The 72,089-nt window shown below is 37.9% G+C and overlaps 1 protein-coding gene across 1 annotated transcript; it reads right to left on the bottom strand.

Annotated features, from left to right (window-relative positions):
- Positions 1-39,438: 39,438 nt before the first annotated feature.
- Positions 39,439-41,410, bottom strand: PER1 (1-cysteine peroxiredoxin 1). The gene is made up of 4 exons (XM_087696670.1): positions 41,056-41,410; positions 40,737-40,885; positions 39,967-40,110; positions 39,439-39,862 (listed from the first exon to the last, which is right to left on the bottom strand). The coding sequence occupies exons 1-4, from the start codon at positions 41,171-41,173 to the stop codon at positions 39,617-39,619; spliced, it is 657 nt and encodes a 218-aa protein (XP_087552796.1). The 5' UTR covers positions 41,174-41,410; the 3' UTR covers positions 39,439-39,616.
- Positions 41,411-72,089: the final 30,679 nt, after the last annotated feature.

Raw genomic sequence — 72,089 nt, 5'->3', positions numbered from 1 at the left:
ACCAATCTCAAGAGCAATAAGAACCTCCTTGGTGGTATAAGGTGGTGATAATAAATAGGAATGTGTGGATATACTTTCTTGCCTATCTCATGTGCCATGTTAGCTACTTATAATCTCAATGAAAAGTTTGTTTCTTAAGGATTAAATTTCAGCCCATCAAGAAACTCTCTTGATGGGCTGCAATTAAATCCTTTGATCCTTAGTGTACAAAAAAAAAGATAGCTAGTTGTGTAGATGAGAATATGAGAAACTCTTCCATTTACAGTCCCTTCCATCATTAGTGTACTTTCTTCATTGCAACCAATCTCCAAGTGATATGAGAGATGGATCATATCATAGAATGACATACATCCTTCAAGAAATCATCCACATACAATCCACTTGGGTCAAAAGGAAATCAAAGGAAAACCCATTCATAGGATCATCATGGGTGTCCTCCTCATAATCATGTGGCTCATAACAAGTAGGAGTGGCCTCTTCTTGAAGCAAGTTTTCCTCATGGGTCTATAATAAACACTCACTTTCACATTCTATGCCTTACACTTTTCCTTGTGGAGGCCATTTTTCACCACATTTAGACCATAATCCTTTTGAATGCATATCCTCAACTTGTCCCTAGATAAATGCTCATGATGTTCATTGTTGGATGAAGACTTGGCTCCAAAATTAAGTAGCTCATACTCACTTTTTGTCTCAACATTAGGCATGATAATAATGATATGTTTTGAAGCATATGCTTTAGGAAAAGTTGGTATTTTACTATAAGTATTTGGAGCTCTTCTGTCTACTTAAAACTCTCTTTTGGTTAACTAAAATAATACCTTGCTCTCATGGATTGATCTATTTGGGAAACCTTTGTTTATGATGGTGGGCTAAATAGCACCAACCTCCAAAGAAAGAGCCAAAGATATATGTACTCAATTTAGTTGATTCAAATGTGCCTTTTATATATGTTGAGATATTTAAAAAGAGGTTAGAATAATCCTACACATACAATCTTCTTTCTTAAAGACCATACCATCTTCACTCCAATTTCCCTTTTCATAGGTGACACAAAGACTTCCACCATTTCTTTCTTGAATGCCCTCATTTCAAAAATATTTGGCCAATCTTCTTCATGTATCACCATTATATATGCACACAATCTCAAGATGTAGGGATACATAGCATATTTGGCCTCATCCATCCGCGTGTAAAGAGTAATGTATATTTCCAATTTATTTACCTATTTCCTCCAATTATGGGTGTGCTTCATTAGTCTAAAAGTGGCAAACATCAAATGTGCCATGTTATGATAGCAAGCTATGTAACTCATCGTTTTACTCTTTTCTCTTCAATTCTCAATCCCAAACCTCCTTGAATGAGAATTCATTTAATGTACCTACAGAATTCAAGTTCTAGATCACCATGGAATGTTCCACTCCAACCAAATTGTGCACTCCTTCGAGAACTTTAGTAGTGTGGGTGGGTCACTTGTGTTTTGTCATCTACCTCCTCTAACATCCATTTTTTTTCTTGATAGGAATATGAAGATGGCAAGTATATGTGAGGCTAATCTACCAAGTGTTGAGATATCGAGCTCCACTCGTGATATGCCAGGGTGACCGTTGTGCATTTATGTCACCGACTTGTCAGTTGCAGATGCAGTTGGTACACCGCCCATGAATAATAGCTAGATGACAGCTATCCTTATCTACTCTAGTTCGTGGCTTAGTTAGTATACCACCTTAGTTAGTTGAGTTTGGTTTGAGACCCATATATAGGGTTCCTCTATTTCTATGTACTAGAGTTCTTTTGGCTTACACAATTAAGAAGAGGAAAATTGTTTTCAGCCTCCACGTTTGTGTGTATTCCCCCATTGTGCAAGCAAGAAAGCTACAAGTGAGACTCCTTCCTTCTCTCCCACAATCTTGACATGGTATCAGAGCCTTGTTCGTGGTAAGGAGCTCAAGAAAGCAAGCCAAGCTCACGGTGTTCTAGTAAGAGGACCAATGTTGCTTTCATTTTTCTGTTTTGGGAGCAAGTCTCTGCAGGTAGCACAGTCGGAAAGTGCAGGAGTGCATTGTCTCAGATTGGGACACCCTTCGCGGTGTGGCAAGAGGGTAGTATATGCTACGGGCAAGGGCTTTAGCCCTTGGTATCCCTGTTTTTTTGATTTGAGGCCATTTCGGGGCCTGTTTTGGAGGTCTAAGTTTTCTGCACGCACTCAGAAAAAGGCCCAGTTTTATGCTGTACGACCACTGTTCTACAGGTCGGTGAAAAGTTACTGTAGAAATTGCATCGTATTGCTGTGCACAGAGACATTGGGAGTTATAGAATCATCCTTGTTGCTTGTTGATGCAAAATCGTCACTAGGAAAGGACTGTGTGGTCAAATACCACTTTCGTCAGTTTTGCAGATTTGCCCTTGTGAGGCTGAAGCTATGTTCTTTGTAATGACATAATTTTTTGCAGTGTTCTGTAATGGCGTCTGATTCTCTTTCACAGATTGTCACTGAAAAGCTTGACAAGAACAACTTCCAAGCATGGAAGTTTAGAATGACGAATTTCCTTATGGAAAAAGGATATTGGGAATTTGTTGCAGGAAATGAAGAAGAACCAGTTCTTCCTGATGTTCCCAATCAACAGCAAATGCAGGCATTTAAAGAATGGCATGAGAGAGCCAGTTATGTACTAGCTGTCTATCAGCATTTCAGACTCTATGATTGTGCATATTCAAGATGCAAGTATACCAAAGGAGGCATGGGATACTTTATCAAAAATGTATAGCACAAATACGCAAGCCAGGAAAATGCAGCTCAAGCAAGAGTTGCATAATGTGCAAAGAGAAAATATGAGCATCAATGACTACCACATGAAGGTTAAAAAGATTGCAGATACACTTGCTTCCATTGGGTTGCCAGTGGAAGATGATGATTTAGTTTTTGTGACCTTGAATGGTCTAGGAAAGGATTATGCACAGTTCCGAATATCGATTTCCGTCCGTGAAAGATTTACTGACTTTGAGGAGTTGATTGCTCTTCTAATTTCTGAGGAGTAGAGAAATGGTGGTGCATCTTCTTCAGGAGGAACTTCAAAAGAAGCTGTCTTCTACTCAAATGCTGGAAGAGGTAGAGGCAGAGGTAGAGGAGGCCGATCTGGAGGCCGTGGTAGAAATCAGAATATGCAGCAAACTCAAGAAAACCAGTCCTATGGAGGAGGATGTGGTAACTCTAGAGGCAGGGAGAGCCAAAGAGGTCGTGGTGGATGGCAAAGAGGCCAAAATGTAAACAGTAATGTTGAATGCTACTACTGTGGTAAAATGGGTCATATGGCTAAAGACTGCTATAAAAAGCAGAATGACATCATGAATGGAAAATTGCAACAAGGGAATTATGCATCTTCTAGTAGACAGGGTGATGACAGAAATGAGCATTTGTTTATGGTGCAATACATGACCAATTATGTGACAAGTGCAGAAGAAAGCAATGATGTGTGATATGTTGACTGAGGTGCATCAAACCACATGACAGGTCATGCAGAATGGATACAGGATGCAAGGAAAATGGAAAAACTAAGATTTGTGGAGACTGGTGATGATATTGCACATCCTATTGTGCAGATTGGAAAAATTCCTTTGTCTATGCAGGATGGGAAAAAGAAATACCTGTCGGATGTATTTCATGTCTCGAATATCACCAAGAACCTGATTTCTGTTGGTCAAATGGTTGAGCAGGGCTTGCAGGTCAGATTTAATTCTCATGGATGCTTTGTTGAGGATATGAAAAATAAAGGTCGCTTGATAGCAAAAGGAAAGAAGAAGGGCAGAATGTTTACGTTAGATGTAGACATGCCTGAATTGAGTGCAGCAATGTTTGCACATGGGACCGGTGTAGTTGCAGATATTGATATTTGGCATAAACGCATTGGTCATGTTAATGTACAGTGACTTAAATCAATGCAGGCCCAAAATATTGTTGCAGGATTGCCTAAATTCAAGGTTGCAGAAATGCATAAGATATGTGAAGCCTGCCAATTTGGAAAACAAGCAAGGAAACCATTTCCTAGACATGTTCAAGAGAGTAAAAAGCCATTGGAATTAATCCACTCTGATGTGTGGACTACTAAAGTTGCATCTCTTGGAGGCTCTCATTATTTTATAACTTTTATTGATGACTATAGGAGAAAAGTTTGGGTGTATTTTATGAAAAAGAAAAGTGAAGTTTTTGGGCATTTCAAAACTCTTAAAGCTATGGTTGAAAAAGAAACATGCCTGCAAATAAAATGCCTAAGGTCAGATGGAGGGGGAGAGTACCTCTCAAATGAGTTTGCAAGGTTCCTACAGGAGCATGGCATAAAGCAGCAATATTCATGCAGTCATACCCCACAACAAAATGGAATTGCAAAAATGAAAAATAGACATATTGGAGAGGTATCTCGTGCCATTCTCAATGCAAAAGACTTGTCAGATTTTTACTGGCCTGAAGCAGTTGCTACAGCAGTCTACATAATGAAAAAGACTCCCACTGCAGCAATACATGGGATGACTCCAGAGGAGAGGTATACTGGTAGGAAACCAGATATTTCTCATTTAAAAACATTTGGTTGTATTGCCTATGTTCATGTGCCAGATGAGTTGAGATCCAAGTTGGATCCAAAAGTTAAGAAGTGCATTTTTATTGGTTACTCTCTACAGCAAAAAGGGTATAGATGCTATAACCCTTCTACTCGTAAGTTTACAGTGAGCAGAGATGTTGTTTTTGATGAGATGAATAGCTGGTATAAACCAGTAAATGTGATTGATAATGTAGATGCACAAAATGGTAATGCTGCACAGAATTCACAGCAGCAGTCACAAGATATTAGTGGACCTGGAGCGTCCTCTAGCAGTGGTTCATATTCTTCGCCATGGACAGGCAGATTGAGATCAGGAGAATCTTCTCAAAGCAATGCAGATAGTGGTATGCAGGTATCACGAAAAGGAAAAGAGAAGGTAGATCAGCCCATGTCTGATGTGAATGCAGGCCACTCTTATGTGGATGGTGAATCCAGTGGCTCAGAACAGAGCATTGATGATGAGTTGGGTATTCCTTCTATTGTTACACCTGGAGTAAGGAAGACCAGGGATGTTTTGAGAGCACCTGGGAGTGAACCTACTTTGCACAGGTCTACCAGAGTTAGGTATCCTGTGGATAGGCTGAAATATGATGGATTTACAGCCATTCACTATGCATATATAGTCAAAGTGATACAGGAACTAGAACCCACTTCTTTTGAGCAAGCCATGGGAAAAGAAAAATGGGAGAAAGCCATGGATGAAGAAATGGATGCCTTGGAAGCAAATGCTACATGGGAATTGGTACCTTTGCCTAAAGATAAGAATACAATTGGTTGTAAGTGGATTTATAAGGTGAAACACAATGCAGATGGTTCTGTGAATAGATACAAGGCAAGATTAGTAGTCAAGGGGTATGCACAAACATATGGCATTGATTATGAATAAACATTCAGTCCGGTTGCAAGGATGGAAACCGTAAGAGCAGTCATTGCTATGGCTGCATCAAAGGGATGGTCTTTACATCAGATGGATGTAAAGAATGCCTTCTTGCATGGTGATTTGCAAGAAGAGGTCTATATGGAGCAGCCACCAGGTTATGTGTATGCTGTTCATCCTGAGTTTGTTTGCAGGTTGAAGAAAGCTTTGTATGGCTTGAAGCAAGCACCTAGAGCATGGTCTGACAAGATAGGACAGTATCTTGTCACTATTGGCTTTCAGATTTCCAAGGCAGATTTCTCACTTTATGTGAGAAAAACAGAGAAATGTATTATGCTACTTGTCATTTATGTTGATGATTTGATTATCACAGGTGACAGTGATGAAGATATCCTTCATGTGAAAATGCTATTGAAGCAGAAGTTTGAGATGAAGGATTTGGGAGAGCTACGTTATTTCTTGGGCATTGAGGTGATTAGATCACCAAGTGGGATACGGCTCTTGCAGAGGCAGTATGGATTGGACATGCTGTCCAAATATGGGATGACAGGCTGTAAGCCTATTTCAGTTCCTTTGGAGCAAAATGTGAAGTTGAACGCAGATATAGATGAGCTTCTGGAAGACCCTACTATGTACAGACGCATAGTAGGAAGTTTGATTTATATGACTATTACCAGGCCAGATTTGAGCTATGCTGTTGGATTGGTAAGTCAGTTTATACAGGCTCCAAGGAAACCGCATTTGGATGCGGCTAGATGCATACTCAGATATGTGAAGTCCACATTGCAGTATGGACTATTTTATGAGACTGGGGTTCAGATACAATTGCATGGATACACTGATGCTGATTGGGCTGGTAGTATTTTTGATAGACGATCTATTAGTGGATATGTGTTCTCTTTTGGGAGTGTTGCAGTCACTTGGAGCAGCAAGAAATAGCCTACAGTTGCCTTGTTGAGCACAGAGGCTGAGTACAGGGGTGCATCAATGGCTGCATGTGAAGTAGCTTGGTTGCATAAGCTACTTTATGATATGCATCAACCTACAGATGGGCCAGTTGTCATTTATTGTGACAACATGAGCAGTATACACTTGGCAAATAACCCAGTCTATCATGCTAGAACAAAGCACATTGAGGTGCATTATCACTATGTGCGGGAGAGGGTTTTACTAGGTCTTATTGATCTAGTTTATGTCAACACAGAGGATCAGGTAGCTGACATATTCACGAAGGCATTGGGCGCAAAGAAGCTGTGCAAGTTCAGAGACTTGCTTGGTGTGCAGGAATTGGGATTGAGCTCGAGGGGGAGTGTTGAGATATCGAGCTCCACTCGTGATATGCTAGGGTGACTGTTGTGCATTTATGTCACCGACTTGTCAGTTGCAGATGTGGTTGGTACACCGTCCATGAATAATAGCTAGATGACAGCTATCCTTATCTACTCTAGTTCGTGGCTCACTTAGTATGCCACCTTAGTTAGTTAAGTTTGGTTTGAGACCCATATATAGGGTTCTTCTATTTCTATGTACTAGAGTTCTTTTGGCTTACACAATTAAGAAGAGGAAAACTGTTTTCAGCCTCCACCTTTGTGTGTATTCCCCCATTGTGCAAGCAAGAAAGCTACAAGTGAGACTCCTTCCTTCTCTCCCACAATCTTGACACCAAGTATACAAGAGGAACATAAAAAGGCTAGGAAAGTACATGCTAGGCTTATCAAATAAGTATGCACGGAATGGAAAAATCCTTTTTGAATCTAGAAGAATTGAATGAAGAAAGAAAAATTTTCAAAAGGAAATGGCCGAGATAGAATAAAGGGATTGGGTTTACCTTTATGCATGTCAGTGACTCATTAATTAATAGTAGCTCACCTTACCCTCTATGGGTTAATTTACTTAATCAAGAAAGCGTCAAATGTCAAGGAATGGGAATTAAGATCCAAGGATTCTTACTACAATCAATCATGAGTGACCTTGAATTAAGATTTTAAATCTATCTTTTAGTAAGAGGACTAACTTCATCAAGAGGATTAGAGAGAGATTTAAAAGAAATTGGTAGAGAATACCTCATTCAAAGAGAAAGAGCTCAAACACAATTCCAGTAGCCTACCATTCTATGATGGAATGTAAAAAAATGATTATGATGAAGAATGGGGCTTCAATGGATAAAGTGCTTTGGTATCTTGCTCCATTAGGTCAATTGTGTCACTTTTGTAGGGATTTGGAGAGGAAGAATGATTGAAAGAATATATAGATGCATGCCATTTGTCCATTCCAATATGTAGCCATGGAGAATAGAGTCATTGATTGCTACAGATCAAATTATATTTAGCATGAAATGGCACTAGGATTTGCAGTACTCATGCACAAGATAATGTGGTTGTTTATGACTTGATTTAGAGTAGCCATCTAAGCTAAATGTCCCTTGGATGAAAGATTGAAGAGATAAGAATGAATTTTTCCCCATGGAAGCTTGAAAAAAAGCTTAAGAGAGATAAAGGGAAGCTATTTACCATAAAGTAGAAGTAAAACTAGTTGTATCTAAGCCCTATAGCCTCCATTTTGTCAAAATAGTCTTCAAATTTGTTTGAAATTTAGTGATGACCTACCAAATACATCAATAATTGCCATTTCTACCTTGGTCTCCCCTAAATGGTTCCAAATTTAGTCATTGTTAACTATAAAATTTGTTAGGCATAGAAATGTCCCATCCATAAGTATAGATTTCTTTTACCTTCTCTGTGTACAAATTTTTCATCCAAGGCTATGCCCTTATAGAAACCTCTTGATTGATCTTCTAAAAATGAATATAAAAATAATATGGACACTACTGCAACAAACTAGCTCTTATCAACAAATTCTCATGAATGCATCGCTTCTCACTTGATTTCATTAGGGAGTTTAAAGTCATTTATGATGCAAGTAAGCTTGCACTTGGTGGTGTCCTAGTGTAAGAAGGAGACTTGTGCATATACTTCTTGCAGACTAAAGCCTTAGAATATAATTATGCTACTCATGACTAGAGTTAGTGATGATGCATTGTCTTAAAATATGGTGATAGTATCTTCTTGGCCACAAGTTTCAATTGGTTACTAATTTTGATAAGCCTAAAGTGGATCTTTACCCAACCAAACCCTCAACATGAGACAAAGAGGATGGATAGAGATTTTTCAAGAGTATAACTTCAATATTAAGTATTTCCCAAGCAATAATAATGTGATGATTGGCACTGCTAGTTCGAAAGGCTTTTGTTAATGTAATCCCCATTCCCAATGATCCAATAATAGACTTAGTAAAGTAGGCCAATCCTCATGAAGAACCACATTAAGATATAATTTTTCCTCTACCCTGTTCAAATGTATCCCTAAAGGAAAAGTCCAAATTCAAGAGCTATTTTCTTCATGATGGATGCCTATATTTCAATAATAGATTGTCAAATTCCCAAGAATTAAGAACTAAGGAAGCTTATTCTATAAGAAGCCTATGATAGCCCAACACTAGGTCATTGATGCTAGGAAAAAATCATAAATGTGGTAAGAAGAGTTACCATTGGCCAAGATTAAAGATATACTCCATTGTTTCAATCATAGATTAGCCAATTCTCAAGAATCTAAATCCAGGGAAGCTAATTCTACAAGAAGTCCATATAATAGTCCAATACTAGGTCATCGAGGCTAGGCAAAGCCCTAAATGTGGTAAGAAGAGTTATCATAGGCCAGGATTAAAGTAGGATGTAATGCATTGTGTCAAATAGTGCCTATTTTGTCTATGGGTCACATGGATGAAAAATAGAGTGGATAAACCACATGACATTGGATATACTTAGGGTGTGTTGCACAAGGGAATTGGATAGGTGGATTCAACATTTATCCTTGGTGGAATTTTCCTATAACAAATCCTTTTACCACAATGTAAAAATGCATATCTCAAGGCATTATATAGTCAAGAATGCTTGTCCCCTCTAAATTCTTTAACCCTAGCATTAGGGTGGAAGCTTCTAAAGCTATGCTAAAGGAGCTAAAGAAATGGACATATGCCATTGCCCAAGAGATCAAAGTTGTCCAAGCTTGTCAAAAGCATTATGGTATAGCGACATAATGCTTTTGACATCTTATTGAGATAGTGACATCTTGAGTTCTTCAAGGGGGAGTGGATATAATGTCCCCCTTTTTTGTGGTTTCATTCAAGCATCAAATACTCTGTCTCTACTTAATATGCACATAAATTGGGCCTAGTTCAAAATTTTTTTATGAACCTATGCTAATAGTAAACCTAGTTAATAATGTTAAAGAAGAAAATAATAAAGAGCTTCATTAAATGCCCTCAACAACCATTATGAACGCTAGTCAAATGCAATCGTCACCTAATTAAAAAGCCACCTCACCAACACTATCCATTACATGAGCCAAATTGATCATTTTGTATTTTGTATTTTGCTTTCATGAAAAGCATAACCTCATGCCCCCAAAAGAAGTATAGCATGCCCTTCCTAGAAACTATATAAAGGGGTTAACTCAAGGCACTTGGCCCATCAATTCTAAACCATCGTCTAAACCTTCAACTCTCATCTTAACCACCATCAACTCAACCATCACTCCTCTTACTCTAAATTCTCCACTGCACGACTGTGCAAGTGAGAAGCACTTTGAGAAGTCATCATTAGAGAAGCATGAGATGTGAAGTGCACAACCTTTAGTGGCCTAACAAGTAGTACACATAATGACTAGAAATAATTTCTTGTACGGAACCACATAGTTTGAGGAAGTTTATATGGAACAAAAATGCTATAAAAATGACTGAATTTTTACTTTTGCAATGTCAAGAAATATATGAAATTTTGGTATATTGGAGTAAGCAACTCATACCAATAAGCACAACTATGACTAGTCATCGAGGTGGTGACCAACTTGTGGGACTAAAAATTTGTATTGTTTGAGACCTAAATGGAAGTTGCTTGAATATTTTTGAGATTTATGGAAAATTTTATTGAAACTTTTATGAAAATTGTTGCAATATTGTAAGCTCAAAAATTTGGATAATCTTGTTTGAGGGTGTATTTGAGCATAAAAAATCATAGCCGTAGCAAGCCAAAAACCCAGAATAATTTAATTTTTTGAATGATTTGAGACATCAACCTAATTTTCTTTACAAGAACAAAAAACCAACTTCCATTGGGTATCCACTAGCTTCTTTTTGTGAGCATAGATGGGGGATAGTTTGGTGAGTTGAATTTGTATGCATTAAGGGCTTTGCACACATATAAGATTTAGCTTATACTCTAGAATTTTGAAGGAGAGGACTAGAGAGAGAGAGAGAAAGAGGAGAGAGAAGAATGCAAAAGAGAGAGAAGATGAGGTGTAGAAGAGAGAGAAAAGAGAAAGACTAGAAAAGGAGAGAGAAAGATAGAAAGAGAGGAGAAGCCATAGAAGCTATGAGCAAGGCGATGAGGAAAGAGACAGTAATGTATTAATGTTCCAAAAAAAAGTGAAAAATTACATGTCTCTCCCCTTTATACCTATGTCAATGTGACATGGTAATATTATTATTTCTACACTAAACATCTATTCTTCCCCACTTCTTACAATCTAGCCCATCGTCCCAAATGTTTTTGCCCTCAAAAACAAACTTACAAATGTTGAAAAGGATGGATGAAACATAGTATTAGTTTGTTTTCAGCTATACAAATAGGGAAATGAATGAAATATTGAAGACATATGGATTGAAATGAAGGAATGAAAGTAAGCCATAGCTATATACATGATCAAGAGCCCTTCAAAAGTGTTTGGAGCCTTAGAGTCTTCAAGAAATAGACTCAAAATGAAGAAGGCAATTTGCTATAAGAACAGACCTTGTTGAACCAAATCTACCATAACTTCTGGTAGAAGTGTCCAAACGAAGCATGCCACATGTCAAAACGTAGCTCTCTTGAAGAGCGTACTTTGACCTTATGTAGGTGGCATAATTCTAGAAATTGGACAGAAACAAACTGTTCTAAAATAATCTCCTTGAAGACCCTGTCTGCACCATAACTAGCTCCACAATAATTATGCTTTAGCCCACCAATGTGTCATGTAGGTAAGGAAACTTATCTAGTATAGAATTGGGCCTCCAAGAAGATTTTGATATTCAATGATAGAGAAAGAACGAAGCTTCTTCTCATGTTGACCTATGACAGCCTTAGGGATGTACTAAATAATACATTCTTCATCAATAGGTGGCAGCTCATCAACTGTATCAATTGGAGCACCATAAAAAGGCTTGAGCTGACTAACATGTAATACATTATGAATCTTAGTGGAAGAGGGTAGTTCCAATCTATATGCCAAGTCTCCAATGCACTTCAAGATCACGTAGGGTCCATAAAACCTGTTAGAAAACTTACTGGATCCATCCTTCAAGGTAGAATAACGAAACTTGGGCACTTTCAGCAAAACTAATTCTCCTTCTTGGAACTCTAAGGGTCACCTCTTCTCATTTGCATACATCTTCATCTAATCGTGGGCTTTTCTAAGATTCAACTTACACTATTGAAGAAGGGTCTGCATTCTTTGTAATTCTTTTTTCCCATGAGGATTGATTTTCTCATTGAAAATGACTCTAGGTAAGGGCACCTTATATCCATACATAGCCTCAAAAGGTGAAACTCCAATGCTAGCATGAGTGGAGTTATTGTAAGAAAATTCAGCCAACTGCAACCAAGAACCCATAAATTCTACACATCATGATAGAAATGGCAAAGATAAGTCTCCAACCACTTGTTTACACTTTCTATCTGTCCATCAGTTTGTGGATGATAGGGTGATAGAAGGAGTCAATTTAGTGCCCATGGATGTGAATACCACATGCCAAAAGTTACTCATAAATTTTGAATCTCTATCATGAACAATCACCTGCGGTAATCCATGTAATCTAAAAATTTGCTCCATAAACTGACCAGCCACTTATGAAGCAGTAAATTGGGTCTTGGTTGGAATGAAATGGGCTACCTTGGTAAGTCTATCCACCACCACATATATACTATTCCATCCCTTTTTGGTAGTACGCAAACCAGTAATGAAGTCCATGGTAATGTGCGTCCATTTGCCAGTAGGAATAGGTAATGGCTGCAAAACAAACCACGTGGCTTATGGGTGCTATTCTTATTCTGTTGACAAGGCATGCACTTCATGATAAAATCTTTAACATCTTTCCACATTCCTTTCCAAAAAAAGCTTATGATGATCTTATCATAGGCTTTAAAAACTCTAAGGTGTCTAGCTAAAGGCGAAGAATGCAACTCCTCCATAATTTTTTGTGTGAAAGGAGAAGTAGAGGGAATATTAATCTTGCCATTTAACCAAATTAGGCCAACAATGGAATACAAAATTCTGGAAGACCTCCTCAATAAATAAGGGATTATCAACAATGTGTTGCAACACCTTAGCACATAACTGCTAGATATCAGTAATAAGTACTCTATCAATGACGTGGACCCATGACAACATCATCCAAAGGAGGATGCTAATCAACTCCTCCACACCATGATGTGCGCTAATGAAAATTTTGTAGGCCATCCACAATATCAAACTCCACAAAACGTATATATAATATAGCTTGCAAAACCACATCTCCCACATAAATATTCAAATCCTCCTCATCTAGGATTTGCAAATCTCCTTTAATATACATGAAAGAGAGCAATCTGACATGAGGATCAAACAAATCATCCAAGGCTCTATCAAACACTGATTTAAGCAAATCACTCGACCAAAGATCTTGCCAACCGCCCTCGAGAGGCTACAAATCCACATTGCTCAAAAAGATATATAAGACCATCCTCTATTTTTTATATTTAAGCTAAAAAGAGGGCAAAGGGGAGACAAGTTCACTGCAATGAGAAAAAGCTTCCTACACACAATACATATGGTGTTGTAATCTTTCCACCTTACTAGCAAAGACATCACACATCCTAGCTTGCTCCTCCTTAGAAGGCATAAAAAAAGGCATAATAGGAGTAGGAGGGGGAACAAAGAGGGTTCTTATTTTAGACTGTAGCTCATCAATATACTTTTGTTAAGATTCCACAATCATTTGGGCATTTTTCAATTTCACCCTCACAAACCCAAAGCTAAAGTAAGCATCTTTGTCAAAGCATCATCCTTCTCTTTAGTGATGGACACCTTATCTGCCTCTAAGCTTGCAACTTTAACTTTCAGCTCTCTAATGGTAGCTTTCTAAGAGTCCATCAATAGTAGCTCCTTGCATTTGCGTATGGATATCACTTAGGGTAGACCTTTTTGAAGCCAAATCTTCTAGTACCTTACTCAATTGACAAATCAAGGAATTCACCTTGTCTTGGAAAGAGGTAGAAACTCCTGTGTAGATAGAGGAAGTCCAAGTTGTTTCCATTGTTGTTTGGACATTCGACATAAGCTGGGAAAATAAGGTGCTAGCAATCAACATTTGGGGGGATGAAGGGATCTGTGAATCCAATGTGCCTTCTCGATGTACACTGCCACAAATGAAGAAGCATTATGAACACCGACTAGACACTCAATAGCAAAATACACATGCCACTTACAATCAAAGGGCAGTACAAATCTGACAAATCTTATGCCAATCATGGGATTTTAGCCCTGATACTTGGTCGTCTTTAGAAAAAGTGGATATGAGAAAATGCATCATACCTGATAATTTGATTCACAATGCACTCTTCTTTAGTGGACAGAACCCAAGGAGTATGAGGTAGTTTTGCAAGTGACCATCAATTCTCTTGATTGTGGTCAAAGTGCCTCCATCTTGCCTACCTCCTTCAAATCTATTCATGCCCCTGCAGTGTCTCTCTCCCAACCTCTTGTAGAAATTACACCACACAATTGAAAAATTTGAGCAAGGAGTAGAGAACACACATTAAATATGAGAAGAATAGAAACTGCTTTAATCTCAAACGAATTGATACAAAGATGGTTTTTTTCACTTGTGCACTTCCACTGTGAAGCTTGGATGGTGATCCAAATAGATGATATGCAAAGAGCTTAAGGATAGGTGGAAGAACTTTGACTAGGTAAAAGATAGATTGATGATGGCTTTGGAGGGGTCTTTCTTTTACAGCCCAAGAAGGTAGTCTAGTCGGCCTATCAGACCATATTATGAACCTTCCTTGGTTAGCCAATGAATATTCCCTTTACCGTTGGGTGGGGGATGTTGCCTCCAAACCCCATTAGGGAGACCATTGCCCCCCCAACCCCAAGGGCCACTAAATGTGTTGTACCTCAAGTTGCTCCTAGCATAACTACTCTATCTAACCCAAAGGCTAGATCCACAAGTGTCACATTTTTGCTATCCAATCACATAGATGTCATCTAACATACAAGTTAAGACCCAACATGCTCACATATGGCTTCTCCTCATAATGGGGGCCTTGTAACTTAGAGTGCCATGGATAATCCATGGCACCTTACTAGGGTAAGGAATTAATCATATCTAGCACCTTATATATATGTGCAAATAATCAAGGGGGCACGAGCATCCCCCCAAGATTTTTAACAAGGGGGAGAGGGGGAGAGGGGAGGGAGCAAAGGCTTTGACCCCTACCCACTTATTTAAAATCAATTTTTTAAAACATGACCCGGTGCAAGGGGGGACAAGACTTTGCCCTCATGCCCACCAAATACACAAACTTACAATTAAAAAATGGCCTTGGAAAGGGGGTGAGAAGGGAGGGTACATAGGCAGCCCCCGCCCAAGGGCCAAGTTGTCCACCAGGGGAGACAAAGACTTTCCCCTTATCCCCCCTACCCACTTATCTTTTTCAAAATTTCTTTTAGACATAGATGTGGCTTGAGAGAGGGGGAGGGGGGGCTAGACCTCCCCACCAACTTACTTAAAAAGACTTTGCCCAATCGCCCACCAAAGTTTTCTTTCTAATCATGTCAAAGGGGCTAGACCTCCCCACCAACTTACTTAAAAAGACTTCGCCCACTCGCCCACCAAAGTTTTCTTTCTAATCATGTCAAGGGGCCAAGTCCTTGGTCCCTCTCTTACTTACCCAAAAAACAAATTTAATGATAAACAAAGAAATAACACCTTCAATAAAAGTGGACATAGCAAGAGGTGGACTTCCTTCTGCATGTATATCCTACATAATCTGAGTCTATGTAACCCGTGACTCCAATATCCTAGCCACCATAACAAATGCACATATTTGTAGTGCTCTTAAGGTATCTCATGATACCCTTCATGGTTTCCAATGTTACCAGTCAAGTGTCACCATATAAGGAGCTACAACACCCACTGCAAATGCTATGTCAAGCCTAGTGGCTATCATGCCATACATCAAACTGCCCATTGCAAATGCAACTGGGATGATCTTCTTATCCTTCTCATCATCTAACTGAGGATAATATGCATGACTAACCTTCACATGAGAATGTAACAAGTAGCCAATAGGCTTACCACCCTGCATATGGAACCAATGACTTTATGAATGTACACTTTTTGTGATAAGTAGATGAGTCCCTTGAAGGGATCATGCATAATGCACATACCATGTGAGAGGCATGGCCCATGTCTTTCATCTCAAAGCTCTTCTTGTGTTTATTCTTCAAAATCCTTTATAACCAAATGAACCTTATATGTTGGCTTAGGGTGACTAGGAGTGCTCTTCAACTTATACACCTACCTGAATGGCAATGCATGTTTACCATTTGGCAAGGAAATCAAGTCCCATGTATAATTTTTGTGCAATGAATCAAACTCAATCTACATGGCTCTCTCCCAAGAGTGACTATCATCTCTGCACATAGCTTCCTCATAAGTAAAGGGCTCCTCAAAATCTATCACCAAGCCATAATCCATAGAGGACTCAAAATGATCAAGAGGATGTGAGGCTCTAGTAGAGCATCTCAAAACTACTTGTGTGGACTATATTTCCTATCCTCTTCGTCCAATATCATGATCCTATACAACATGCAAATTCTAGGTCTCTACATCAGTAACAGATATAGGTTGTCTAACTGGGGCTAGCTATACTATAACATGAAGGTCCTCCTAAAAGATCAACTCTAGTACACCTCAACCACCTTCTCTAGTCTCTTATGCATCTTATCCTTATGAAACACGATATCATCTCGGGGAAGTTACTATATATATATCCTCTACATCACGTGCATTCAAGGCCTATTTATAAATATCATTGTTTGTGAATTTTCCATGAAAAAAACATAACCCTTTTCTATTCAATCTGTAAATAACCCCTCTATATTACACCCTTTTGTATGTAAAAAATGGTATTTTAAAAATACATTACTTTGAATCCACATGATGCACACATACATTCATGAGTAACTTACCCAAGGATATCATGGCTGCTAGATAACCTTTCAAACATGTGGATCCTAAAGGCAATATCCCATCTCATCTACATCACCATGTATAAGAAAGATGCATTTGATGAGCTTTGGATCCAACTTCTTTCATTTATCTTTGGGAATATGGCAAAAAGTCTCACATTCAAAGACTTGCAAGTGCGCATACAAGGGAGGTTTACCAACCATACCTTCTCTACAACTCTATCCCACTAAGAGCAATACATGGGGATCTATTAATGAATGAATTACAATAGTAACTACCTCAACCCAAAAATATTGTGGTAAGCCTACCTAACTAAGCATACTATAGACCCTTTTGTGAATAGTCATATTCATGCACTCTATAATACCATTCCAGTGTCAAGTGTAAGAGGTAGTCAATCATCACTTAAGATCCCTCTTATTATAAAATTGCTCAAATTCCTTATTTTCCCTTTACATTGTCAATTCATAGCTATTTCAACCGATGCCCAAACCAATTCTCAACCATAACAAGAAAGCATTGAAACATAGGGCTAAAACGTCTGACTTTAGCTTCATGGGATAGGCCTAGACCTTATGTGAATACTCATCAATGAATGTAACAAAATACTTTGCACCACCCAACGATTAATAGGGCATGGGGCCACAAACATCTGGATGCACAAGAGCCAACTACTCACCCACATGCATAGAGCCAGACTCTTTATGTGAGTTACGAGTTTGCACCCCATATAAACAATGTTCACATGAATCAAAACATGAGTAGTCAAGAGGTAGTAAATACTACAAAAACGAGTCAAGATTTTCATTCCTTTATACATATGCCCAAGATGGCAATGCCAAAGAGATACATGTGGAAGTTCAATCATGACTAAAACATGATCAATAGATCCAAATACAAGGGATACATGTTATAAATATTGGCACCTCTAGTAAATATAGGGTTTTCAAGGGAGTGCTCCTATCGAGTGTATAAGATGAGGAGTAGAAAGTCACATCACATGTGCTCCACCACCTCTTCATATACAACAAACCCACAACTAGCTAGCAGCTTAGGATTCCCAAGTTGGTCATGGAAGACATTGAGACAAACTCACCACACCGGCAAAAAACACATTAGCTATGCTACAAGACAAAACATTTTCAACATTTCCCATTGGTAAAGCTTCATATAATTGTTGATGGAAGACATTATGATAGACTCACCCCATGACCCACAAGGTCTATGAGTGAAATACAACCTTTGAACTTAATCACATGAAGGCAAATAATACCATCATAAATTATGGTAGTACCTTCTTCGTCTCATAGCAATCCATGTTGGAATCACTACAAGAGCCAACATATTCCCTCACCCACCATCTAGCCTAGAAGAATAAGAAAAGGAAGCAAAATACCAACCAAAAAGACTAAAACACCAAAGAGGAGGGGATAAGGATGAAGAAGACACGAGACTAGTGGAGAAATCTCAAAGTCATCTAAGATAGAATTTAAAAATTGCAAAGCTAAAGAAGAACAACTTTCAAGATAAGAGAAAGAAGACTATGTGAGGACTGTCAAAGAGTCTATTGAACCCTCAATGTGATAGTAGATAGGTGCTATCTTGAGGGGAAAGAAACTCCAACAAAGATAAGGAAAAAGAAGAAGAAGAAGAGCCTATTACTCTAGCTCTCCTCCTTAAGATGCATCAAATGCATGCCTAGATGAAGCAAATGGAGCAACTATAAGCTCAAGTTTTTGAGCTTATAAAGCACCAATCTTCACAAGATTTTGGCAATGACACACAAAAAGAAAAGAAGTAGCAAGTTGAGTCCACCAAGAGCACTCAATATCATCAAGAGCAACACAAAAAAGTGAGTGGACTAGAGACCTTGGAGAATATGTGTGAGGAGCTTGAAAGGAGGAAAGTGAGTGGACTAGAGACCTTGGAGAAGATGTGCGAGGAGGAAAGTCAAGGCATTCAGAGAGAGGTAAGAGCTGTAGGAGAAGCTAGAAGAGACTCAATAAGAGTTGAAGAACTTCATCATTCAAGCATAGAAGTAGGATTTAAAGATCTAAAAAAAGTTGGTAGAAAAGGAGATTGTACTTCATGGAAAGTTTGAGGAACTCGACAAGAAGGAAGAAATGTTACAAGAAGAGTTTCAGAAGACACTACAAGACAAGGACTCTTTATAGATATAATTCCAAAGAGAATTACAAGAAAAAGAGAGTGACTTGAGGGAAGAACTTCAAAAAGAGCTACATGAAAAGGAGAAATCTTTACAAGAAGAAATCTTAGAAACCAAAGGAAAAGACACAGCACAGATAAAAGAGCTATTGGAGAAACTAGAAATGAAGAAGACTACCCTATGAGACACTATCATTGAGCTTCAAGAAGCAAGGATAGACTTGAAGGAATACAAAGTAAACAATGATATATTGAGCAAAAAAAAGTTGAATTGAACAACTTTTAATAAAAAGAGCCCTCAACTTTCTCAAGAGAAGGCTAAAGTGTGGTATAAGAAGAGAGAATGTGAGTAACACATGCAAGAGAGAGAACAATGGAAGATCACATTTGAAACCCTGTAACAAACATTAACTAACTAACTGGCCCAAGCTACAAACTCTGTGGAAGGGGAAGTACAATGACTATGTGGGGAGATGCTCTTGAAGTTATCCAACTTAGCAAAAAATCTACAAAGAAGTGGCCCTCAATGCATGCACCCCTCAAACAAATGATCCTAATGAGCTCAAGGCACAACTTGGAATCGTATGTAACATCCTGGATAGTATGGAACAAGTCAAGACAATATGTTTAGTGAAAGTTTTTAGTGAAAGTTGAGACAATCAAGCAAGATCTCATATGACACCTACAATAGAAAGGGTATAAGAATCATGAGCCAGAAGTGATGGGGCTTTTAAAAGATGAGCCTTCTCCTCTTAGGACCCCTTCACTTTTGAGCCACCAATTCTCATGATACCACCAACAGATCTCCCTGATCTACCACATCTACTTGACTTCATAGCAAGACCCACTATAGAGATGAGTGTAAAAAAAAAAGAGGCCTATGATGATATGGAAGAAGAGCTTAAGATGCAACACCAGAAAGTTTCAAATCACCCCATTCCACATGAGCTCATGAAGAATGAAGAGGAGAGTTGCACAAAAGAATGCTAGAGGAGAAACTTCAAAGGTACAAGGCACAAGGGGAATCCAACAAGGTAGTAATTTTTATTTCAAGATTGATGAGATTGATAACTTTAAGGAGCCCTTATCCCTACAAATAGTCACAATCCTTATGGTAGTGGCCAAAAGCATGGCAAAGAAGTGGACCTACCAAATGAACCATGATACCTTCAAAGCATTTAGTCATATCAAGGGACTGCAAGTAGATACCTAACTTATGAATCCTTGGGAAGCCTAGATAGAATAGCCAAAATGGAAGTACCCACTCTTGGAGCAAGGCAAAGTAACATGGAATACGTTTATCTCCGATGAGATTGAACGAGCAACTAGGCTTCGATATTACTATCCCTTCCACTGACATGGTAGGGAGTATGACAAAAAAGAGCATGGGAGGTAGAAATTCTCAAAGATTCTAAATATAAGGTCCCTTGAGAAGAAGAATATCTACCTATTTCGACCCCTTGACCTCATTCCCTCATTCATACACCCTACGAGGAAAGGTTTCTGCCACTTTTCTTTAATGTAAATATTAATCCACTGAGTTGCTATGATATGGCTCCACCTCTAGGCCCTATTGCTATTGAGATGTCAAGCTTAACATAAGCTCACACTCACGTACGTGGATGATTATTTTCATATTCATATCACTAACATGTTTGGTACATGCATTGGCATATCATTCCAGTGATACTTTATAGCTAGACATTAGTTAGTCCACCTAGTTGAGTTGCACAATATCTATATAGTCATCTTCCTATTTAGTGTGTTCACACTATAGACCGCTTGTATATTATGTATGTTGTACTTTCTCTTATTCTTGATAGACTCATATAGTGAAGAAGAAGAAGAAGAAGAAGAAGAAGAAAAAAGACTAGAGTTTCAACTTCTTATCTTATGTGCATTTGCTTTGTGTGTTTTGTTCCTTGCAAGAGCTCAAGCTTCCTCTCTCTCCCCCCATCTCTTCATGGTATCAAAGTAGCACTCAAGCAAGGAACTATAAATCACGAGTACAAGAGTCTACAAGAAAACTCTACTATGGAGTACACCTATGGAGATTTCTCTCATGTGGCCTCTAATTGATGAGCCATCTTTGAGAGCTTGAAGTACTTGAGGGAATGTTTCAGACCTTTGATCTAAGCTTATGTGGCTAGATTCACATTTTGGGAGCATTTTGGCCTCCTTCAGGAGTTTAAGGCTATTCGTATGAAAATCTAATAAGATTCATAAACTCTACAAACCTTGTCATTTTGCAAATAGGTTGTAGGTATTGGATGTGGTAAATAGTATTTAGATATTTTCAAACATTATAGGTGTTGCTTAGGGTATGCTTATGTACTGAGTTCAATAAGTGTGACAGTTTACCTAACTTAGCAGGTTGTTGTTGATGAAAGCATGTTTGTGGATTCTATTGCATAATATCTAAGGGATTTAATTAGATTGTCAGTGAAAAGCTTGATAAGCACAACTTCCATGCTTGGAAGTTCAGATTGACTAATTTCCTTATGGATAAAGGTTATTTGGACTACATTGAAGGAGATAATGATGGTGAGACTCTAGAGTTACCAAAGGAAAATACCACTCTTGAGTAGGCTAAGGCATTTAAGGAATGGAACTAGGGTTCTCAAAAAGTTATTTATTGCCTTTCTATTAGTGTTTCGATCAATATGATTGGGCATATACATGATGATACATATGGTTCTATTGAAGCATGGGATGATCTGGTCAAACTCTTTGTACAAATACCAAACCTAAAAAGTTGCAATTAAAGTCTGAGTTAAATAATGTCAAGCATGGCAATCTGCCTATTAATGACTATGCATTGAAAAATAAGCATTGTTGAAGTTCTTGGGTCTATTAAAGTATAGATTGATGATGATAATATAATGGCTACATGTTTGGATGGCTTGGGTGAGAAGTACAAGCAATTTTGAACCTCCATCAACACAGGAGACATCATCTCTAATTTTGTAGATCTAATATCTATGTTGATATTAGAAGAAAAAAAGTTCAATCTTACTCCATCTTTGTCACAAAGCAAGAAAACTTTAGAATAAGTCCTCTACTCCAACACAAATAGAGATAGAGGTCGTGGTGTAGTAGAGGCTGTGGTGCTAGCTGTTATGTGAAAAATCAAGGGCAGTTACATGATTCACAAGAGCAATCACATACACATGGTAGATGCCAATCTCAAGGCAAAGAGAGGCATAGAGCATGTGGCATACAAAATGCAAGTTATGATAATAGAGAATACCATAATTGTGGTAAAAAAATGTCATATTTTATACGACTATTTACAAAAGAGAAGAGATGATTTGTTTTTTATGTAGTACATGATGAATGCAGTAAAAGTGCAGATGCATCAACAATAATGATTGATAATGTATGGTATGTGAATTTAGATACCTCTAACCATATGATGTCTCATGAAAAATGATTTAGAGAAATGATAAATCTTGCAATGCCTAGTTTTGTGGAAATAGGTGATAATATAGCACATATCATTGCTCATGTTAGGACTATCCCATTGTCTATGTAGGATGGAAAAGTTAAGTGTCTAGTTCATGTGTTGCATGTGCCTAACATCACAAAGAACCTCCTATTTTGGGAAAAATGGTTGAGCAAGGATTGTAAGTAAAGTTCAATCATAATGGCTTCTTTGTAGAATATTTTAGGAACAAATGTAAACTAATTGCAAAAGGCAAGCATATGGAAAGGATGTTTACCTTGTATATAAATGTAGCTGAAGGCTTCTATGTTTGAACAAGTGTAGGAGTTGTGGGGCTGATATTAACTTTTGGCATAAACGTAATGACCATGTAAATGTGCAACGATTGAAAAAAATGTAGCCACATGAAATTATGATAGACTTGCCTATGTTCAAAGTGGTTGATATGTAGAAAGTGTGTGAAGTATGCCAATTTTGAAAATAGGCAAGGCATGCATTTTCTCATGATAAAGATGCAAGCAAGCATTTACTTGATGTTATACATTTAGATGTATGGGGTTCTACAAATATTATATCAATGGCTAGATGTAAGTATTTCTATTGCAATGCATGATGTGACACTAGAGAAGAAGTTTACTAGGCAAGAAACCGAATTTGTCACATATTAAGCTATTTGGATGCATTGCACGTGTACATGTTCCTAAGATGAGCTAAGAAAGAAGTTTGATCCAAAAGCTCAAAAGTGTATATTTGTGGGCCATTCCATTGAGCAAAAGGATTACATGTGTTATAATCTAGTTACATGTAAGTACAAGTGAGCAAAGATGTTGTGTTTGTTTAGATGAGTAGTAAGAATGTTGCTAAAAAATAGGTTGTTATGGATGATACAAAAGAAAAGGTGATTATAGAAAATGTGGTCCATAGTCTCATAGACATTAATAGTGAGCCAGAAGAATCCACTTCTAGTAGGTCTATTGAGGGACCATGGAGTAGCATGTTGCATGCAAATACAAAAAATGTATCACACAAGGGAAAAGAAAAGGTGGTTAAGGCATTTGGTGTGCTAGATGTTTCTATAGGCTATTCACATGTAGATAGTGAGTCTAATAGCTCAAATTAGAGTATGGATGAGGAGTTTGGTATTCCACTTATTCGTACGCCTGGTGCAAGAAAACCAAGGCTGATGCAAAAGAATCACAAAGTGCCCCACAAGTGCCGAGGACAATGAGAGTAAGGTATCTTGTAAATAGGTTGACATATGATGGTTATGTTGCTCACCATTATGCATATATGGAGAAGGTTATAAAATAACTTGAGCCCACTTGTCTTAAGAAATTTATTATTCATATACATTGGAAGAAAGCCATGGATGAAGAAATGACTGCATTGGATGTAAATCAGACTTGAGAATTGGTACCACTACCTAAGGGGAAGAAAGCTATAGGCTATAAGTGGGTTTACAAAGTAAAATATAATGAAAATGGTAGTGTAAGAAAGTATAAGGAAAGATTGGTTGCCAAAGGTTATACACCAAGTTATGGGATTAATTATGACAAGACATTTGATCTAGTGATAAAGATAGCATCTATAAGAGTTGTCATGACGGTGGTGGCTACAACAAAAGGTTGGGTTTTGCATCAAATACCATATTAGAGAATTTGGGAATCTTCATAGTTCCACTTTCAAATAAGGAGTAAAGATTTGACCAAGTGGCTAAATCTTAACCCCATATTTGAGAGTGAGACTTTGGGGGATTGTTTATATAGTATCTAGGAAAAATTTCACCTTCAAGTAAGGGGATAAAATTTGACCATGTGTCCAAATATCAATCACATTAGGAATTCCCAAACTTTATGAAAACTCCGAAATTCTTAAATATATGGTCATCACTCAAATGGATATAAAGAATGAATTCTTGCATGGTGAGTGCATGAAGAAGTGTATATGGAGTAGCCATAGGGTTATGAGAAAATGGTTCACCTAGATTATGTATGTAAACTATGCAAAGTCTTGTATTGGCTAAAACAAGCACCAAGAGCATGGCATGACAAGATAGCACAATATCTTGTCTCTATTGGTTTCCATGTTGGAAATGCAGATCACTCGCTTTATGGCCATCAAAGTGATAGGGGTATTGTTGTGATTACCTTGTATATGGATGATTGAAGGGAGAAGCCCACATGGAAGCACAAGCAAGCGAAAGCAAGAGAGGTGTGAGCTATGGCAGATGGAGAGAGAGAGAGAGAGAGAGAGAGAGAGAGAGAGAGAGAGAGAGAGAGATGTGGGAACTCCAATAGTCACAATGTATGACTAGCCTTTCCTTTATTCAAATGTCACTGAAAGAATAAAGAATGAAGTGATAGGGATGGTCACCTACCACCTACAATGTGTAGGTGCGGATACTATCAATGTAGTAATATATTTGTAGCTAGGCATAAGTGCCTTTACCCTTAGCAACCTCCCACTTAAAGGCAAATGTGCCTTGAGTGAAGAGGAAACAAGAAAAAAAAAAGACAATCTACAACATGTACATAGAGTACAATAGGATGAGGAATAAAGGTCATCTCATCCAATACCCATCAACTCCCTAAGGAAGGCAAAACGCTCTACTGAGAGAGTTTTCGTGAGTAGATCTATAGGATTTTGGTCAATTGAGAACTTGACAAGATCAATAGACTTGTCCTCAATGACCTCTTTGATAAAGTGGTACTGCATCTCAACGTGCTTCATCTTTGTATGGAAGACTAATTGGATAACACTCGTAGAATCCGAATGTAGTGTAGGGATAGCATACGATACATCCTAGAAACCATATGCATAACATGTTGTATCCCCAAGTTATTATCACCTATGATTATCAAGTCATCAACATAGATGACCAGCACTACCCTATCTTTTTTGTAAACAGACTGTGATCAGCCCTACCAATAGTAAATCTCAAACTCTGCAAGTAATTAGTGATCCTTGCATGCCAAGCTCTTGGAGCCTGCTTCAGCCCATACAATGCCTTTTTTAGCTTACATACATAATGCTGAAAATCAGGGTGTACATACCCTTCGAGCTAATCCATATAAACATCCTCTTCTAAGTCACCATTGAGGAAAGCATTCTTCATGTCCATCTTCTGCAATTTCTAGCCTTTATCATCACTCAATGCGATCATTGTTCATATGGTTGCCATCTTGGCAACATGGCTGAATGTTTCCTCATAGTCTAATCCATATTGCTGAGCATATCCTTTAGCAACCAGCCTGGCTTTATACCTCTCTACACTGCCATCCGACTTGCATTTAATCTTGTAGACCCATTTGCAGCCAATGGTCTTCTTTCCTTCTGGTAGTGGTACAAGATCCCATGTTCTATTTTCAACCAAACCATCTATTTCCTCATCCATAGTCGTGCACCAATTTTTATCCGTCACTACTTCAGCAAATGTAGCAAGCTTTTTGACCTATGTCACCTTTGTCATATAAGCAAAATGCTTTTTAAAAAAACCACTGTAAGTCAGCCTATCCATAGGGTACCCGACTCTTTGCAATTGTCTATGCTATGGTGTAGTACTCGATTCCCCTCTCTCATGAGACAGAATGTACCTATTCTGCCTAGTGCTAGGCGTATACACAATCAAAATACCAAGCTCATTGTCTAGAATGCCAACTGAGTCATAGCTTGAAGTCATCCTGCCAGGTGTCATCACACCGGATGTATCATCAAGGACTTTTTCTTTCCCTTTCCTATCCGTCACATCATATCTCCCCCTCATCTGACATACTGGTGTTAGTGGACGGTGAGCTAGAGCTCCGTAATCTCCCTATCCATGGAGATATCGTCATACCACTAGGGCCTGTCAAATCAGTACTCTGCTACTATGAATCAACTGTAGATACATGTGTAGAAGGCATATTTGATGGCACTATAGCTGATGATACATACCAGGAGGCCATCACATCAAAGATGACATCTCTTCTCACTAATGTATCTTGAGTAGAGGGATCATAACATTTGTATGCCTTCTTCTCCTGCGAGAATATCCAATAAAGACACACTTATGTGCTTTCGGATCCAACTTTTTCCTCTTCACATCAAGGATGTGCACATAAGTAAGATAGCCAAATACTTTCATGTGACTAACATTAGGCTTGTAGCCATACAGTTTCTCAAATGGTGTCATCTCATGAATACCTGCAATGGGAGTCCTATTCAAAATATACATGGCTATCATAATAGCCTCAACCCAATAATAGAGTGGCATACTCTTCTCATTCATCATTGCTCGAGTAGCTTCTATCAATACCTTGTTCTTTCATTCACCTAACCCACTCTGCTGAGGAGTGTAGTTGTAGATAAGCTACCTACGTATGCCATTTTTAGTCAAAAACTGTCAAACTCATTTGACACATACTCCCCATTGCTATTAGAACTGAAGCAAGAGATGTAACAATCAAATTCCTTTTCAACCTGCTTTTTAAACTGTTGAAAAACAACAAACACCTCGTCCTTTTTTTTCAGGATATAAACCCAAGTATAGCGACTGCAATCATCAATAAATGTCACATAGTACTTGGAGCCTCCTATGGATGCATTATGGGTTGGCCCCCACACATTAGAGTGAACTAACTGCAACGGTCACGTACTATTTCTTACATGCCTAAAAAATGGTAATCTCAACTGTTTACCAAACTGGCAAGAATCATGGACATGACCAATATCTGTATATTGAAACTTGGGTAAACCTGCTCACAAGCTGTTTCTTCTGCATCATTTGCAGCCGCTGAAGATTAACATGTCCCACTCTCTTATGCCATATTTCCAAGTCTCTATTTGTGCCAGAGCCATGGGCAAACATTGCTTTCAGCTGTGGCAAAGTGGCATCAAGAGTAAACATCCTGCCATTCCTATGACCGCGAGCAATCAATTTGTAGCCATTACTAAACTCCTCAATGAAGCATCCATGCTTGTTAAATTGTACCTGTAAATTCTGGTTAGTCATCTGACCCAAAGACAATAGATTTTTAGTAATTGACGGGATATGTAGTACATCATGTAAGTTCTTCTTCCTACCATCATGGATTAACAAAGGTACTTTGCCTTTATGTTATATGCTATGCTGTGTGTCATCCCCTGTGCATACATAGCCATTCTTCTTAGGCAAATATCTGTAAACTAGTCACCATGAGGTGTCATATGATTCGATGCCCCCGAATCAATGTACCAAGCTGCATCCTCATGAGACTTCTCAGTAGCCATGTCTTTCACATATGTCATGGCAAACAATCTATCCCCATATGCATCTTCTGCCTAACTGGACGATGCATAATGTCCATGCTGTTTGTCTCTTTGATTGCCTTGCTTCTTCCAGTAGTCCTTGGAAATATGACCATACTTTCCACAATAGTGACCATCCTTATCCTTATTAGGATTGTCAGATGAGTGTTGTTGCTGCCAGGAGCCTCTGCCTCTAGGGCTAGATCTCCCCTTGCCTCTAAAATTTCCACCTCCTTGTGCATTCGAACCCTATTGGTTATTATGACCATAAGATACATTTCCCTAGCCTCCTTTGCTAGAACCATAACCTCTACCATGACTGCCACGACCGCATTTATGCGAATAAAAGACAACATCCTTGTTCTTGGAGCTGCTAAAACCTATAGCCAAGCCAAGTTTAACCTCTTCATGAATGAGCAATGAAACTAGCTCATTGAAATTTGGCATTTCAGCCCGCACAAAGATAGAAGTATCAAATGACTTATATTCAGATCCCAAACCATTTAATGTCACTACAACCATGTCTTCATCCACAACTTGTGTGCCAATGGATGCCAGCTGATCTACAATGGTCTTAATCTCTATGACATAATCCTATATAGATCTTCCTTTTCTGTCCATGTTGCTAAATTTCTGCTTTAACTATATCTTCCTTGCACTTGTAGTTGTACCATAATATTTGCTCAGAATGTTCCATGCATATTCTGGTGACTTGCAATTCATGATCTGCAGTGACCATAGCATCCGAGATACATAGAGACAACCAATGCAAAACCCTCTGAGCTCTTTCTATCCAAGCTCGGTGTGCTCGTCTTTGATCAGTCTAGGAGCTTGGGTTTAGCTTCTGCTCCAATCACCAACTCCCAGCATCCTTTACGTATCAAGAAGTTCTCCATGCAGAACTTCCATATGGCATAATTGTTACTATCAAGCTTTTCCCACACTATTTGGGTTATGTTGTCGGTCCTATTTGCATTAGCCATATTGTACTAGACAATATCTAGTCACTGCCTGACTTCTTGCAAGCCAACAAGTCTAACAAGAATTTCTCCATGCGGAACTTCCATATGGCATAATTGTTACTATCAAGCTTTCCCCCCACTATTTGGGTTATGTTGTCGGTCCTATTTGCATTAGCCATATTGTACCAGACAATATCTAGTCACTGCCTGGCTTCCTGCAAACCAACAAGTCTAACCGAGTAACTGCAGTCTTGAACTATTTATGATAGTTTTATGCAACAAATTCAATGTTAAAACTAGAGTATTCCAGCCCATCAGTATCTCAAAACCATCCACAAACATGTGGGATAACCCGTAGGTACATCAGTCAATACATAGACCATGTAGGTGCTTTAACTCTGTCTCATGCAACCTTACTGTCATAGTATATACATGTAGTTTCAAATCTATAAACTATTAGTGATGACCAGCACAACTGATTCACAACTAAAACTGAGATGTATACATGTCATACATGCTCCAAAACTTCATAGACATCTTCAAGTACATGTAGTAGTCCAAATATGACCATACGAGCACAAATCAATGCATAACCAGCAAGTACAAGTGTCAAAACTCCTATTCACAGGTTGTACTCAACAAATACTCAGCAAAACAAGGTTTATCTAGCTCCAAAATGTCTTTAAATCACTTCATACATTTGCTTCAGTGTGTCGGGGCCAATACATGACCATACATACAACCATAGACACCCTGTCTTTAAGAAGCAATGTCATGGACTGCATTCCTTGCTTGTAACCAGCCAAGACACTTTAAATGCATTTGTTTTCAGCTCCAAACTTCAATTTTTAGTAGCATTCAATGCTTGTCCTAATGCTCCAAACATTCCTAGACATATCCCAAGCCATACATTTGATAGGGACCAATCAATGTCATGTAGTGCTTCCCGTGTAAACAATGCTTGCTATCCACAGATTCATGAAAGTTTTCAGCTTGTAAAAGGGTCCTAGATTTGAATGTTTTGACCTCCAAATTTCAGCTCCAAGGCATAAGAACAAGTGCATATGTCCTTTTGCATATACCTATGCTTCAATGATGCTTTTTGAGCATGACATAGAGCTCCAAGATCATGTCAAGGCAACATACATGCTGTATATTCTTTGCTACCAATAGTTCAAGACTTAATTTCAGATTTGTACATTCATGTCTTATCTCCTAACTGAGCCCTTTCCAAAGGCATTTTCTTATAGCAATCTTCAAGCACTTTTCAAGGGATATGGGCAAGCATTTAACCACACAATAACCACATTATGTGGTGTCTTTGCAATCAATAAGATTCTGCCTACAACAGGCACATTTCACGTTGCCTCATAGGTTGTGTTTGGAGCATACCAGTTGTAAAATATTACACGGCGCAGTGAACAGAATCTGAGAAAGAGATAGAGAGTACACAACAGATAAGAGGAGAATCAGTAAATTCTTTAACTCCAAACAACTGATACAAAGATGGCTCTGTCCCCCCGTGCGCTTCCACTGTGTGAAGCTTAGATGGCGATCTAGACAGAAGATAGGTGAAGAGCTTAAGGCTAGCTGGAACAACAACTCTGACTGGGTGAAAGATGAGTGAGAGATGGCTGCAAAGAGGTTTAGCTTTTATAGCCCGCGAAGGTCGTTAGGTCGGCGTGCTGACCGACCTACCATATGAGCCTCCACTAGTCGGCCAGGGAATATTCCCTTTACCATCGGGCCGGGGGCAGCGCCCCCGGACCCCCGCCAGGGGGGCCGCTGGCCCCCCTGGGACCCCCCAGCCAGGGGCCGCTTCCGCGGCCCCCGAACCCCACAATAGGGGCCCCTTTTAACTCCCTTACACCACAACTCGATGCAATGCGCCTCGAGTTGCTACCAGCTTAACCACTCTATCTAACCCAAAGATTAGACCCACAATGGTCACCTTTTTGCCATCCGGTCACATAGACCTCATCTGATATACAAGTCAGGACTCCACCAATGTCCGGGCTCACACTTGGCTTCTCCTCATAATGGGGGCCTTACAACTTTGAGCACCATGGATCATTGGTAGCACCTAATGAGGGTGGGGCATTGATCATATCTAACACCAGTAGCACATGGTGCTCATTGACAACTTCTACATGCTCAATGAAGCCTTGGTGCACTCTTAGACAAAAAAAAGCTATAGACAATGTTTGAGTAATGGGAAACTCAATGTCTCAATGCATACCTTTCAAGAATCAATGGTAGCCTGCCTGTCTTTAGAGAATCATGGATCTTCACTTTCTTTAGGTCTTCTTCATTGCCTCCTACTCCAGAGAGCCCATCTAGCATGGCTCTGATACCATATTGAGAGATAGAGACAGAGAGAGAAGGGTTGGAGCCACAGAGAGGAGCTGTATGCTCTCTTCTCCCTTTCATCATATTCCATAACCCATATAACTAAAGTGAATACAACACACTAAAGTTTGTAAGACCATTCACACCAAGTACAGACTAAGTCTAAAATCACCGACTTATTTAATGTCCGCATGTGGTACAACTGGACAAGCTAAGTGTCAGTTACACTCAACCTAAAGATAGTAGAGCTGAGCTTGAAGTCTTAACAGAGGATAAGCCCAAATCTTTCTTGTGGCATCATCTATGAAAGTGACAAAGTATGATACTCCACCCAATGAAACCATGGATATTCACCAACATAAATCACTATAAATAAAATCAAACCATTCTGATATTCTATTCCCACTATCTCTTCTATGCTACATTTTAGTTAGATCTCCAACAAGATAATGCCTACAAAAAACCAAGATAATTTTTTTAAAGAGATGCAAGATAAAGAAAACGGCACAATTTCATTCCAATGATTATGCTCCAAATGGTGATTCCATAAAGAAACATGTAGTTGTTTAGTGACTGCTATAACATGGCCTTTAACACCAGAGACATGCAAAGGATACAAAGTACCCGATTTGGCCCTTTGGCCACAACAAGAGATCCTTTGTAAATCTTTTATACACAGTCACCCAAGATCACTCTATAACCACAATCATCAAGCTCTCTTGTATTGATTAAACATTTTTTCAAGTTTGAAACATGCCATACATTAAGGATTACAAAAGAAGAACCATTTGGAAATGACAAGCGTATATTTTTCAATGCCAACAATGCTACATGCATGGTTATGCATCCTCTCTTTTCAACATCATATGTAGAAATCCTCTCTCTATGTGGCATATATGAAATGATGATCTAGAATCCAATTGCCACTTTTAAGACATACCATTATCCATGGTAACCATGAATGCATCACCCAAAGAGGATACATACAAAACATCACCATCATCAATGTTGCATCCATTTATCTCCTCTATCCTTACCTTGTTTTTCTATTTATTTTTGCCATCATCCTCATTCGCCTTTTTGCTATTTTACTTGTTCTTCCAATTGTAGCAATCCTTGTTTATGTGTCCCTTCTTGTTATAAAAGAAGCATTATATATCCTTGTTTATATATGTGACTTGCTCCTTGACTTGTCTCTCCTGTGAGAGTTTCCCTTGACATTTGACCTTCCTCTCACCATAAGTGCATTAGGGATCTTAGACCCTACATTGTTCTTTTTGTTTACCACCTCAGTGAGCAAGCTGCTCTCAACATTAGCACTCATAAGACTACATGTAGGTGTAGCATTACTAATGGTTGTCTTCTTGAAAGTGTTCCAAGTCTCAAGCAAGTTGACTAATAAGAACAAGGCCTTCACTAAATCATGAAATATGACCTTTTGAGATGTTGGTTGGTTCAAAATAGTGTTGGACTCATTGAAATGATTAGCCATAAAAGTCCCCCTCCTCCACGTGGAGATTAATGTGTTTTTTCATCCAATAAAGTGTGAGGCTACACTTTCTTTTTGATAAAAGTCACCATGCGATTTCCATAACCATATGTACCTTCTGTGTTTTTCACATAAAAATACACAGACTTTGAGAGTGTCAACATAATAATGGAGTGTACTAGCTCATCTAACTCATCCCATATGTTTGCATCCATCCATATCCTCCTGGTTAATCCCACTTCAACTTCACCTGCTTCTTTTGGACTAACATATTGTATTTTTTCTCTTTCCAATATGAAAGGTTCATATCATCAAGCTTTTCAATATTGAACACTACATATTCTAAGCTCAGTGAAAAATTCATAATAACAAGTGTATGTTTGCACACCAATATATATATATATATATATATATATGCTTAAACTATAAGCTCAAAATAGACTAATGAATTGCAAATGAAGTATCCCACAAAGCCAAGCAATGGCTAGCCAAATATCTAACTTGCATAAAATTGATGCAACAATGATATTTTAGTATTGTGAAGGACATATGCATTTTTTATAAGCTTTCCCATGTATTTTAGCTATCTTCAAAGCATGAAATGATCATTGAAGACCAAGTACATGCAAATTGCCTTCACAAATCAATTTCAACCTATATAGTCTCTAAAACAAAGTGTACACTAATCTTTCAAGACAATAAATTCATTGAAATCTATATTCTACCTTAAAGCTGCGAGTAATTTGGAAGCCTCCATGAGATGTTGTCAAAAAGAGTTGTCCAAACCAAAATAGTTCTATTTTGTGTAAAAAAAGGTATTCTCATTTTCTCAACTATTGCATATACATTCGAGCAAAGCAAAAATAGAACACAATGATGATTCCTCCTCTCTTGGAAAACTTTGACGCTGCTAAATCTCTTTGAGCATCCAAAACCTCTTTTTGAGCACCCATATCCAAGTTATTTTGTATCAAATCTAGCCACTAATGGCTACCCAAATAAAACCAAATTAGGCCATGTAAGGCCCCAAATTTAGCCTTACCGGCTCCTCAAGTTGAAGCATGAGTTTGCCTTAGATGTAGAGCTTGGTGATGTGAATAGTACCTCTATCAAGGTGTGGGTAGCAAGGATCAATGTCAAACAAGAAGCTTGAATCCTTAACCTTTGCAACAAAGCTTCACACCTCATGCTTCTCCCCAACAAGAGCTCCCAAGAGCACCAAATACTACTTTGATACCATTTGAGAGGGAAGCAATAGTGGGGTATGAGATAGAAGCTATATAGTGCATGAGGATTGAGAGAGAGGACGACAGAAGAGAGTTATGTGAGTACAAAATGAATAGTATACTTATTCTTTGTTATCTTCTCACCCAAAAGTTTCAGAAAAAAAAAAAGGCTTATCAAGTTTCTTGTAGCATGTTGGTTAGAGATTGATGAAATGTAACTATGGGGATTTCAACCTCTCCATAAGTATTGGGAAATCCAATGATAAATTGAATATTGATGATCTACCCATTTGTCCAATCAAGATGTTGATAGGTCTCTTTCCTTTCCTCTTCATCATCTTAGTATCTCTCTAACTCTTCACCTATGGTTTACCAACAATAAATCTTATTTTACCATTCACACTATTTCTTACTTTAGAGAAATATCTAAGATTGTTGAATAGTGATTGTTCCTATTTAGACATACAATTAATGTACTTAAGAGAGCTATTCCAATAACTCTAGCTTATGCATTTTTAGAGATCTTACTTTTAAAAAAAATCATTGAGCATGTGAGCATGTAAGTATTATTTCTCTAGCTTATTGTTTGCATGGTTAGCTTAATAGGATTTAGGATTTTCTAAAGGCACACAAATTAATGATGTCACATGCTTGTTGAACGATGTTGCCATATGTTAGACCAAATCAAGATAAAACTATAGGAAAAACCCCAAAAAAGCTAAGAATTTTTTTTCTTGTAATGTGTGAGTTGTAATTTATCCTCCTTTTACCTTACCTAACTTATCCCTTCCTATTGGGCCCATGGAATTCACTATATATATACCCTCTATATTGCATGCATTCAAGGCCTATTTATAAATATCATTATATGTGAACTTTTTCTTAATAAAACATAACCATTTTTTATTAAATCTGTAAGTAACCTCTTTATATGGGACCCTTTTGTATGTAAAAAAATGTCTAAAAATGCTAATTTAAAATGGGTGAGTATTGTATAACAAGTTACAACCCATGCTAATATGGGAAAAGCTCTATCATGGAAGTATGGTGAACTTTCTTTTGGAGTGCAAACAAACCTATGATTGGTTGGGGGAGAGTTGTGGCCATCACTTACCATGACAACCCACTAACTTCCCTTTTAAGCTCGTTACCTTACACAAGCTTATTGACATGCACAAGGACACTCCATTGTACCATGCTTTGTATAAGAGAGTGCTTGGAAAAAGGGCATGGGGGCATTTGTAGAAGTGTGAAGGAGAATAAGTGGTCCCTCAAAGGCATCTATAGGAGAGTGAATAGAATAATAGTGATATCATAATAATTTTGAATTTATATATTCCTATACAAATCCTATTTCTCAAACTTTGAAACAAAACTCTATAAGGAAATAGAAGTATGATCGTGTTCAATTAAAATATGAATTAAATAAACGGGTAGAAAGAGCTTGTTATAGTCCATTCTAACAAGAAGAATATGAAGCCATGACTAAGAGTAGAAAATAAGACTTTCCAAAGGAAGTTCAAAGCCAAATTGTGGTTGCTATAAGGTTTATATTGTGGCAAGACACAAGCCCTAAATGGAGATATTGAGTGTGGAAAATTGCCACAACAAACACAATTGAATACTATATGCAAAGATATCAACATTCACAATTCACATTCCTTGATATAAAATCTCCATTTGTTCACAATTCACGTTCCTTGATATAAAATCTCCAATGTTCACACTTCCATGACATAAATCTTCAACAAACTCAACTATAGCAAGTTCCTTGACATCAAATCTTCAAGCAAATTCAACCATTACAATATGATAGGACATGTTGGGTGTTGCTATCTTCATTGTCCCCACTTTCCTTTATCTATTATGTAACTTGCATGCCACATGCTTCCTTTTTTTGGAGATCCAATAGGCCCCCAACCATCATAATAGGAGGTTGACTTGATGCTCTTCCACTCCACCAAGTGGATCTTTGATGGCACTTTTTATAGCTACTCCTTGCTCAATGCATCATAAATGAATTGTGTCAACCCTAGACTATGCTACTCATGTCGCTCTACACACTACACATTTAGGTCGAATGACTTTATAGAAGTTAGTGACTAAATTTCTCCCTCAACCAAGGGTAACATTGGTTGTTGCTAATATAGAATTCTTGCCCACAAGAAAGGTACACAATCACCAAAGTATCGGTGATCCTAACATAACTATTAGAAGTTTAATAATCCTCAAGCTCGATTGAAAGGTTGAGGCCTTCATGTTTTGATGTGGTGGGGAATTAGAATTGCTTATTTAACTAAGTCTCTATGGGGTGGGAAGGTTTGGACAATGTATATAGATTTACCTAATCTAGCACTAAAGGTTATCCTCTTCACACACAGAGATTGCTTGGACTGTGACATTTACATGTTGACTCGATTGACCATTAAAGGTTATTCCCTTGGTTTAACCAAGGGAATAACCTTGAGGATCAAGCCTTGTAGGTGTCTTTAATTTCGGACTTGAATAAAACATAAGCAACTTGATTCTTGAAATTTTGTTTTGAATGCAACCTACAACTATTAAAAGTTGTAAAAAAATCTAAACAACTTATATAGATTGGCCATAGGCATGGCCATAACAAACAACTTATATAGTTGTTTGGTTGTAGGTGGCCATAGGCATGGCCATAGCCTTTGCTAAACATAAATAATTTTTTTTCTCCTCATCTAGTTTTTAAAGATTGTTGGCATGTAGCTTGGTGATTTTACTTTCATTTCAAGCAAAACCTATTTCTAATCAAACAAACTAATAATCTCTCCTTTCCTCTTCCTCATCTTTCTCTCTCTCCAATTCTTCACCTACAATTTTTCAATAAGTTTATTCTTATCATGGAGATTCATCCTTACTTTTATAAAAATCATGAGATCATCATCATGGAGATTCATCCTTACTTTTATAAAAAACATGAGATATTGTCAAGTAATTTCTTGCTCTCTAGCTCAAATATTTTGAGAGTTCATTTTTTTGGAAATAGTTATCCTTTGAGATATACTTCTCTCTCTATCTTATCTTTGACATGGTTAGCCTTAAGAGGATGATTTGAAAGATTGCAAAATAATAATGCTACATGCTTGTTACATAAATTTTCCATGTATTAAACCAAACCAAAAGGGAAATTTATGCCATAAGCCTATGAAAACCCTCACTTGAAAAAACATGGAAGTGCACCAAAAAGTTGCAAATAACTCAAGAAACCAGAGGACATGAGAACATTGCAAATAGTTCTTACCATCATAACAACCAAGACACCACAACCCATGGTGTCTTGCCCCATGCAAGTCAACTTTTCAAAGCTACCCTCCATGTAATCAAGTACTAGACATTGCACCTAGATTCTCCTAATGCTTCATGCTAGTATTCTCACTAGGGATTGAAAACACATTTAATGTCACAAGAGGGTTCATGGGACGTTGATATTAGGAACATAGTTCCAACTTTAAAAGCTTTGGCAACTTAGACTCGTACAATGTTGAACGCACAATGTTGAACGCACAGAAAATGCAATATATAAGGATGTGGGGCTCATTGATACATAGAGAATAGATCAACATTAATACAATCAAGCCTAAACTATATCTCCAAAAAACCCTCGACCATTTCTCAAAGTTTCTCAAAGATACACATTTAGTGGTGATTTCTATTCACATAGTCTATCATGGTATGCATATTATTCACACATTGAGCCTATACCATTACATAAATTTGACTATATTGAGAATTTCTCCTTCCCCATCTCTCAATTACTAATTGATTACATATATATATAACTATATCTGTATAATATTTTAATTAAAATACAAGTACACATTATTTATTAATAATTAATTAACATATTAATACAAATTGATAAGTAATGATTAATACCTAATCACTCATATTATTGTATTATTATAACATATATAATCAAATACATTAAAGTATTAATAATTATGACACTATAGTAATTATTAATACAAATAATAAAAATATACATAATATTATAAATTATAGTTTCTCATTAATGTATATACATTTACTAATTTATTAATTATTATATACATAAACATTATACATCTTTTACTAATATTTAATGAATATTATATCATCAATTACATTAATATATTAGTAACTATAATTAATATGTATATTATTGAATTAACACAGAATTATATCATATGCATCATTATAATTATTTTATCACACTTATTGGTTTTGGAAAGTGATTAGGAGGCAAAACACGAGTAGGAAGTTCAAAGGTACTAAATTCTACATTCATATAAAGACTTCGCAATCTAAGCAAAAAATGTATCGCAAAGCCGTGTCCAATTCTTACAAATACCATTCATTTTACATCTATTTCTAATGGCAAGACATCTTTCACAAGCTAACCGTACAGAACTACCTTTAGAGACCATTGGCAACAACTGCCTTCCTCTCTTCTGCTTTCCTCTCGTCCTCCTCTCAAAATAGAAATAGTAGGATCTTCCATCCGAATCTAATTCTATTTTCCTCCAAGCCTCATCTTATATTCTAGTCAAACATTAACAAACTATATATTAATATAGGGACTTGAATCACGATTTCATAATCACATACTAACAAGTCTTAGAAGTTTACTTGGAGCTAAGCCATACCAATGTAACTTTTACTTGCACAAGGTTCCATGGCCCCACCCATGTACATTTTACTTGCACAAGTTTCCATGGCCACACCCATGCACAGTTTACTTGCACAAGTTTCAATAGTCGCGATCGATAATGTGGCCGAATTACCTTCACTCAAGGAGTATTTAGCCTTGCAAGGTGGTACACCCTGCTTGGGTGTGACGCAATTGTCCAACGGCTACAAAATCAGCATTAGAGGAATTGATAATCAAAATCATTCCATGTCGATTTACCAATTTAATATGGTATTGGGAACCGCTTCAACGTCCTGCTTGCTCACAAGGAACTTGGCACTTAAAGTTATAGTGAAAAGTATGGGATCCTATGGGAAAACCCTCCATAGACTTACCACTCAAAGATAATAGTGAAAAATATGGGATTGTATGGGAAAACCCTCCATAGTTTTACCACTCCTCTTAACCTCATCTCGAAACTGAAACTTTAGGTAGATACGGAGCTCATGATGAAGTTAGGAGGATGTGGCAATCATTGATTATGATAAAGATCATGCTCTCTCCACAAGACCATTCTCAAGGAGGTGGCAATTGTTGCTAATGGACTCCCCTCAACCAACTTTTGGAAGCTACTTAACTCGTGCACTCAGATATAAGCAGCACAAAGTATACCATCTAGATGCCTTGACGTAACAACATCACACAATCTACCCCAAAAATACTACTGCATATGTGACTTCTAATACTGGAGTCCCCAAAACACTAGTACTGCCATGATATGCAAGCTACTTTCCACTGGTTTTGTGGAATATGGAAGACTTAGGAGGTCTATGTATGAATACAACATGTAATGGCTATCAAGAGTCTCCTACGCATAATGGCGAAACTTCATATAATGCTGTATAGTTGGTGAGACTTATCTGAAATTAAGGTTCATCACCACTAAACAGCTCTGGCTTCCTAAAACCAGTACAAACTGGATCATACCAGAGCACCTTCCATTCACCTCAGTACCACAATTTTTTTTAAAAACACTCGGGTCGTGAATCAACTCTACCTCAATGTGAGAATTCAAGCAATTTTATTTGATATACAGATCAGCTTGAAAACATATTATTTACTGAATAAATAAGGTCAGACATGCTACAGAGAACCTTTATTGCTCATATGAGTGCACATATAGTAGACTATCTCATGGAGCCAGGAGGATGGTGTACAAAATCTCCCAACTAGATAACATCAGAGGCCGCCGCACACAGCATCACTCCCTTTCATCTAAACATCAGTGGTAAAGCGGACGTATCCCTTGCCAGAAGGCAGGTCAACCTTTTTCACATCCTTGAACATTTTCTTGGCCTCCTCATCAGACACAGATGGAGAGATCAGGACGGGCTCCCCGGGCTTCCAGTTGGCGGGGGTCGCAACCTTCTTCTTGGCAGCTAGGAGAAGCGAGTCCAGGGCCCGCATCACCTCGTCGAAATTCCTTCCTGTTGAGCTTGGGTAAAGGAAGCTCAGCTTGATCTGAATTCAAGTCACAGGATGACAAAGCTGTTAATAATTTCATGTGTGTGTGTATCCATGTGGCGGTAAATCGGCCCTACGCCTCGTGCGTTAAGAGTACTCACCTTTTTATCTGGGCCGACGATGTGCAGGGCCCTAGAGGGTAGAGGCAGGCCGGATGGATCCTTCTCATCTGGGTCAATCATATTGAGCTGGGATGTAATGTTCCTGTTGGGGTCTGCCAGTATCGGGAAAGAGACAGAGACAGACTGCTTGCAGCAAGAGAAGAATAACCTTATTAAGCCCAGAAAGGAACCAGCATCCATAAGGAAAATGGAAACAGGAGATTGAAACAGGAAATATGTAAAGAAGAAAATCATAATCACATACACAGTGACATTCATTGAAACAGGGGAATTGCAAAGAACAAGAACAAGAACAAGAACTGCCACATCATGCCACACATGCGTTGGACAATACACAGACTGCAGTAGGAGATTTGTAAAGAACAACAACGTTTCTGACAGCAGGTTGGACTGTACAGAACAGGCATCATGACAACAGAACAAGAACAAGAACAGCAAATAAGACCAATAACAAAAACAGGAACTGCCTGTCAATCAAACAACTAGATAGCATACAAGCTTCATAGCTCTCCTAAAACGCCAAGACAATACACAGACTGCAGTAGGATAATTGTAAAGAACAACAACGTTTCTGACAGCAGGTTGGACTGTACAGAACAGGCATCATGACAACAGGACAAGAAGAAGAACAGCAAACAAGACCAAGAACAAAAACAGGAACTGCCTGATCAAACAACTAGATAGCATAGAAGCTTCATAGCTCTCCTAAAACCATAGCTCTCCTAAAACCCCAAGATATTCTTACTTACATTGTATGCCTCAATGTCCTTGATCCAAGACTTGTGATCCTCCACAGAATCATTCGACACTGCAATCACCTTCACGTTGCGCTTCTGGAGCTCCGGCAGGTACCTGGCGACGGAGCCCAACTCGGTGGTGCAGACAGGAGTGAAATCAGCTGCACACACACACACACACACACACACACACACACACACATCACATGAGTCACATATCATGGGCTCCCGTATCATGAATAGAATTCCATATGGTTTTCACTATTTCCGCATAGCGGAGCCGGTACGCCCGCATGCGGAATAGAATGCACTGCAAGGATCATGAGCAAACCTGGGTGAGAGAAGATGATGGCCCAATTGTTGCCGATATAATCGTAGAGCTTGATGTGGCCATGAGTGGAGTCGGCTTCGAGGTTGGGGATGAGATCGCCGATGGTGAGGCCTGGCATGATGACAGGACAGAGAGGATATCAAATAGCCTGAATGTGAGAGAGAGTATACGCGTGCGCGCGGGTGCGTGACTGACAAAAGAACGGAGCAGAGAACCAGAAATGGCAGACCGCATGCAAAGAAGAGCAGGGAAATGGTAACGAAGGGAGGGTGTTTGATGGGGTAGGCAAGGCGGGTGTGCATGGCATCCAAGTGTCACTCCTTTTCCAAGAAGCTTTCAACATTTCACCTCTCAAAACGCCTTTCTGGCCTCATGAGAGGGCTTTTGCCCATCGAGTGAAAAAACCAAACGTTTTATGTAAATTGAAAGTTTTTTTTTTAAAAAAAAACTAGACTCTTTGCACTCACATACTTCCGGTGCTTCGCCTTGGTGTTCTCGGTGTTTTATATCGCGGTTTGAAAGCACATTTCATGTGGCAAGATGGTTCATAAGAGGTTTATATAAGAAAGATAATCCGAACTTTGAAAGCTTTGGTAACTTCTACTAATACAATGTTGAATGCACTAAATGTAATATATGGGGGATGTGGTACTCCCTTATATATATACACAGCGGAAGACTAACATTAACAAGATCAAGTGTAAACTATATCTCCAAAGAACCTCTTGTGATCATTTCTCAAAGACAAACACATTCAATGGTATGTTGTTTTCACATTGAGCTTATCATGGCATGCATATTATCTTCACACCCTAAGCCTACAACATTACATAAATTTGGCAACCCTAAACTATGTTAAGAATTTCGTCTTCTTCTTCTTCTTCTAACTCTCTCTCTGTCTCTGTCTTTGTCTCTCTCTAAAAGTTAATAATTAATAATAATATATATATACACATATCTATTATATATGTATAATACAATAATTAAAATTCAATCATACATCTTTTGTTAATAATTAATTGATAATTAATATTTGATCAATTATATTATGATATTATTATACATATTAATTATTGTACATGTAATCAAGTACATTAAAATGTCCATAATTATAATATGTGTATTTCATTAGCATAAATGATACATGAAAGATACAATTATATATAATAATAATTAGTCAGAATAACAATGCATAGATTATAGTTATATATTATATATAATAAATAATGTGTGTGTGTGTGTATTATTATATTATATAGTGATTATACAATACATATTTTTATTACTAATTAATTAATATTTTAATAATTAATAAATCATATATAATTAATTATATTAACATATTAATAAGTATACTTAATACATATATTATCTAATTAATATATAATTATAGCATATACATTATTATTATCATTATTTGTTATATATATTAAATATAATAATATATATTTATAATTATTTATATACATAATAATAATTGTATATCTAATCATACTATATATAAAAAATAATTATAATATATATAATATAATTATAATTAAATTAAGTAATAAATTAATAGTTATTATATATAAAATAAATATTAATATATAATATAAGTATTAAGTACAAATATACATATTAATTATAAGTTAAGTATAATTTACATAATAATATTACACACACACACACACACACACACAAAGCCTCCTTCCTACTTATCGAGGAAAGATGGGAAAAAGTGGAAAAAAATGTAGAAAAATGGGAGAAAGAGAGAAGGTTTTGGAGGTGATGAGAGGTGGTTATATGTGGCATCCCAAAAACCTTCTAATAATAAGTATAGAAACAAGAAATATATGGGTGTGTGTGTGAGAGAATATAAATATAAATGTGCATACATGTTTGTAAGAGATGGAAAACAGGGTACATAGGGGTAGGTATAAAAGGTGAAGGTACTAATCATTTTGTATCCAATTTTGATATAAGTACAAGTCTTTGCTTATTTCATCTCTCTCTTCCAGTCTTTTCATGACTGCCATCCATCTCTTTCCTTCCTTTCTCTCTCCATTTCTAATATTTCTCTCTCCTCACCTAGATTTTCTCTCTCCTTTGTGCTCTTCTTCTCTCTTTCCTGCAATCTTCTCTCTTCTCTAAGGTCCCTTCATGACAAGTGGTATAAGAGCATAGGCTTTTGATCCATTTGATTTTCAATTTTCAGACATATTTTCTCCAATTTTCCACACATTAAATGAGCCACATGGTAGCTACTTGTAAGTGTTCTACTTGGAGCTGAGATTAATCTTGGAGCTCTGACAAAGATCTTGGAGAGATTTAGCCAACCGTGGATGGCAAGTTGTGCATCCATTATAGGCTATTTTGAAGGTAAGTTGGTAAAATAGGAGTTAATTGGACTTAGGAGAAGAACAAACTATGATTACTTTTCAAAGAGAGGGTAGTCTTCAGACCTCATTTAAGCTGGGAATCAATTGTTCCATCTCTTAAGATTGAAGTCCATTACCATTTTGGAGGATTGCTTGCTATCCAAACAAGCTAAACAACCCCAAAATTGTGGTGCAATTTTCAGGCTGCTTACAGATGTGATCTCTCACTCCTCATGTTGAATCTTATCAATCTTGCTTACTCCTTGAATCATCAGCAAGTTGTTTCTCTCAAAAAGCATCAAGCTTTGTGCTCCATTCTTCATCTTCTTGCTCTCTTGAAACCATAACTGTGCAATCCATAGACAACATTTAAACTTGAACAAAGCTTTCCAATTTCAAAGGGATTTTGCTTCATTTCATATCTGGAATTTATCTATAGCAAGATTCTCTCAAGATTTGATCAAGATTAGAGGCATTGGAGCTTTCTTCAACTCTTCAAGCTTCCATGGAGAATAAATTTGGGGATTCTTATTTAAGCTTGAGATTCTTTGTTTCTGAAGTATAAAGGGAGCTAAAATCTTTCCATTACAAGGATTCTACATGGTTTACTTCTTCATGGCTAACATTGGAGCTCATTCATTGAAGGTTGAATGTTAGTTCTCTTCCATTGAAGCAACATAAAGCTTCTTCTGGTGAATTAAGTAGGGTATCTTCAAATATTTTCTTCCTCAACTTCCTCAACACTTGTAATATCAAGAGGCATTCTCTAATGCTGAATGCTCAATGGTAAGCTTCAACCATTGCTATCAATTTAGCAACTCTATTGTTTTATTTTGAGCGAGGCTCTTCAACCTTGGTAAGATTGAAGATTATAGAGCTATGGGCTTCAATTTAGAAGCAAAATTGTGGGAATTTTGATGGCAACAAGTTGGGAAGCCATTACTCTTTTCTGAGCTCTTGGATAATAGAGCATAACTTGGTACATGGGTTATGATGATGATATGCTTGTGGTGGCATGGGACCTTTAGTAAGACACTTAAATGCTTATGCTAATATGTCTACAACAATGTCTTACTATTTTTGGTAGTGATGGTAAGATGATGTTTATGTTGGCATTGGTTGATTCATCTTGGTAGTGATTCACTTCATATAGTGATTATAGGACATTGCTCCTACATTGGAGTCATTATAATGATGCAAGGAGGCATATTTCACGGTGGATTCCGTGCCACGGTGGATTCCGTGAGGTTTTACGGTGGATTCCGTAAACTTTGATGACCAGGGCTCATACACAAAGTGGATTGTTTGTGTGAGAAGTTGATGGGGACGCCTATCCTTTTCGAGCGTTTCATTAATTTAGTGTGTACATGGGTGATTCCATAGCGGGTGATTTCGCAAAATGCATATTAAATTAATAAACGTTTATGAGTTTAGAGTATGCACTCGTAATAAATTAAGGTTAGGATTGATTTCTAACCAGTTGATTTATTTATATAGCTGAAGACTGCTAGGTATTCACTTTTGTCGGTTTAATTGTATTATTTTACCAACGATTGTGAATGCTTCAGTTGATGTGTAGAGATAGCAGGAGTAGTGGAAGAAAGCATTGGAGGATAGCGAGTATTCAATTTATCATTTATATTTTGATGGGCGCATACCTTAGGCATGGCGCCTATATTTTGTCGCGCTTATTTATTGAGGCGTTGGATATTTATTTATTATTTTGTATGTGTATGGGCGCACGATTATGTTATTTGTACTTGGACATTGTATTGGGCATGCCAAACTCTTTGGGCACCGCCCATTAGCTTTATTCCTATTTTGTGCTAAAGCAAACTCAAAAGCTAAAAGCTTGCTATTTTGTAATTTGGGCTATTATTTGAGCTTGAAGATGATTAATACATAAAATACATGCTTTGGGCTATTATTTGGGCACCCAATTGGTCTCTTGTTCATGTTGTTCATGCTTTTTACCTTGAATTTTGTGCAAAAAGTAGAGTTCTATTGTTCTTGAGGACCTTCTGACATTCACTACGCAAGCGTACAGCATCCGATCTGCGCACCAGTGGTATCAGAGCGAAGTTGAGATCAAGAGCTTCCAATCGCTACCCATCTTGTGCGAAGGCGGAGCTCCTGGAACAATCGAGCTCTACGGTCAATCTTGTCACGAACGGTCGATACGGGTGGATTCCTGGCGATCAAGAACCTCTGTTTCCATCATCAGATCGCGAAGGACCGGCCTGCACAGCAGCGGAGGACCACTCCTACATCCTCACATACAAGTCGTCAAGAAACAGAGATAAGCTCTCATAATCCCAAAAGTGTAAAAGCTTAATCAAGCTTCAAAAGCTTAATAACCTTAGCTTAAGCTTAAAGAAGCTTAAACTTCACGATTTTTTTTCGACGCCTCAGAGGATGTCTGCGAATTTTTTGCCGCGCTAAAAAACGCCCCCCCGCGCCCCACGATTCAGCGTTTTTTCTCATTAAGCTTATAAGCTTAATCACTTAAGCTCCAAGTCAGTTAAGCCTTACAACTCAGCAAGTACTACAAGTTCTCCAAGTTCAAGTTCTGCAAGTTTATCAAGTCGAAATTCTGCAAGTCACATAAAGCAATCAAGTTCTACAAGTCTTCAAACTCTGCAAGTCACATAAGTTTGCAACTCTGCAAGTGAGACAAGTCATCTGAAATCAAAACTGACTTCTGTTCAAAACTCGTAGAAGGGCTGTTCCTGCGTAGAAACTCCGAACTGCAAAGTTGTTCATTGGAAGATACTCTTCGCATACGCAGGTTTGCTGAAGCATTTTCAGCATACGCAGAAGGATAAAACACAGATTTTTCAAAGATTACAAATCCCGCAATAGTCAAAGACGAGGATTGTGAAAGCCACACCCAAAAATATATAAGCCTTGTATTCCCGATCTTAAGCTACGCTCATCCCGCTAACTTGATTTTAAGAGAGGTCTTTTGAGTTTTGCAGGATGACGAAATCACATATGGATGATTTAATGGCTGAAGGCGATCTACCTGAACCTACGATGGAGCAAAAGCTGAACTTAATTATGATGCAGTTGGATGAAGAATGATGAGCTAGGCAAGCATTGCAAGTTCAATTGGCTAATTTACAAAGATCTACTACCGACAAAGAGGAACCTCAATCTGAATATATTATCCGACGTACCATCGACGCGACTCTCGAAGCTCAAACCATCTGCAAGGAAGCAAAGATAAGTAAAAGAAATTTCAAATTCCGTACTTTCAATGGCACTCGAGAGGGAAAATTTGTTCTTGCATTCATTAGTCAGTTTGACGACTACTTTCATGAGGAAACCTATGCAGAAAAAGATAAAATCAAGTGTGTCACTAATCATTTAGTGGATAGAGCATCTCTTTGGTGGACTGTGGTTTGCAAGAGTATAGATTGTCCCGCTACCTGGGAGAATTTCAAGAAGAAGTTTATGCAGAATTTCCTTCCTCCACAATTTCATGAAAAAGCCATAAAGCAATGGGACCTTCTTCAGCAATGGGATTGTGAGCCTATTCCTCAGTACACTGAGCGCTTTTGGAATGCATTACTCCAGTTACGCATGCTTGAAGACGTACCTGAAGTGACACACAAGCGCAAGTATATGTCTGGACTACTTGGGCATTACTACGCTGAAGTTAATATGTTCAAGCGTGCAACTCTTGAAGACGCAATTTCACTAGCTCATGACACTGAAGACAAGCTGCGAGGAAGAGATAGGCGTCCACAGCAATTCCAAGCCAATGGTAACTATGGATCTAAGCAATTCAACTCAAAATTTAGAAGATTTAATCAAGGTCATTTTCCTTCATCATCTTTCTGTAAGAATTGGGCAAAACTACATGCTTTACCATCCAATACCAACCAAAACCCCAAGCCTATTCCACAGCCAAATCCTAATGTCCCTAGACTTCTTGACATTGCAAACAATGTAACCAAAGCCAAGCCTATAGTATGTTATAAATGCCACCAGCCTAGACATCTAGCATAAAATTGCCATTCAAAGAAGCCACCTGTCCATATCAACTACCTTGGAGCAATGGAAGAAGACGAACATGAAGAAATGCCTGATTCCACGAAAGATGAAGACGACATTACTACTCCTTCGGATACTTTACCAAGTATGCCAACTCCACATTCTTTATTGACAATGAAATGTTTAGTGCATGGAAAGGAAAAGATTATTTTGCATGATGATGGTAGTACTCATGATTTTATTTCTGCAAAGCTAGTAAAATAATTGAAGTTACAGACTGTACCTATGCATTATCGCATTAAAGCAGCATTCTTCGGCACTAAGTATAATGGTACACAGGAAGTGCATGACTTAGAAATTCAAATTGGTCAATACACTGAAAGAAGAAATTTTCTAGTTGTACCACTCCAGTCCAGTGACATTATTTTAGGTATGCCTTGGCGTCATCAGCATAACCCAGATATAGATTATTCCACACATTCAATTAATATTAAATTTCAAGGAAAATATATTACATTGTATGGTATGCATGCATCTAATGCTTTTCCACTGCTTTCGCATACTCAAGCTAAACGTGCATTACGCAAAAGTAGTAAATCTTATCTCATTTGGGCGAATGAATTGCAAGATAAAGAAAATCATATGCACCCTAGGCATAAAGAATTTCTTGCGCATTTTAAAGACTGTTTTGCCGAAGATCTACCGCCTGGTTTACCTCCTTCACGTCCAGAAGACCATAAAATAGATTTGATTCCTGGTACCCAACCACCTTGTAAAGCACCATATAGGTATAACCAGATAGAGCAAAAAGAAATTCAAAGTCAAGTTGAGGAATTACTAAATAGAGGATTGATTAGACCTAGTAGTTCTCCATTTTGTGCACCTGTTCTGTTAGTAAAGAAAAATAATAATACCTATCGTATGTGCATTGACTATCGTGCTTTAAATAAGATCACAGTAAAGAATATGTATCCAATTCCTGGAGTCGATGACCTTATGGATAAACTGCAAGGTTCTGCCATATTTAGTAAAATAGACCTTAAATCTGGTTATCATCAGGTGAGACTAGATAAGTCAGACATATTCAAGACTGCATTTAGGACACAGTTTGGTCATTATGAATTTTTAGTGATGCCTTTCGGATTGACTAATGCACCTGCTACATTATGTAGAATGATGAATCGTATATTTTTGAAATATCAGTATTGTGTTATTGTCTTCTTTGATGATATTTTGGTGTTTAGTCAAAATGAGAAAGAACATTATGAACATTTGTTATTGGTTTTCCAGTTATTAAAAGATAATCAATTGTATGCAAATCCGAAAAAGAGTGAATTCTTTAAAACAAAAATTGAGTATTTAGGTCATATTGTATCATCTCATGGAATTAAAGTTGACCCTAAGAAAATAGATGCAATATTGAATTGGCCTGTATCTAAAAATGTGCATGAGTTACGATCATTCCTAGGTCTTGCTAGTTTCTATAGGAAGTTTGTGCGTAATTTTTCATTACTTGCTTTACCATTGACTAAACTTCTGAAGAAAGGTATTGTTTATCATTGGTCCGATAATCAACAGAAATCCTTTGACTTATTGAAACATGCATTAACCCATGCTCCTGTACTACAGTTGCTTGATTTTAATAGACCATTCTTTTTAGTCGTGATTGATGCTAGTGGATTAGGAATAGGAGCCGTACTTATGCAGGACAATTATCCCATAGCCTATTCTAGTTGTAAGCTGAAACCCTCTGAACTGAAATATTCCACATATGACAAAGAATTATTAGCTGTTGTACAAGCCTTAAGACAGTGGAAACATTACTTAATGGGCTCTGAATTTATGATTAAGACCGAACAGCAAAGTATAAGACATTTACTTAGCCAACCCCAAATATCTGACTGACATATCAAATGGACATCCTTTATTCAGATTTTTCATCCTATCATTCAATATCAACCCGGTAAAGAAAATGTAGTGGCCGATGCATTAAGTAGAAGACCTGCCATTCATAATATTTCTATTATATCATTTGATTTTTTGATTGCTATGAAAGATACTTATCATCAGGATATTACTTTTCATGCTGATTGGAATAAATTAGTTCAAAATAACTTGATTTCTATTGATTCACTATCTTATAATGATGGATTTATGTTTTATGAAAAGAGATTATGTGTTACAGTTCCATTCAGATCTTTTGTTTTGAATGAGATTCATTGTCCTCTATATCAAGGTCATAGAGGTATCATATCTACTTTACGTACATTAATTGAAGATTTTTATTGGCCGCATATGGACACTGATGTATCTAACTTTGTTTCTGAATGTTTGATTTGTCAAAGACTTAAGAGACATCATGGTAAATAGTATGGATTATTTATGCCTTTGTCTATTCCATCAAGACCATGGGAACAAATTTCTATGGATTTTATTACTGGTTTACCTAATACTAAATCTAACCATGATATGGTTTGGACAGTAGTAGATAGGTTTAGTAAACAAGCATATTTCATTCCATGTAAGAAAACTTTAACAGCATCACAAGCAGCACAATTGTTTTTGAAAACTGTTTTCACAAAACATGGATTACCAAAAGTTATTATTTCTGATCGTGATTATAGATTTTGTAACGACTTTTGGATTATTTTGTTTGCTAACCTTGGCACAAAGATTGATTTCTCATCTGCATTTCTTCTTGAAACTAATGGACAAATAGAAGCCACTAATAGTACTATACTAGATCTTTTACGTGCTTACACTATTTCTAAACCACAGACATGGGATACACATTTGCATTTATTACAGTTTGCATATAACAATACACCACACACATCTACAAAGAAAGCACCATTTGAAGTGATTTATGGTTATAGATTATCTACACCTGTTGCATCTTTATCAAATAGAATTCAGAGTGCTGATGATATTGCTAGGATGCACAATACTATTTTTGATGAGGTTAAAGCCATGATTGCCAAAGCCCAGCAATCATATACCAAACAAGCCAATAAGAAAAGACAAGCAATGAATTTCAAAGTTAATGACTATGTTTGGTTGAGAATAGAAAAACGTAGACTACAAAGTATAGATAGACATCCACTTGTGAAATTAGCACCTAGATTCTATGGACCATTTAGGATCATTCATAAAATTAATGACAATGCATTCAAGTTAGAATTACCACCTCACTGGAAAATTCACAACACATTTCACATTAGTTTATTAAGACCATTTAGAGGCCAATTACTTGTACACCCTGTTTATGAAAACCCACCTTTGTTAGAGGAAGAGACTGAAATACTTGAACCTGAAGCTATCATAGATACTGACTTTATGACCACTAGAACTGGACGAAGATATTCTAGATATCTAGTCAAATTTAAGAACCATCCTGTAGAAGAAGCACAATGGATGAACACTAGAGACTTAAATGCTTTCCCCACTCTGTTAGCTCCACATTGAGCTAATAGCAATTGAGGTCAATTGCTATCCCACCCCGGGGGTATGATGCCAGGAGGCATATTTCACGGTGGATTCCGTGCCACGGTGGATTCCGTGAGGTTTTACGGTGGATTCCGTAAACTTTGATGACCGGGGCTCATACACAAAATGGATTCTTTGTGCGAGAAGTTGATGGGGACGCCTATCCTTTTCGGGCGTTTCATTAATTTAGTGTATACATGGGTGATTCCATAGCGGGTGATTCCGCAAAATGCATATTAAATTAATAAACGTTTATGAGTTTAGAGTGCGCACTCGTAATAAATTAAGGTTAGGATTGATTTCTAACCAGTTGATTTACTTATGTAGCTGAAGACTGCTAGATATTCACTTTTGTCGGTTTAATTGTATTATTTTACTAACGATTGTGAATGCTTCAGTTGATGTGTAGAGATAGCAGTAGTGGCGGAGGAAAGCATTGGAGGATAGCGAGTATTCGATTTATTACTTATATTTTGATGGGCGCATATCTCAGGCATGGCACCTATATTTTGTCACGCCTATTTATTGAGCCGTTGGATATTTATTTATTATTTTGTATGCGCATGGGCGCACGATTATGTTATTTGTACTTGGACATTGTATTGGGCATGCTAGACTCTTTGGGCACCGCCCATTAGCTTTATTCCTATTTTGTGCTAAAGCAAACTCAAAAGCTAAAAGCTTGCTATTTTGTAATTTGGGCTATTATTTGAGCTTGAAGATTATTAATACATAAAATACATGCTTTGTGGAGCGCTCACACAAGGCACGGGGGGAGATTGCACCCAATTGGTCTCTTGTTCATATAGTTCATGCTTTTCACCTTGAATTTTGTGCAAAAAGTAGAGTTCTTTTGTTCTTGGGGACCTTCCGGCATTCACTACGCGAGCATACATCATCCGATCTGCGCACCATACACATACATTTTTCTCTATATACATATGTATGTGCATGCACGTATGTGCATGTATGTATATGTGTATTCAATTTGTGTGGTCTTGTAAATGTATATCCTCTCTCTCATTCTCATTATTTTTATTTTCTCCCTTTTTTTTTCATATTATCTCTCATATATTTTCATCTCATATGTGTGCATGTTGTGTACGCATGTATGTACTTATGTATGCATGCATTGCATGTATATAAGATTCATGTATATATTTGCATGTGGATATGTATTTGCATATGTGGGTGTGTGCTTGTTTGTAAGTGCATATTTTATAAGTGTATATCCATTCTCTCTCCACTACTCTCTCTCTCTCTCTCGATTTTTTCTCTCACTCATGTATATGTTTAGATGTGTGCAAGTTTGTATGTGGTTACACGTGTTTCCATTTGTGTGGTCTCATTGTATATATATTCTCCTCATACTATTTTTCTCTCATTTCTCTTTTTTTTTCTCTATTTTCTGTCCTTTCTTTTCCCCACTCCTCCTCCTCCTCCTCCTCCTCCTCCTCCTCCTCCTCTCCCTCTCCCTCTCCCTCTCCCTCTCCCTCTCCCTCTCTCCCTCCCTCCCTCCCTCCCTCCCTCCCTCCCTCCTCTCTCCTCTCTCTCTCTCTCTCTCTCTCTCTCTCTCTCTCTCTCTCTCTCTCTCTCTCTCTCTCTCTCTCTCTCTCTCTCTCTCTCTCTCATGTCTTTTTCTTCCTCCAGTCTCTTCTCTTTCACCTCATATGTGTGCATGTGTATGCATGTATATGAGGTATGTATATGCACATGCGTGTATGCATTACATGTATATACACACACATATATATATATATATAAATGTGTCTACACATGTGTGCATGTATGTTTGTAAGTATGTGTTATATAAGTGTGTATCCATTCTCTCTCCTCTACTCTCTTTCTTCATTTTCTCTCTCTTACAAAGTGTAAATATGCATAAGTATATGTGGTTGCATGTCCTCTTTCCTCTGTTCTCTCTATCTCTTTATTTTTTCTCTCATATATGCTTATGTGTGTATGAGCATGTATGCATACATGTGTATATATATGCACATCCATATGTGGTTGCACTTATATACATACATATGTATGTGTGCATGATTTTAGAGTATGCATACATTGCATAAACATGTTCAACTATTAAACTTATTACCTTATTCCATAAATTCAATAAAAAAGAAAATCAACTCTTTTTTATAGTGTATGGCATATATGGACGTTTTTAGAGTATGTACATATTGCATGCACTTATTCAACTACTAAAATATCTCATGCACTTTTTCAAAGACTCATATTGGTGACACATTGCTCCAAATGGTTGAGGTAGTGGTCCCCTCTATCCACGTTATTGGTTACACATAGAGTGCATCCAAATTGACACCTACATGATGCTTGCCTACTTGTGTAAGGGTTGAAGTTGCAAGAAGATTGGTTGTAGTTCAAAGCTTTTCAGTTGTGCTTTACCTTTATGAATAAAGGAAATTGTCATTTTCTAAGTTAGGTGGGGGTGTGTATCCTGGGTAGGCGAGATCCCCTATCAAAATTTGTCCATCACCCAAGAAAAGTGGGTGTAATCACCAATTGGCATCTCAACAACATGCCCCTTTATTTTTGCACTACCCCATCCATCCAAGGTAATGTGTAACCGACCTTACCTTTTCCCTTTTCACGATCATATCCTATGTTCAATTGAGAGAGAGAGAGAGAGAGAGAGAGAGAGAGAGAGAGAGAGAGAGAGAGAGAGAGAGAGAGAGAGAGAGGGAAAAAGAGAGAATAAATGTAACCCGAACTCACCCTTTAAGAAAAAGTCCTCTTCGTTTCTTGAATACCAAACTTCTTCTCCTTATGTTTCATAGACTTGGGAGACTTTTGGTTGGTTTGGGATCCCAAAGGCAAAGATAGGATAGATAATACACATGAGAAATATGTATCATATGGGATGAACACCCATAAGCCAAAAAGTTTTAGTCGCCCTTGTGCAAGCTAAAGTAAGCTATCTTAAACACATGGTCTTTTTTCTTTAAAACCATAGGTAGAGTAAGCACTTCTTCTTTACAAAAAGTCACAAGATTGTACCCGTATATACATTTCTTATTTTTCATGAGGATTGTGCTCCTATTACTATATATGTTCTCCATCATTGCAGCTCTAATGATGTTCCAAATCTTGAAAGTTTCTTCATGTACCTTTCCTTAGTTATCAAGTATGGCCCCCCTCATTCCGATTGCCTTATTCAATCCATATTTCTTCACACATTCTTTCATGTTTCTCCAAACTAATTTGGCCTCCTTGTAGTGCCAAAACAGATGGCTCACTGTTTTAGTGTGAATGTCACAAAAGGCACAACATGGGTTGCAATTCTTGTATTTGGCTACCTTATCTTTGGATCTTTTTGGAAATTGCTCTCCAAAGAAGTAGATTTAGTCTTTTGCTTAGAGTTGCTCACTATGTGTTGGTCAATATTTGATGCCATGTGTAGTGTGACTTGTGGGTGTTGACTTCTCTACTCCTTTGCTACTTTGGATGCAATGTCCCTTGTGAGTTTGTAGGCTATTTTCCCTTGTGGTTGACCAAATTTTGGAGTGCCTATAACAACCCAAATTTAGCCTTCTTTATCTAGTTATCCTTCTTCCTCAATACCTTCAACTAGTTATCCTTCTTCCGCAATATCTCCTGTATCAATATAGACTCCTACCTATTGATGTCAAGCTTCACTATTATCTCCACCACTTCCATAATCTCATTATTGTTTCCATCCTAAAGGTCTACCTACCTTTGTATCCCTTTAGCCTCTAGCTTCATGCCCAATTTGGGGTAGTCGGACAAGGGGGCCTTCTTGTCTTCAAATGTAGAGGGAAAGAACCGGAAAGATTGCACTAGGGCCTTGAAGCTTTGAATTAATGACCATGATTTTATCCTCCTAATTCAAGCCATCCCACTTGCAACCCTGCAATCTTGCTTCACTCAGTACCAATTTCATGATCAAAGTGTTAAAATACGTGGGATCTAGAGCATGGCTATGGCGGCTTGTAAGCATAGACTAAACTCATGATGACATTGGTTGAAGACCACAACTATTGCACAAGTGAATTAGGCTCCAAGATGGAAGCTTGGACTCATAAACACAATCTTGTGTAGGAGTGACAAGTACAAGACTACCACTAACTGATAAAGAAAAGCATCATCATGTATTCATTCATCTATCAAAAGTGGTAGTCAAGTATAATGCTTTATAGTTGTTGGATGGGTACAGTTTTCCCTTTCTGTGCATATGGGATTCCTGCAGAGCCTGCATGCCTTCATCCCAAACTACCTCATACAAAGACGCTACATTAGGTGTGATTGCTAATATCTCAACACCCCTCCTCAATCACAACCAAAAAGTACAAAGTGTATAGAGGCTTTAGTGAAAGTAACACCTGCAAAGTGTGGGTACACCATTAACATGGCAACACACCAAAGGCTCTCGCAGAAAAGGCTAAGTGTGGGTACCACAAACATGATGGTCATCTAGAGGCTGTAACAGGGGCCTTACAGAGGCTATAGTACAACGCTACATGAGGAGTTTACAAGCTTATGATAAAGACATTTGGGCTAGGCAATACAAGGCTTAAAAAATCAGTAAAAAATAGAATCAAGGACCGTGAGGCCCTTACGTTTTTAAGCATTTCTTTTGACATAGATCTTTGATTCATTGCGGTTCTTCCTGTCTAGCTTCATGTACTTGTACTTCACTTTGTTTTCCACTTCAAAGTCTTCATGCTTTTTATGCTTCTTCTTCTTATTCTTTTTCTCTTTGATCTTTTGGTCCTCTTGATCTGTTTCTTCATTGACTTTGCTTGCACTAGTTGTATGCTTCTTCTTCTTATTCTTATTCTTTTTGATATTTTGGTCCTCTTGATCTGCTTCTTCATTGACTTTGCTTGCACCAGTTGTACGAGTTTTTATGTCCATGTCCCCCTCAAGCAAAGGTATCATCTTTGAGGCAGCAGAAATGTCTTCAAAATATTCAAATAAATTCATCGATTGCTCTTCAAAACAAGTAAATCCATCCATCCCTGCAAGCGGAATGAACAAGTCTTCCATGTAGTTGAATTGAGCAACGAGAGTAATGTTACTCTTCATGAGAAGCATCTTCATAAAAGACTTGATTTTGGTCATTCCCATAATAGAAATCAGCTTCAAATGACTGAGAATAACCAACAATGAGTTGATCTTTGTATGTGTCAAAAGACACAAGTAATGACAATGAAGTATCAAAAGATACTAGTTTGAAATTTGATGTTTGTTGCTTGAGTTTGACTTGATGATCTTCAAAAACTCTTCATAGCTTCCCCTCCTTGCTAATTTGATGGTTGAATACTTGCTGAAAACTTCAGATTAGTGTGGCCTTGGCTTGGTTTAAGTGGCAGGAGAGAGAAAATGAAGGAAAAATGAGCTTGAAGGTAAGTGGCTATGGGTGTCCTGTCACAAAACAAGGACCAGGACTGGTAAATGAGCTTGGGCTCATAAACATAAGTGAATTAGGTTCCAAGATGGAAGCTTGGACTCATTAAAAAAATCTTGTGTAGGACTGACAAGTACAAGAATGACACTAACTGATAAAGAAAAGCATCATCATGTATTCATTCATCTATCAAAAGCGGTAGTCAAGTACAATGCATTATAGTTGATGGATGGGTACAGTTTTCCCTTTCTGTGCATATGGGATTCCTGTAGCCTGCATGTCTCCATCCCAAACTGCCTCATACAAAGAGGTTACATTAGGTGTGATTGCTAATATCTCAACACAAAGCCCACGATTCATTAGTGTCTAATCTAGGGAGTAACTTGAAGTTATATTTTTTCTATTTGTCCTAGATTTTCTCCTATCCTAATCCACCTTTAGTTGTGTCTATTGTGATAGTCTAACAAAATATTGTGCCATCTTTCTTTCTCCTCATAGCTCCATAGGAAGGCCCACATTAGTCTTTCCACTTCTCCCACTAGGTCTTGGTGAATGAGCTTACCCAATTTTTGTTCCTCCACTTTGCTTAACACCTATTTCATCTTAGTAGCACTGGAAGTGCCTAAAATCGGGGGGAAACCCAAATACCTAAACACTTCACTTGCCTTTAAGGTTTTGAATCCTAGCCTTGGGGACCCATTCTAATTGGTTATATCACACAACCCACACCATGTTAGTTATCATGGTGTGCTCACTCTTTATTGGCAATGCCACACTCTACAATCTTCTTCTTGTAGGGTGCCCAACTTTTAGTAGAAATCTAATTCTAACCTTGATGTATACATATCTAAAAAGTGAATGGACGAGCTCATTCTTGTGTATGCCATTGCTTTCTTCATTCCTTGCTACTCCATTATTATTGAGAGAGAGAGAGAGAGAGAGAGAGAGAGAGAGAGAGTCTATGTGTGTGTTAGGGACCAAAAGTGAAGCACTCTATTGCATTATTCTCTTCTTCTTCTTCTCGCAACATGTATTGCTCACCGGCTTGGAGAAAGGCTAGAAGGTGTTGGATCAAAGGCTTGGCTTATGAAGGGCCACCAGAGGATCGTGAGACTGTGTACACTTCTAACTTCAAGTAAGGAATACGATTAGGAGGTATTAGAAAGGTGCATCTATTAGAGTCTCATGAACATTGAGTTTTCCTTCTTGCATGGACATCATCAAAGGAGAGTGCAATGGTTTTGGGTTGCAAAATGAGTGACTACATGAGAGATAGTTGACCAAGGTTGAAGGAATAAGAGATCTATGTATGTTCCTTTGTTGATTGTTGTAGAGCCTAGCATTTTAGTTTCATTATTACCATGACAAGGGTGGAACCAACTAATTGAAGTGCTTGCATTCTTGCCTTGTGTAGGAATAGGAGGTTTATATATATAGGCAAGATAGATCAATGAGGAATTGGTCTCTTGATTGTGTGCCACACTTTCTTCAAAGCATGAACGGTTTGGTGGTTTGGTTAAGGACATGAAATTGTGTTTTCTTGATAGTTCTTGATTTGAAAAGCATTGTTTCATTAGACATAGCTTAGAGAAGGACTATTGAAATCAAAATGATAAACATTAATATCAAAAAAACAAAAATAATAGAAAAGTAAGAAAAGAATCTTCCTCCTACGCTCAATCGTTGTGGGGTAAGCTTTTGTTTGATGATGCATTAGTATTATTATGATATGAGAGTTGGTAGCTAGTAAGGTAATCATGGGTAAAGGAGTGGAGAAGGGGTTTTTGTAAGAATTTTTGTTCATCGGATCATGCTTGTGGGATATAAGATAGTCTAGTACAATAAAGCACTTGAGTGTAAGTGTAGATCTAGAGAAATCTAAACTACATTATTATTTGAGCTACAGGTTCGGGAGATGTCGAAGCACCAAGTAGCTCCCAAACCTGGCTCCCAAACCAAACCAAAGTGCCATTAATTGCTCACCCAAAGTGGTCATTAATCTCTCATATGATTGGGGGCAAAGAGAAACGTAAGTGGTCATTAATCTCTCACATGATTGGGGGCAGAGAGAAACCTGAGTGGCCATTAATCTCTCACATGATTGGGGGCATAGAGAAACACCATCTCTTTCCATCACCTCTTCCTCTCTCTCACACACTCTCACTCTCACTCACTCTCACTCGCACTCACGGGAAGCAGGCGCAGGAGCATCAGTTGTGTGTAGAGAGTCAGGAGCAGGCACGAGTAGGCATGTTAGTCCTCTCTCTCTCTTAGGACGTATGTTTGTCATTCAACACACACACTCTCTGACATGGATGTGTGAGTTGACATATGTTTGTCTATGGACCTGTCTCCACACACACACACACACACACACACACACACAATCACACACACACACACTCTCTCTCTCTCTCTCTCTGTGGGATGGTCCAATAGTTTGTAGATACCAGGGTCTCTCTCTCTCATGCATTCTCTCTCTCTCTCTCATGACGATTTGTGTGACAGTTCGATAGCCTGGCAATCATTACCGGGCAGCAGAAAGTCAATGGCAGTCATTGTGGGGTAGAAAGAAGTCAAAGGCGGATGGGTAGTTAGGCCCAGACAGGGGACATGTAGACTGTTAGATTGTCCCGCAAAGAGAGAGAGAGAGAGAGAGAGAGAGAGAGAGAGAGAGAGAGAGGCGGATAGTCAGATAGGCAAATAATTAGTCAAACGACAGTCAACAATCAATTAGGAGAGATAGCCAATTAGGCAAACAAACAGCTAGGTAGGCAGTCGCAAGTGGTCACACGGGGTCAACGGGACAGGCAGTCCCACACGGTCAACGAGATAGGCAGGAAGTGGATCCACCACTCCATATCCAAAGAGAAAGAGAGAGAGTGGACCCAATAGTCATGATTGATTGGCTGAGGGCCCGTTCTAAGCTATGGATGATAGAGTAGGAGAGAGAGAGAGAGTAGGTAGCTTGGTTAGTTAGTCGTTAGGATAGTTAGCTTGGTTAGTTATTAGTTATTAGTTAGTTGGTTGGTAGGTTATTGTAAGTTAGTTAGTTGTAAGAGAGAGAGAGAGAGAGAGAAGGTTAGTTGTTAGTAGCTTAGTTAGTTAGTGGTTAGGTAGATTAGTTATTAGTTATTTAGTTGTAAGTTAGTTGTAAGTAGGTTAGTTGTTAGTAGCTTAGTTAGTTAGTGGTTTGGGGTTAGCTTAAATTGTTTTGAGAGAGAGAGAGAGAGAGAGAGAGAGAGAGAGAGAGAGAGAGAGAGAGAGAGAGAGTGTGTGTGTGTGTGTGTGTGTGTGTGTGTGTGCGTGAGTGAGAGAGAAGGTTAGTTGTTAGTAGCTTAGTTAGTTAGTGGTTAGGTGGATTAGTTTATTAGTTATTTAGTTGTAAGTTAGTTATTAGGTTATTGTAAGTTAGTTGTAAGTAGGTTAGTTGTTAGTAGTTTAGTTAGTTAGTGGTTAGGTTTGTTTAGCTGTTTACTTGCATTACTATAGTTAGTTTGGGGTTAGCTTAAATTGTTTTTTGAGAGAGAGAGAGAGAGAGAGAGAGAGAGAGAGAGAGAGAGAGAGAGAGAGAGAGAGAGAGAGAGAGAGAGAGAGAGAGAGAGAGAGAGAGAGAGAGAGAGAGAGAGAGAGAGTGTGTGTGTGTGTGTGTGTGTGTGTGTGTGTGTGTGATTTTAATTAGTGGTTAGGTAGATTAGTTATTAGTTATTTAGTTGTAAGTTAGTCGCTATGTTAGGTGTTAGTAGCTTAGTTAGTTAGTGGTTAGGTTAGTTTAGTTTAAATTGTTCATTTGGGGTTAGCTTAAATGGTTTTTAGAGAGAGAGAGAGAGAGAGAGAGAGAGAGAGAGAGAGAGAGAGAGAGAGAAGGTTAGTTGTTAGTAGCTTAGTTAGATAGTGGTTAGGTAGATTGGTTATTAGTTATTTAGTTGTAAGTTAGTTGTTAGTAGCTAAGTTAGTTAGTGGTTAGGTTAGTTTAATTGTTAGTAGCTTAGTTAGTTAGTGGTTTGGGGTTAGCTTAAATTGTTTCATTAGAGGGAGAGAGAGAGAGAGAGAGAGAGAGAGAGAGAGAGAGAGAGAGAGAGAGAGAGAGAGAGAGAGAGAGAGAGAGAGAGAGAGAGAGAGAGAGAGAGAGAGAGAGAGAGAGAGAGAGAGAGTGTGTGTGTGTGTGTGTGTGTGTGTGTGTGTGTGTGTGTGTGTGTAGGTTAGTTGTTAGTAGCTTAGTTAGTTAGTGGTTAGATAGATTAGATTTTAGTTATTTAGTTGTAAGTTAGTTGTAAGTAGGTTAGTTGTTAGTAGCTTAGTTAGTTAGTGGTTAGGTAGGTTAGGTTAGTTTATTTGTTTGGTTAGTTGTTAGTAGCTTAGTTAGTTAGTGGTTTGGGGTTAGCTTAAATTGTTTTGTTAGAGAGAGAGAGAGAGAGAGAGAGAGAGAGAGGGTTAGTTGTTAGTAGCTTAGTTAGTTAGAGGTTAGGTGGATTAGTTTATTAGTTATTTAGTTGTAAATTAGTTATTAGGTTATTGTAAGTTACTTGTAAGTAGGTTAGTTGTTAATAGCTTAGTTAGTTAGTGGTTAGGTTAGTTTAGTTGTTTACTTTCATTACTATAGTTAGTTTGGGGTTAGCTTAAATTGTTTTTTTTTTTTTTTTTTTTTGAGAGAGAGAGAGAGAGAGAGAGAGAGAGAGAGAGAGAGAGAGAGAGTGTGTGTGTGTGTGTGTGTGTGTGTGTGTGTGTGTGTGATTTTAATCAGTGGTTAGGTAGATTAGTTATTAGTTATTAGTTATTTAGTTGTAAGTTAGTTGGTAGGTTACTATAAGTTAGTTGTAAGTAGGTTAAGTATTAGTAGCTTAGTTAGTTAGTGGTTATGTTAGTTTAGTTTAAATTGTTAGTTTGGGGTTTGCTTAAATTGTTTTCATATATATGTATATATATATATATATATATATATATATAGAGAGAGAGAGAGAGAGAGAGAGAGAGAGAGTAGGTTAGTTGTTAGTAGCTTAGTTAGTTAGTGGTTAGGTAGATTAGTTATTAGTTGTTTAGTTGTAAGCAAGTTAGTTGTCAGTAGCTTAGTTAGTTAGTGGTTAGGTAGGTGAGGTTAGTTTAGTTGTTTACTTTAATTACTATAGTTAGTTTTGTTAGAGAGAGAGAGAGAGAGAAGGTTAGTTAGTTAGAGGTTAGGTAGATTGGTTATTAGTTGTAAGTTAACTATAAGTAGGTTAGTTGTTAGTAGCTTAGTTAGTTAGTGGTTAGGTAGGCTAGTTGTTAGTAGCTTAGTTAGTTAGTGGTTAGGTAGGTTAGGTTAGTTTAGTTGTTTACTTTAATTACTATAATTAGTTTTGTTAGAGAGAGAGAGAGAGAATGATTTTAATTGTTTAGTTAGTTAGTTTAGATTAATTAAATTGTGTGTTTACTTTAATTGTTTAACGTTAGTTTAATTTTTAATGGATTGGTTGGTTAGTTAATTGTTTATCTTAGAGGTGTGATTTTAACCGTTTATTTAGTTAATTAGCTGGTTTAGATTATTTAGATTGTGTATTTACTTTAATTGTTTAGTGTTAGTTTAATTTTTAATTGATTGGTAGGTTAGTTGTTGTTAGTAGGTTAGTTAGTTGGTGGTTGGGTAAGTTAGTTATTAGAGGGGGATGGTGAGAGAATAATAATAATTGTAAGTTACTAGTTACTTAGTTGGTAGGTTAGTTGTTAGTAGCTTAGTTAGTTTTAGTGGTTAGGTGGGTTATTTAGAGTACATTGTTGTACCTTAGCTATGGGTTAGTTATGAGAGAGAGAGAGAGAGAGAGAGAGAGGTAGATAGGGAGGTAGGTTTGCTTGGTGCAGTTTAATTTATTGGTGTTTTGGTTTGCTTGGTACAATTTTGTTTGCGGGATTGGTCGTTGGGATTGTTTTTGAGGACTCTTATTCAGGTTGGTGATCTCTTTCTCTCTTCCAAGTTGTAATTTTGTTTTGCTATGTTTGTTAGTTTATCTGTTGTTTTTATTGGTTTGGTGTGCGAGTTGGTTGGTTGGTTTGTTGGTTATGTTTCTCTTTCTTAGTTGGTTGGTTAGTTAGTAGGTTGGCTAGTTTAGGGTTAGTTGGTTATTTTAGTTAGTATGTTAGTTGGTCACGTAGTTACAGAGAGAAATCTATATGATATTAGCTAGTTGGTTAGCTATTAGCGGGTTTTGTCTTCTTCTCTCACCTCTACCTCTCCTTCTTCTTCTCTCACCTCTCTGTCTCTCTCCCCTTCCCCTTCCCCTTCCCCTTCCCCTTCTTCTTTCTCTATCTCTTTGTCTTCTTCTTCTTCTTATTATTATTCTCTCTTTCTCTCTTCTTCTTCTCTCTCTCATCTCCTTCTCCCTCTTCTCTCACCTCTCTCCTTCTTTTTTTCTTCTTCTTCTTCTTCTTCCCCCTACTCTCTCTCTCTCTCTCTCTCTCTCTCTCTCTCTCTGTGTGTGTGTGTGTGTGTGTGTGTGTGTGTGTGTGTGTGTGTGTGTGTGTGTGTGTGTGTGTGTGTGTGTGTGTGTGTGTGTGTGTGTGTGTGTGTGTGTGTGTGTGTGTGTGTGTGTGTGTGTGTGTGTGTGTGTGTGTGTGTGTGTGTGTGTGTGTGTGTGTGTGTGTGTCTCTTTCTTAGTTGGTTAGTTAGTTAATAGGTTGGTTAGTTTAGGGTTAGTTGGTTAGTCTAGTTAGTATGTTAGTTGGCTAGGTAGTTACGGAGCAAAATCTATATGATATTAGTTAGTTGGTTAGCTTTTAGTAGGTTCTCTCTTCTCTCTCTCTCTCTCTCTCTCTCTCTCTCTTCTTTTTCTTTTTCTTTTTCTCTCATCTCTCTCTCTCTCTCTCTCTCTCTCTCTCTCTCTCTCTCTCTCTCTCTCTCTCTCTCTCTCTCTCTCTCTCTATCCCCCCTTCTCCTTCTCCTTCTCCTTCTCCTTCTCCTTCTCCTTCTCCTTCTCCTTCTTCTCTCTCTATCTCTCTATGTCTCTATCTTCTTCCTCCTTATCTTCTCTCTCTCTCTCTCTCTCTCTCTCTCTCTCTCTCTCTCTCTCTCTCTCTCTCTCTCTCTCTCTCTCTCTCTCTCTCTCTCTCTCTCTCTCTCTCTCTCTCTCTCTTTCTCTCTCTCACGCACATACACACACTCTCTTCTCTCATTCTTCTTAGTTAGTAAGTTAGCTATTGGTTGGTTAGAGAGAGAGAGAGAGAGAGAGAAGGTTGTGTTAGTTACATTGGTTAGTTAGTGCGTTGGTTGGTTGGTTACGTGTAGAGAGAGAGAGGGAGAAGTAGAGAGAGAGGGTTAGTTGAACTTTGCCGGTATTAGATATGGGATTTAGTTGGTTAGCTATTAGTAGATTCTCTTTTCTTCTCTATCTCTCTCCCCCTTTATGTCTCTTTGTGTGTCTTTGATTCTTCTTCTTCTTCTTCTCTCTCTCTCTCTCTCACTCACTCTCTCTCATTCTTTTTCTTTTTCTTCTTCTCTCATCTCTCTCTCTCTCTCTCTTCCCTTTTCTTTCTCCTTCTCTCTCTATCTCTCTATCTTTTTCTTCTTCATCTTCTCTCTCTTCTTCTTCTTCTTCTTCTTCTTCTTCTCTCTCTCTCTCTCTCTCTCTCTCTCTCTCTCTCTCTCTCTCTCTCTCTCTCTCTCTCTCTCTCTCTCTCTCTCTCTCTCTCTCTCTCTCTCTCTCTCTCTCTCTCTCTCTCTCTCTTCTTCTTCTTCCTCTTCTCCCTCCTTGGTTTCTCCTTCTTCTTCTTTTTCTTCTCCTTCTTCACCCCCCTATTCTCTGTTTCTCTTTCTCTCTCAATGTCTCTCTTTCTTAGTTGGTTAGTTAGTTGGTAGGTTGGTTAGTTTAGTTATTTACTTTATTATTATCTATTAATATTTGGTTATTTAGTTAGGTAGAGAGAGAGAGAGAGAGAGAGAGAGAGAAGGTTGGTTGTGTTGGTTATGTTGTTAGTTAGTGCATTGGTTGGTTAGGTGTAGAGAGATGGAGAGGGAGAAGTAGAGAGAGAGGGTTAGTTGAACTTTGGCGGTATTAGATATAGAAGTTTTCACTGTTTCTAAAATTTGAGAATATTTTATATATCCCTCAAGGTTAATGCGTGCTTTTCGCCTAGTGTGGAGGCTTTTGCAGCAGCAAACAAGAATATGTTTGTAGAAGGTATTATACAGTGCACTCCTAACGTGCAGATGAATGTACACAAAGTAAAGGAGGTCACAAGGAAGAAGGCAGTTCGTTGTGCACTTAAGCATGTTGGAGGACACGATAGCTCTATTGGTTTCTTGAGGTTTATTTGCCACTTGGATGGGATTGAAAAGTAATCGAAGACACTGTCTCGGTGCCAAAAAGCTTCGATCTCTGTTTGTGAGAACATTGTTGACTGTCTACAAGGGATTGAGAGAATGTTGGAAGAGAAATATGAAGGGCACCTTGCTAATGGAGTAAGGATACATGGCGAGTTAGAAGAGATCAAGAGTTATATAGGTGACATTTATGAACATATTTAGAAAAATTGGTGGCCGTGTGTTAGATCTTTGGATGATTAAGAAGAGAAGTGGAAAGACCTTAATAGTGCGGGTCATATAGAGGATGGATTATGTGAGTTAATTTCTCACAAGAACGAGAGCTTGGTTGCATTAGAGAACATTGCTCTTGATGTGCAACTTGCTTCTTTGAAATTTTATCTTAATAGATTTTTAGCAATGTTAACACAGATGAATCGCCATGCAAGCTCATCTTTTGGCACTGGAGAACATTGCCCTTGATATGCACTAGAGAACATTACTTATTTGAAAGTTTATCACAATAGGCTTTTGGCAATGTTAACCAATGCTTCTTTGTCATGGTTTTCTAGGTATATGTAATCCCTACAAGACTTCTTAAATGAGTTGTTTGATGAAAATCTCCATTTTGAAACACATTGTCTAAATCTTCCAAATTATAAAACTACTTTTAAACCATTTTAATAGTCCCTCTTTCTCTCTGTCTCTCTCTCTTGATTACTATACAATTTTGCTAATGTGCTTTTGTAACTTAGATTAGATTAGATACATAGAATGATTGAAGCTTTGACATGTTGGGACATTTTTTATTGTTTGGTTTAGCAATTAGGGTACATATGCCTCACACACACACACACACACACACACACACACACACACACACACACACACACACACACACACACACACACACACACACACACACACACGCACACACATATTTGGATGGCTTATGTGTGGCTCCCTCACTATGTCTCACACTCTCTCTCATTCTTCTCTCACACGCATACAGATACACTCTCTCCTCATTCTTCTTCATGTTTTTCTTCCTCCTCTTCTTTGTCATGTTAGGATGTATAGTTTGGTTTTGTAATCAGGGTATATATACATCTCTCTCTTAGTGGGTTGGTTGATTTGTCTTCATTATTGTGAGTTGGTAAGTTATTGTAAGTCATCTCAAAATATAGTCCTATGGGATTGACACCAATAAGTATTTCGAGAATTGGGACACCTTTGTGTATAGGACATGCTCTTTTCTCTCAAGAATGCGCAGATGTACATGAATGAACATCCATTGGTAGGTCCTTTAGGCAATGCTTGGCTGGCGCTTGGTGAGTGCCATTTGTGCATGGTGGCACTCATGCGTAGCATACATACATTCTTTCATGCATTTAGGGTTTGTGGTTGTGAATGTGTCTATTGCTTATGTCTTGAATAGCTTTGAGATTTATTTGTTGTGTGATTCTTGTGTTCTCTTTAAAGTTTGGTGTAGCCATGGAACAAAGCAAAGCCATGGGAGATATTCCTAATGTAGTGCTTTCGAGTCCATTGAATGTAGTTGATTCAGTTGAATTAAACAAAACGGAAAAACGACATCATCTCTTCGACACTTGCTAGCTTGAATCCATTTACATGGGTATGTAAGATAGTTGCTTTAATTGTGCTTGCATCAAAGTGCTATACATATTTTTGGAGATGATTGTTTATATATTTCATTGCAGCCAACATATGGGCTCTAATAGAATGAATGTGCGAAAAATGAAAGAGGTGGCAAGGATACAAGGGACGCATGTTGCTAAATGTACAAGAGCTACAAAGATTCGGAGAAACATGATGGCTACTTCGAGTGCTTCAAACTTTAAAAATCTTGAGGCTAGGATGAATGAGTTGATGGAAATCTAGACGGGTTTATGTGCGCGTGTTAATCGTGCACTTGCCATGTACTCAATGAAGTTACATGAACATGCTAAAGGTCTGTATGGTGTTGTGTGTGAGACAAAGCACATGCATGGCGTTCTCGAGCCAACAAGTGTCGATTGATCTGGGTGGTGAAGTAAGGGAACTTTCAACAATTATTTATGAGACAAGTAGATTAATGAATCTACTGGTGAATGATATGTGGGCTTTGTTCTAGGGGCTTGGATATGACCATGAGCTTGTGATTTGGCAAAGGGGTTGTTGGTTGCTGTTCTTGCAGTTCAAATGAATGTTAGTAGGTTTAATGCCTTGTTGCAATAGTTGAGCCCTTAGATGAACGATTGCATATGAGGAGAAATAATTTCTTAGGGTAGAACTTATAGGTTCGGATTGTCTTGCATATTTTAAAGTGCTTGGGCTAGCACTTTTTGTGATCATATATGCTTCTTTTTTGTAAAGCTTACGTGGAATGTGCTAAGATGTGCAACACTTTTGATATAACAAAGCGTATTTGAGAAAAATTTATTGAGTGTGTATAATGTGATGTCTCTTTCTCAAGGTTTACATGGAGCAATTTTGATAATCTAGTGATAGTTATTATATTTACATTTAATATTTTATATTTGATATTCAAATGCATGCGATACATTTAGTTTTGAAATCAAACCATGCCTTTGATAAAATGTATTGATAACCGTTTCTGTGGTTGCATGTTTACTTTGTTTTGTTAGTTAGTTGAAATGAATCAACTATGCATGTGTTTATATCTAAATTATCTATCTCAGCAAAAGGCTCAGGCTCTCTCTCTCTCTCTCTCTCTCTCTCTCTCTCTCTCTCTCTCTCTCTCTCTCTCTCTCTCTCTCTCTCTCTCTCTCTCTCTCTCTCTCTCTCTCTCTCTCTCTCTCTCTCTCTCTCTCTCTCTCTCTCTCTCTCATGGGTGGGCCCAACATCTTTGTAGACAGATACATTGACTGTTATGCTAGGGGATTGACTCAAATACATTGACTTGGTATTGCATGTCTTGATATTTAATATTTAATATTTACATATTCAAATATTAAATATATTTGTACATATATGTTGAGCCATGCCTTTGATGGAATGTGTTGATAACAAATTTTGTGGCAATCCAATCAATATGGGGTCTTCTCATCGAGCAACTGGGAGAGACTATGTGTTGCATGTTCATAGGGAGGTGCTTACATCCACAAGGTATGAGCGATGGCAGGTTTCTCGATTTAGGGATCAGAAAGGGATTTTAGATCATGGTAGACCCATTCATAGGGATATTGAAAACTTGCCTCTTCATCAAGAGATTCTAAGTGGTCATTGTGAACTAGGCCACTTGGCTAATGGTTTGCCATCATCAGATAGAACCATTAGGGGATTTCAAGCCTTTGGTGTGGATTTGATGAATGCTTTGCCATTGGTGGGTGGTTGCAATGGTCTTAATCATGTGATTATCAAGTCACACATTAATAATGTTTCAATGTCTAAGGGCCAAAATGGGGAAAATCATAATGGAGTGGTTTGTGAGAGTGTGCCTCGCCATGTTGAAATTGTAAATAGGGATACTGAGCTAATTGAACAGCATGTTGCTATAAATTTGCCTTGATGCATGTCGATCGTGTTCTGCCTTATATTTTTACATCAACAGATAGTTGTGATTTTGGGAATCACCACACTGTGGAAAATTCCGTGGTTAATGAGTCACGTGTTCATAATATTGCTATTTTTGATCCCCAAAATGGTGGATTGTGCTCCATTTCACATGCTTTGCCTACAACGGATGTTTATCCAGCAACAATGGTACTGATATTTCAAGAGCCAAATGTGCATTCCATGGGAAGTATTTCTGAAATGTGTGAGAGGTGTTTAGCTAAGTTGTGGAGATGTGAGACTTGGGTGGAAGGGTCGATTTTATTTGGAAGGCATTACTTTCAAAATGGAAAAGTAATGTTGCCACCATTGCAACATCCACCATAGCCATTGCATGATTTGTTGCATGGTATGCACCCTTAGAGTAGGATATTTAAAAATAACATACGAGCATACAATAGTGCTCTTGCATTTGTATCACTCGGAGCTAATGTTGACGAGTTGCCTATTGTCAGGAATGGTTACACCTTTAGAGTGCATGGATCGATTTATCACCGTATAGGTACTTTGCTTCCTGATGTGCAATGTAGAGAAAGGCCAAGATTTGCACAACTCTATGTTTATGATACTGAGCATGAATTGCTTAATCAATTAGAGGCTATGCATGATTTATTACCAAATTTGCTAGGGGAGCTTCAATGTATGATGCATCGACACAACATATATGCACAGGCTTTTAGGTTTGTGGGTTTGCAATTGCAAAATAATCCTGTGCAAGAACTAAGAATGAGTATTTTTGGTGTTCAAAGAACCAGCAAACAATACTCTACTCTTGTAGCAACTGAGGTTGTAGTTATCGTGCCAGGGGCAGGGTGACGAGGATACTCTTGATCATCGGGATATTCATGTTTACACTCGGGGTGGTGGATGTGTTGCTATTTCAAACTTGCATAGAGCATATATGCCAATGCTATATGTCCTCCTTTTTCCTATGGGAGATGATGGTTGGCATGTAAAGGTTCCCTACAGTAATGTTAGTGTTCTTGTGAACATATATGAATTGTCCATTAATAATTTTGTTACCCAATTGCAATTTTATGCATTTCATCTTCAGGTGTGTGAAGATACTGAGGTGTGCATATTGCACAGTGGGGTCGGCTATTGTAACAATTTATTGTTGATGCTTATTGTAGTATAGAGCAGTGTAGGTTAAGTTGGTGTCACCGGAATCAATCAATGTTGCAATTGGAGGCCTATAAAGGCCTGGCAGACATGGGGGCAAACAATAATGGGCCAATGCAGATTGTTGATGCCTCTGTTGGTAAGAGGATAGTTTTATTGTTGTTATTCACGGGTGCGCCAAGGCACATGTATCCATTATATTAAGATGCCATGGCTATAGTGCGATGCAAGGGAAAACCTGACCTTTTTATAACAATGACATGCAATCCAAAGTGGTTGGAGATAACTAATGCTTTGTTGCCTGGTCAAAGTACTTATGACTGTCTGGATTTGACTGCTCGCACGTTTCATAAAAAACATGTTGATTTAATGTACACGCAGTTGTGGAAAGACCTCTTTGGAAAGGTTGCAAGCTATGTTACTGTGACTGAATTCCAAAAGGGGGGGCTACCACATTCTCATACTTTGCTAATTTTAGAGCCATCTTTCAAACCTTCTGAAGCATGTCACTATGATAGATTGGTTTGTGCTGAGTTGCCAAATAGAGTTAAGTTTCTAGCCTTATTTGAGACAATTTTAAAGTGCAACATTCATGGCCCTTGTGGAGGATTGAACCCCAAGAGTCCTTGTATGGATAATGATAGATGTACTAAAGACTACCCACGAAAATTAGTGGACATGAAAACGGTTGATAGTTCTGGCTATCCCATTTATCGAAGATGAGATGATGGAAACTCTATGATCATAAATGGTAATGTTATTGATAATCAATGGATTATTCCATATAATCTTTTCTTGAGTAAGAAATACAATGCACACATAAATGTGGAGGTGTGCTCGACAGTGTGGTTGATAAGTATTTGTATAAGCATGTGTACAAGGGACATGACTGTGTAGTTGTTAAATTTTCTGTTGGGATTGATTCAACACGTAATGGTGGCAATGTTCACGAGGTGGATGAGATTCAAAGTTATTTGGATGCACAATATGTTTTTGCCTATGAGACATGTTGGCAAATCTATGATTATACATTACACGATGAAAAGCCTAATATACAGCGTTTGCAGGTTCAGTTACTTGGTGAGAACTATGTAGTGTTTCGAGATACAGATAGTATACCAGATGTTGTGTAGAATGAAGACCTCTAGAAAACTACTCTTACTGAATGGTTTGTGTGCAACTGCATTCATCCAGAGGCTAGGACTATTCACTATCAAGACTTTCTAGTGTATGGGGTGTGGAATGCATGACATAAGATGTGGACAAGGAGAAAGTATGTGAATACATGTGGTCGGATGTATTTTGTGGTGCCTACCTGTGGTGAGCTCTACTATTTGCAGATGCTTTTAATAGAGTGTCGGGGATATACTTCTTTTGAAGATCTGTGTACTATTGATAATGTGATCCATGATACTTTTAGGTATGCTTGCATTGCAATGAGCATGTTGGAGAGTGATGATGAATATGTTGTGTGCTTGGAAATGGCTACCTTTGTGCTAACCGGTGCTCAATTTCATACTTTATTTGTTGCAATTTTGGTCTTTTGTGAGCCAGTGCAACCTGGCCATCTATGGGAAAGATTTTTGGTGCCAATGGTAGAGAATATCATGTATAGATTGTAGCTACAGCACATGCACGCCTCTGTTGGTGTTCTACAACATGCCTCTCTTGGTGCCAATGGTAGAGAATCTATGGGAAAGATTTTTGGTGCCAATGGTAGACAATATCATGTATAGATTGTAGCTACAGCACGTGCACGCCTCTCTTGGTGTTCTATAGCATGAGGCATCTAACATGGATTTTTACATCTGCAAGACCTTTTGCGCCATGTAGGGCAAAGATTCTCTGATTTTGATGGGTTTCATGAACCTCATCAACCAAACTTACAATTGCATGCTAACCCTCTTTTGCAAGATGAATATGCATACAACACATCGGAACAACATAGGGTTTCTGAATCCATGGAATGTTGAATGAGTGACAAAGAACTTTCTTTAGTGTAGTTATGGATGATGTTGACACAAATAATGGGGACATATTCTTTTTGGATGGTCTTGGTGGTGGGTCTAGGAAGACTTTCCTATATAAATGTTTACTTTGCGAAGGTGCGTGGTGGTGGCCGTATAGCACTAGCAACAACATCATGTGGCATTGCAGCCTTGCTTTTACCAGGTGGTCGTACAGCTCACTCACGGTTTAAAATCCTAGTAGAATTAAATAATCGATCCACCTACAACATTCCAGTTCAAAGTGACCTTGCTCGATTATTGAGATAGTCGAGCCTTATTTTGTGGGATGAGGCTCCTATGACCCATCGATAGGGCCTTTGAAGTGGTTGATAGAACTTTAAGAGATGTTATGAGTTGTGATAAGCCATTTGGTGGAAAGGTTGTTTTATTTAGAGAGGATATTAGGTAGGTCTTATCGGTTGTGGAAAAGGGAACACGTGAGGATATTATTAATGCTTCATTGAGTTAATTGGTAGTGTCTATAGTGGCGTGTCCAATGTGGGTGACTACACATCGTATTTTAGTGAGCGGGCTACACTTGCCTCGCAGAATACAGATGTGGCTACTTTGAATGATCATGCATTGCAACTGATGCCAAGGGAGGTTAGGTAGTATTATAGTGTAGATTTGATTGTAGAGACTGACGATTCATTTTTGTACTCTGTTGAGTATTTAAATACATTGGACCTTGGAGGTGGATTTCCTCCTCATTTATTGTTGTTGAAGATAAATGCACCTATTATTCTTCTTAGAAACCTAAACCCAGGAAGGGGTATGTGTAATGATACGCGGTTTATATGTAGAGCTTTCAATAGGAAAGT

Source organism: Lygodium microphyllum, chromosome 17 (assembly GCF_053477565.2).
Source record: "Lygodium microphyllum isolate KBCC chromosome 17, Lygodium_microphyllum_v1.1.10, whole genome shotgun sequence".
NCBI lineage: Eukaryota > Viridiplantae > Streptophyta > Polypodiopsida > Schizaeales > Lygodiaceae > Lygodium > Lygodium microphyllum.
Note: the sequence above shows the minus strand (reverse complement) of the source record. Positions and strands in the feature narration are given on the sequence as shown.

Coding starts and splice junctions, on each gene's coding strand:
- PER1 (XM_087696670.1), bottom strand. CDS start 41,173: ATGCCAGGCCTCACCATCGGCGATCTCATCCCCAACCTCGAAGCCGAC. Junction 40,111..40,736: donor AGGACATTGAGGCATACAAT/GTAAGTAAGAAT, acceptor TGCTGCAAGCAG/TCTGTCTCTGTCTCTTTCCC. Junction 39,863..39,966: donor TCGTCGGCCCAGATAAAAAG/GTGAGTACTCTT, acceptor ACTTGAATTCAG/ATCAAGCTGAGCTTCCTTTA.